Consider the following 60,948-nt stretch of genomic DNA (forward strand, 5'->3'; position numbering starts at 1 on the left):
CTAATGGCCCACAGCTGTCCTCTTCCTCAGAGAATTGCCCTCCGCTGATAAGAGCCACCTCTCCTCGAGATCCATCCCTTCTTCGATGAAGAGTAGCCCACAGCCAATGGTTAATTGATATGGGAGTACAAGGCCCAGCCCTCCTGCCTCTAAGGGAGACGATTCTGGGGTACCCTTCAGACTTTTTTGATTCCTGTGAGATCAGGCAGAGGCTAGACTTCAGCTTCAAGAACCTAGTTGCTTAGCCTTCTTCCATGACCTATTCTGCTTCCCTTGCTGTCTTAGAGAATTCTCCTTGGAGAGTACCCCAATAAAACATTTGTCTACAAGGCTCATTCTCCAGCTCCACTTGGGTGAAACCTGTTCTAAGACAACTATAAAGAAAGTACAAAGGAGAGACTTCCCATGAAAATGTCCACAGGGACCCAGTAAGTAATGTAGATGAGTAAAAGGAAGTGTAGTCTATGGTGGATCAAATTTCACATCATCAAGGGACGTTTCAGTGGTGGTCAGGACAAAAACAAACAAAAAACAGATTAAAATGAATTGATCTGGATAGACAGAACTGGTTACAATAAGTGCACATGATTGTTTTGAGAAACTTGCCCCTGATAGAAAATAAAGAAATGAGTCTCTAGGGAACTGGCATCTTTAGTGTGTATTATTTGTTCTTTTTGCAGAAGTTTTGTTAAGTTATAATTTTATGTTTATTTATTATTGGTGTGTTTGTATGTTACATACTCCACATTTTACATTGTCCCATAATATTTGAATTTCAGGAGGATACAGAAGATAGAGAATGTGAAGACCCTGGAGATTTAATATTCAAGGCACAAGAGAAGCAGAGCTCCTAATAAGGCAGGAAGTGATAGCATACAGAAAAGTGGAGAGATAAGGTTCTGGTAGGTTTAAGAACATAGCCTCTTTGGAAAAGAGGCAAGTGAAAAAGACGTACAAGACCAGGAGAATCCTGTTAGATGAGACAGTCCATTGTTCAGTTTTCCCCAGGTTCAGGATAGTTGCTGACAGAGAGCTCATATTCAGTAAATGTTTGGCAAATTAATAGCAGAATTAATTAAATGTGACAATAAGAAAAGACGTCTTATTTTGCAGCAATACCATTCACCTCAAGGTGAGTCTAGGAAGTTGATGATTTAATCTATTCAGCTGTGATTAACAGTCGCAGCCCTGTTTGCAAAAGGATTGATGTTTGTATTCACAGTCTTGAAAAAAAATGCTGAAAACACAGACACTTCAGCTCCATAGTGATTCAAAGATTTAAAATATGGCCATGTCAATATTAAGTCTTTCTCTTTCTTTCTCTCATTCTCATGGAATCTTTAGGAGTCCATTCACATTGAATGTCTACCAGTCATTTTAACTCATGATGTTTTCTATTTCTTTCCTGTTTCTTCATTCCAGAACCCACAACCCTCTTGCCATCGTTTCTTTTACACACACACACACACACACACAGGACCCACCTTCTTCATCCAGCACTCTTCCCACTCACTTACTTACCTTTCTTCCAGGAAGCTTTCACCTCTCCGCAATCTATGGTCCCAGGATATCTGATGCTATTCTAAGAATTTCAAATATCAAATTGTAAAATAATTGCCTAATAGATAAAGAGTACCTCCCCAGGTAGATTGTACATCCAAGAGGAGAGACACCATATCCGTCTTGTCCATCTCTGTATCTATGGGGCATGGATGGTAACGTGTACCTAGCAAGCAACCATCCCACAAATACTTGTGTAATTAAACCAAATTGACTTCAAAGTACCAACAGCATTATTGGTCATGAAAACACAAGTATAAAAACACTGATGCAAAATTATTGCAATCAACAAATATAAATAAAAATAAAATGATCGTTACAAGATTACATAATATTTAATTAAAAAAAACAGAACTCGCACAAATAATATTAACTGGCAATGTGTGGGATTATTAAAACGGTACAATTTCAAAAGAAATAAATATTTTGAGGTACTTCTTGTTTAACCCATATTCTGCAGATTTTTATTCTAAAGCAATTCAACTGTAGGTCTAGATGGGTTGTTGACCTTTTGATAACATTGATGTGATGATGAACCCTGGGAAAAGAGCTAACAGCACTTCACAGGAAGATGAATCCAGTAGGCTGATGGGTTTTGGAGGCTCTTCAGTAGAATCTATATCACCAACATCTGCCACCACCAGAAGGATGGCAGCATTTATAAAAATGGCCCTATAGGCCAAACCACGATAATCGTAGCCTTAATAACACATGGTATAAGGAGTGCAAGGTCAATTCAAAGAACAGAGTCAAGCTCCTGAGTTTGAATGTCCTTATCTGCACATGACCTTTTATATGCTCAGTAGTGACTGCAGCAAACCAGAGGCACACCTGGCGTCCTAATGGTATGGCCTGAATAACCCATCATTTCTAAATTCTTCTCTGTTTCCTTCCTTCAGACAGTTCAGCAGGTCCACACTGTACCTCTCTGACACCCTAACGTGACAACTCTGTTTTGATTATTTGCTCATATTCTTGTCTCACATAAGAAACTATGAGCTACTTCAGGGCACAGACCCTAGGTTACCCATCTCCATACCCCATTGTCTCACCAAGTGTCAGGTACATGGTAAGTACTTCAGTATTTGCTGAATGAATTAATGGATGAATGGATGGATGGATGGACAGATGGATGAAGTTTCACAAGAAGTGCATTGACTGATCTGAATATTTTATTTTATTTTATTTATTTTTTTTTTAATTTTTTTTCCAACGTTTTTTATTTATTTTTGGGACAGAGAGAGACAGAGCATGAACGGGGGAGGGGCAGAGAGAGAGGGAGACACAGAATCGGAAAAAGGCTCCAGGCTCCGAGCCATCAGCCCAGAGCCTGACGCGGGGCTCGAACTCACGGACCGCGAGATCGTGACCTGGCTGAAGTCGGACGCTTAACCGACTGCGCCACCCAGGCGCCCCTGAATATTTTAAATAAAGAAACTTCTTTATACTAGATAACTCATATTAACTACCTTCTATGGTTAAATTCTGCCAATTAAATTATTTGCCCACAATGGATTGTGGCAATCCACCACCAGTTTTCAAAGGATCACATGTATCCAGCTCACCCCACTTTGAGTGGTTTCTTAATAATATCTGAGATCGTAGAATCAGTTTACAGTTTAGAACACCTATTTGATTAGAGGTACAAGGGAAATAATGTAATGCATAATCTGACAAACAATTTTGTTGTCTTAGGACCAAAATTGTTCTACAACCAAAAGGTCATTCTCTCCTCTTATATTTTAACAGGTGTTGATTAGCTGGCATGAACTCCACCTATGGGACCTCAATGTTTCCAAACATTTGAAGAGAGATTAAGGATCTAGATGGCCAGCATCCTTTATGAATTAGTGATATACATACATTTTATACTTAAGAATCAAGTAATGCTAAGAATACCGTGTCACTCAAAGGCATCATTGCTATCGTTGTGGGTGTGTTACAATATTTTTTTTTATCTGGATAATAACACATTTAGGTAACAGTATTACCGCATGCTCCTGGACCTTAGTACCAAGAGGAAAGTAAGAGGAAGATATTTGGGCAGCTTTAACTAAACAACTTAGGCACCTCAGTAAGCTTTAAGTATATTTACATAAAAGTAATTAGAGAGATTGTTTAAAAGCTCAAAGTTTTTATACAAATAAGACAAATTCCTTTAAGAATAAAAACCATATTGCTTAGAATCTTAATGTGACTAAAATTGACAGCAAAAAAAAAAAAAAATGCCCAGAATCAAGATACATATCACTATTGTCAAATTTTACTCAATAAGTTTACCTTAGTCTACTTTCTATTAATTTATTAAAGAAATATTCCTTCAGATTCTGACATTCCGATTAGAGCACAGATTCCTTTCCAACCTAGTTACTACATTTACATCACCAAATTTGGCTAAGCATAGCTCTTCTTTACAAATAACTTCCCCTCCAGAGGCATTCACACTATCAGGTTTTGCTAGAATTTATTCATAGAGCCCTTTCAGTCTGCCATCATCTTTGACAACCTCACTGACAAGGCAGCGCCTTCTGGCAAAAAAAGAAAAATGTTTTAATTTAAGAAGTAGGATGTGTGAGGCATCAGACACATATGCGCACTATATTGTTTACAAATATAATATGAAGTCTGTAGCATAGCTTTTTCTGCATCCCACGGAATTGTAGTTCGAGCACATTTTCTCAGTGGCGAGGTGTCAAACCCAAACTCATCTATCAGTTGGCACAGAAGTGATGACGGTGGAGTTCACATGTCGGGTACAGTGAATCTCATTCTTCTGCTGACTTTGAACTATGAAAAACCTTTATCAATGTCCAGAACTATTGAGGGACTAATAATTGTTGGGCAGTGTTTTGTTACTCAAGAAATAGACACAGCCCCAATTTGGCCTTTCCAATAATTAGTATTTTATTTCTTGATCTGGTAACTCGTTTACTCATTTAGGAGCCAACCTTCTGTCATAGAAATTCTGCTTAATGCTGAGAATACAGAAATAAACAAGACAAGACATTTAAGGAATTTATAATCACTGTTTATATCTCTTGAAAAACAAGGTTGTTTGGTAAATCTATGCCTTTTTATACGTCATGCCCTCTACCCAGAAAAACCTCCCATCTTGTTTTTATTGACTTCCATCACTGTCATAGAAAACTCAATCTGTGCGTTCTTTCTTCTGGATCATTTACCTTACTATCAGTCTGATGTCTCCCTTTTTATGATCCCACGATACCCCTCATAGCCACCTCTCTCGGAGCACCTACCTGAAGTGTATACTCACCTGTCTGTCCAACTCACTAGGATACAAGCTCATTCAGGGCAGGGGTTATGCTTTATTTCTCTTTTTATGATAAGTGTTCAGTTTATATAATATGTATGTGTTAATGAATGAACATATTAATGAATTAATAAATCTTATTGAAGTAGGCCTAAAATAAACCACCGTAATACAAATGCTAAGTCCTATAGTAACGAAAGGTCAGGGTTCTGTGGATGATGACTGATGAAATTACCTGGATCTGCTAATGTGCCTAAGTAGGTTGTGTATGAGGCAGACAAGGAAACTCTCCTCAGATGGTGTGATGCTCAAGTTGAAACTTACCAGTTGACTCAGAGATTGGCCAGACCGGAAGGTCTATGAATGAATGTCACAATCAAAAAACTCTAAGGGAAAACAGGATAAAACAGTTATTGGCATATGAGGGACTAGCTGGGAATGGTGTTAGATACTAACCCAGGAGGTGCATCAGAATGGAATTTATGTCCTGCTTATGAGATTCCATTTTGTGTGTTTAGTGGAGGAGACAAGGACCAGGAGCAGACCTCCAGCTGACAGAGGAAGAACAGACCAATAGGTAGACTGGTAAGAAACATTATCAAAGCAAGAGAATGTAATGAGGAAAAGCATATAATGGAAGCCAAGCAAAGAGGTGGTCATCAGCACCAAATGTCATAAAACAAAGAGGACCAACACGAGACACGTCAAGGAGACTGCATAGTCAACAGGCTGTCGGTGACCTGAGGGAGAACAATCCTTGGCTTATAGAGGGCTGGAGACAGGTTAGAGCAGAGTGAAGACTGAAAGGCATCAGAGGAAACTATTTAAAACCTTCGACATGAAAGAAGTTGAGGGAAAGCCAGCTAGGGGCGATCTGGTGTTGAGACCGGCTTTTTACTATCAAAAGACTTGAGCATGTTTATAGACTGAAGGGAAGGTGTCAGTGGAAAAAAAAAGGAGCTGGAAAAATAGCAACAGAGAGGATAATTTATCAAACAAGGTGCTAACAGAGATGGGATTTAACGCAAAATGCAAGAATGATTTTTTGGACAGGAGGGAGGATATGGTTTCCTCTGAGACTAAGATAAAAGGCTAAGAGACAGGTGCAAATGTAGATAAGTGTGTGGGAAGAGAGTTGATAGAGTTTTCCCCTGATAGATTCTCTTTTCTCCGTGAAATATGAAGCAAGAGTTACAGACAGTGGAGGGCGGAGGCAGAAGTGAGCACTGAAGAGGCTTTAGGGCTGATGGTGAAGGGTAGAATGAATAGCTGTGGGGGAAAGAAAGAGAGAAAGAAAGAAAGAAAGAAAGAAAGAAAGAAAGAAAGAAAGAAAGAAAGAAAGAAAGAAAGAGTTCTGAGAACAAGGGGAAGGATGATCAAGCGGCACTGGGGACTCAGCCTACACTGAGAATGCTGTCAACGTAAGTGGCACCACCCCGTGTGGCACTGGGGTTTCCTCCGGCAGCAGGTGGGAGCCTGGGTTTGGAGTAGAGAAGACTTGCATTGATGCACAGATGACAGTTGACCAGGTAAGGGGGCTAGAAGGAGAAAAGAGGTTGCTGAAAGAAAGGTAATGAGTGAGACAAACCGTAGACAGAAGGCCATATAATTTGCCGTCCACACTAAATACACTTGAATATCGAAGGTGGCACTATTAAGAATACTCCCAGGACAATAGCTATGAACCAGAGCACGTATCAGAAATTATGTGAAAAGCATAACATTAAAATGAGGTGATCCAGAACAAAAATTATATTGATTGTCTAGATGAAATGACATGGTCTTCAGTGAAGCATGAAGAATTGGGAAAAAATAAGAGGGTAAGGAATATTGGTTTCATTTTTAGAAAAGGAGCACCCTCTAAGATGGACAAGTGTGGATCTGGGAGTGATTTGCTAGTAGAGCAAACGTGACGAGGGTACCAAGGGATTTTGAGGTAAGAGTGCTTAAAATCAGCGTCTGCATTAACATGTGATTTGATGGATTCAGCGTAAGAATAGAATTCAGCGCGAGGTGCCACAGTCTTCAAAGCTTCGGAGTTAGAGCCTGTGATGGTGGTAAACGACACATGCCAGAAAGCGTGGCAAGATGCCGGACCAAGGGAAGTAAGGGTTCGGGAACCTACGAGAGCAGTCTCCTAGTACTCAGTGAGAGAAATGTCACCCTCAGTGTCTCCCAGGACATAATGTCAGAGATGCCAGCTTCAACCATCTGCTAAGCACGGAGAACACAAAGGCCACCGGCCAAATAAGATTGTTCTATCCTCTTACTCTCCTTCTCCACCCTTTGATTCAGTACAGGGGGGAAAAAGCAGCTAATAAGTGGCTAAAGAGGTCAGCTTCAAAAATACGGTAGAGAACAAAACGATCACCTTCCACTTCCTTTTCCTACCACAAGTCTGTTTCGAGGGAACCATTGTTTCTGACAATTGCATCTTGGATCATTCCTATCTATAAAGTTAAAATGACATTTTCAATTGCTTCATAGCATCATCTAAAGTATGAAATGAGTTTACGTATGTCAAACACTTAGATTTGCACGGTATTATGCAGGTGTTAACATTTATCAGCATCACCACCACCATCATCATCATCGACATCATCATCATGCCATTAGAAGTTGAATGTGGAATCTAAAAGCCTTTCCCTCTTGGGGCGCCTGGGGCTCAGTCAGTTAAGCGCCTGACTCGTGTTTTCGGCTCAGATCATGATCTCACATTTCATGAGTTCCAGCCCCCCGTCAGGCTCTGCACGGACAGTGCTGAGCCTGCTTGGGATTCTCTCTCCCTCTCTCTCTCTCTCTCTCTGCCCTCCCCCCTTCTATCTCTGAATAAATAAACTTTAAAAAAATAAAAAAACAAAAGCCTTTCCCTCTGACTTTTAATCTAAATGTTGCATGCTATACACGTAGGGGACTGTATTTGGATGTGCTGTGAAAACTAAAAGCCAATGTAGAAAGGGCTAGAAGAAAAGGCAGCAAGAGGAGAATAGACTAGAAGGAAGGAAGTCGAGAACAGACTGACAAGTGCTTCGGGCTCACTTGACCGAAAGGTTTCTTGTTTAAGTGGACACTAATGAAGCTTCTATGTAAATAGCTCACCACAGTGCAAGTGTATATGGACAAAACTTTCACCAGAGCAATACCTGTAACAGCACGTACAGGTACAGTGTGGTGAAATGTTTTATTGTTTCCCCCAAATCTCTCTCTTCTTTGTAAAACAACTATATGTTCCCAATACCACTGATGCTGGGTTTGCCATGTGACATGTCTGGAATGTAAGGAATATGAGCGGCTGTGACTTGTATCGCATAGGAACACGCCCATTCAAAAACATCACAAGTTTTGAATATTTGAATAACAAATGGCTGAAATATTCCTAAAGTTAATTTTTTTAAAAGATACTATAGGGGCGCCTGGCTTAGTTGGCTAGGCATCTGACTTTGGCTCAGGTCATGATTTCATGGTTTGTGGGTTCGAGCCCCACATCAGGCTCTGTGCTGACAGCCTGCTTCAGATTCTGTGTCTCCCTCTTTCTCTGACCCTCCCCTGCTCATGCTCCGTCTCTCAAAAATAAATGAAACATTAAAAAAAATTTAATAAAAAAAAGATACCATAAACTCAGAGACTGAAGAACTCAACAAGCACCAAGTAATAAGAACACAAAGAAAACCAGGACAGGTATTATCATAATCAATATTTGGGTAAACTAAAACATTTTTTTTCATTTTCTAATTTCTTTAAATGCTAATTAACCTTACACTAAAAATAGTAAATATTATTATAATAGCAAAAAATGGGAGGAAGGAAGTACACTGGTATAAGGTTAGTATATATGTGTAAAGTGGTATAATATTACTTTCAGCATGGAGTGGCAAATTAAAATATGGACTGTAATCCTTAGAGAAGCTATTAAAATCACAAACATAAATATATCTAATAAATCAATGGAGGAATAAAATGGAACACTAAAAAAAATCTGAAGGAGACAAGAAAATAAGGTAAGAAAAGGAAATAACAAATGTTGTAAGTAGAAAACAAACAACAAGGGGCTCCTGGGTGGCTCAGTCAGTTGAGCGGCCAACTTCAACTCAGGTCATGATCTCATGGTTCCTGAGTTTGAGACCCGGATCGGGCTCTGCGCTGAGAGCTCAGAGCCCGGAACCTACTTCGGATTCTGTGTCTTCCTCCCTCCCTCCCCTCCCACACTCGTGCTCTGCCTCTATCTCTGTCTCTCTCAAAAATAAACATTAAATAATTTTAAAGAAAAAAAAAATAAAACCAAATTGCAAGATATAGACCCTAACACAACCATGACAAAAATTACGTTAACTAAAATGGTCTAAACATGACAATTAAAAATAAGGCCCATATCTATGCTCTAAAGGAAACCCACAACACATATATAAATGCAGATAAATTAAAAATAAAAGGATGAATAAATATATACTACGCATATAAATTATTAATATATAGTAAACACCAGTTTAAGAAAGTTGGAGAGGCTATATTAATATCAGATAAAGTAAGCCTCAAACCAAAAAATAATTCAAAAACTAAATTCTTCAGTGAAACACAAAATCCCTAAGAATCCTGACAATAGCATTAAGAATGGGATAAAAGAAAGGATGTGCATTGCTGTAAGTTTATCTTATGTGAAATAGTATCACATTATTTGAAAAAAAAAGTGATAAATTAAGATGCATACTGTACTATTTGTAGCGACTAATAAATAACATTATATCTCATAAGCCAGCAGAGGAGATAAAGTAGAATTAATAAAACAATAAAATAAGCCAATAAAAAATTAACAGATGGGGGGGAAGGATAGGTTAGGAAATAGAAAACAAATAATGAGATAGTATAGAGTTAAATAAAACTGTGTCAAGATACATTGAATTTGAAAGTAAAAATATGTTAACTATAAATAAGAATCAAACATGGCTTATTCAGAATTAATCCACATTAAATGTAAAGACACAGAAAGACTAAATAATAATAAAGGTGGAACAGATATATATCATTACCAATCAAATACATCTCAGAAAAAGGCATATTACTAAAGCTGAAGAGTAATATTTCATAATGATAGAAAAATCAATTCCTTAATAATAATTCTAAATGTGCCTGCACCTAATGACAGAATTTCAAAATGAGGTGAAGCATAAACTAAAAAGTGCTGAAAGGAAAAATGGAAAAATCCATAATTTTAACTAGAGATTTCAAAACAATTATCTTGGCTATTGATAGAACTCAGTAGACAGAAAATCATATTTATGGAAGCAGGAAGATATCAACCAAATTGACCTAATTGGCACCAACAGGGCATTATACCAACCGTGGTTGAATGTACATTGTTTTCACATGCATATGGAATCCTCCAAGATCGATCATAAGCTGGACTATAAAATAAGTTCTAATAAATTAAATTCAATAAATTAAAAGGCATAAATTCCACTGTATTAAATAAAACATTAAGAACACAGAAATATCTGGGATATCTCCAAAACAACACAATCTAAATCTCATGGATCAAATATGAATCACAAAGAAAGTTAAAAAATTTTTTGAAAGAATTACAAAGACAATAAAAAAAGATACTACAAGTTGTGGGATTATATGTCAGCAGTGACTGCAGAATAATTTATGGCTTCAAATGCATATCTTAGAAGAGAAGAAAGTTTTAAAATCAACAATTAAGCTTTTGCCTTAGAAAAAAGAACAAACTCTATCAACTATGTAGAAGAAGGGAATAAAACAGATAAAATCAGAAATCAATGAAATAGAAAACAAAGAATAAGATCATGAAACTAACATTAAGATTTTTTGAAAAATCTTAACCTAAATTGATAATTTAAAAGGATTACAAATTTACATGATCAGTATGTAGATTAAAGAAATGACATCACCACAGATCTTATAGGCATGATTAATAGATACAGGCATGGGTGAAAAATTTTGTAACAGTAAATTCGACAACTTAAATTAAATAGAAAAACTTCTTGAAAGACTAACATAATCAAAACTAGTACAAAATAAATATGAAATCTAAATAAACTTATATCTTTGAAAAATACACATATTTTTTTAAATGTTCACATACACACATACAACATTCAGGTCAAAGTTCTTAAATGATAAATTACATCAAATATTGAATTTAAAAATATCTATGTCATATTAAGGGAGGGGGAACATTTTTCCATGACAATACATAAGACCAATGTTACCAAACAAAAATGTTTTAAGAAATATTTGCATAATAAATCTTTGTCAAATAAAATTAAACTAGGAATGCAAAGTTTTTTTTTACCATATGACAATCAATAGATTTCACCATATGGACAGAATAATAAGGTGAAAGATATCAACGATCCTCCCAACAGATGCAGAGAAAAACACTTAAAGAAATGAATTCACACTCATGTTAGTCAGAGGTAACCACTATTCGTATTGCTATCACTGATAATTAATGTTTTTCCTGTCCTTTAGCTTCCTATAACTTTATATAAATAAAAGTATAGTGGCTGTATATTTGGCACCGGTATACATGATTTGTATATTAGATACAAAATATTTTGTTCGCTGTCTCATGGTCCTGTGTTCCAAGCTGCCGGAATAAATACCCTGAAACCCACTTTCACAACATGTTAATAATTTAGAAATATTATTCAAGACTACAATGGCTTCCATCACATTCTAGATCACCAATTTGTATCAGGAATCAGATGTGTGTTCAAGAATAAATATATTTGATGTTCAGTTCTGCACAATGTCACCAAAACTCCTTCAAATTTCCATTTCTGAGAATTGGTTTAATTTGGCGTAGCTAAAATAGAAATTAAAATGTTTCACCTATAAATTTGTTGATCCACTAAATGGGATAGTGTATGCAAATACTCAGCATTGGCCCAACATATATTTTAGTAAGGAGAAATCATTTCCCTCTTCTCTTCATATTTTCTCAAAGGAATGATCACCAACTTCTCTACCCAGTCACTAGTTGGGAAAGTCAAGTTAGCACTTCATAATGGATTGACTTTTTCATTTTGTGGAGGAAGGAGTAGATGCCAACACAGGGTTCTTGCCTCTGTTTCCTTTTAGAAAGCCTGCAGTTAGGGAACAGAGAGGATAATGCCAGCCTCTCATATTGATCTACTAAGTATAATCCCTACATGGATCCTTTTTCATTAACAGGCCTGCTATCTACAAGAATGGCAAATAAAAAATAGTCACCATTGTTTCTTTATATTTTACTGCCATTTCTTTATATTATGAGTGCCTAATTAAGACTATCAATAAATAAGGAAAATAAAGGTAGGGATTCATCACCAGGAGCTTCACTGAAAGTCAGTTAAGCTACCAGGATTGAGACCATACTATTAAGCCTCCATTTGGGGCAAACATGTGCTTTGTATGATGTGATTCTACCTGAGCCACCACTTCCTGGAAATAGGGACTCTGCCAGGAGATGACCAGAGTCTGACACACTCAAAAGACTCATTGAGACTGACCTTAAAATGAGACCATCTTTGCTGGGGGAATACCGGGTTATCAGGCATATCAACCAGCTGCATAGAGATTCTTATCTGTGAGTGAAAAGGAGATATAAGAATACATAAGGTAGGGGTGAAATTATACCTGTCTAGAAGCACATGTTGAAATGTATACTATCAGTATAGAGAAAATTGGGATGGAAAATAGAATATCTCATAGGCAATAGTGCTACCATTTTTACCCAATGACCTGGGTAAGACACTGAATTTTCCTAAAATGAGACTTACATTAGATTAATGTAGAGCATAGTAGGTCTTGGAGCTGCACGTGAAAATACTTTTACATAGATGCCCATTAGAAAAACCATTAGTCATGACTTACCTGTTTTGCCACACCAGTAGTTAAATAGCTACAAGGACAGCAGTATCTGTCTCCTCCTCCTCCCCCTACACCACCACACACACACACACACACACACACACACACGAGGGTGCAAATGATGGAGAGACATGAATATTTATGATAAGTACTGTATACTGTAAAAGTTACTAGTTTTCTTGAAAAGTAAAACTAGAAATTTTCCCACATGAAAATTGTTAACACTATACATAAACATATGAGAGTAATAAAATATCAAAGCATTTTTCCCCCTAATCGATAGAAAAGTCCACCAATCAGTGCACTTATGACCCACAGGAGTCAAAGATTAGATTTGGTCAAATTTGGACAGACGATAACAATATTGTATAATATTTCCAGAGTGAAAATTCCATTTTGTTTACTGGAAAATTCACACTGACATGGTCAAGATCTGTCTGCTAATAATGTTCCTATCAAGAAGGACACTGGGGCGCCTGGGTGGCTTGGTCGGTTGAGTGTCCGACTTTGGCTCAGGTCATGATCTCACTGTCCGTGAGTTCAAGCCCCGCGTTGGGCTCTGTGCTGACAGCTCAGAGCCTGGAGCCTGTTTCAGATTCTGTGTCTCCCTCTCTCTCTGCCCCTCCCCTGTTCATACTCTGTCTCTCTCTGTCTCAAAAATAAATAAACATTAAAAAAAAAAATTTAAAAAAAAAAGGACACTAACATTTCGCAACAATCATGTGTTTATGTATTTTGTTTACAAAAATATATTTACAAAGACATACATTGAAAGGAAACATTTTGAATAAAGAAAAAAGTTGTTTCATTTATAGGTTTGACTGGGTTAAAATCCTCTTTCCTTCTTTGAATTTCTTATCAAGGCAGATGAAATCAGTAACATAAAGATTTTGTGTCCTCGCACCTCTGATAATTAGGGGAGAGCTGATTGAGATACAGAGGATCTCCCAAATTAGTTTCATACTATATTTAATCTTTGTTCCCTACTTTAATCTCATTACTGTTACGTAATCCACAAAACATAATTTGACTCAGGCTAGAACAAGAGGCAAAACTATATTATGGAGGGCAATAGAATTTGGGGAGGTCAAAGAGAAAAAAGAATTGCGGTCAAGAGCAAGTCAATTGAAACTACTGAAAATGTTCCCTGCGTTATATGATATCTGGTTATAGAATGTTAAAGTGAAGATTTGTTATGAAAGACAGTTTTGTAAGTGTGACTCTACCCTCTTATTAAAGGTCTTCAGGGGGGTTAAAGCAAGCCTCCTTAACGCCTTCAGGCATTGGGCTCTGGTCTTGAAACAACACACTAATTAGATGAGTCAAAAAATTAGCCAATGACAGGAGCATGTGTGGGAGCCACCCCCCAACCCTGAGGCATATAAAAGGCCCCCTGCAGGGAGAAATCCACACCGAAGTGACACTTCTCTCCTTCTCTAGCCAAGCACAACCTCAACAGCCAACACCATGTGTGGAAGCTACTACGGAAACTCTTGTGGAGGCTGCGGCTATGGAGGCTGTGGCTATGGAGGCTGTGGCTATGGAGGCTGCAGCTATGGAGGCTGTGGCTACGGAGGCTGCGGCTATGGAGGCTGCGGCTATGGAAGCTCTGGCTACAAAGGCTGGGGCTACAGAGGCTGTGGCTATGGAGGCTGTGGCTACAGAGGCCTGGGCTGTGGCTATGGCTCCTGCTATGGCTGTGGCTCTGGCTGTGGCTACTAGTAACGAGGGCACCGTGGGAGACTCTCACCCTCTACACCTGGACGTGGGATTCACCAATTCTGAGCCCCACACGTTCTGAGCCTTTCCCTTGGGTGACGATATCCTGCAGGATGAAAGTCTAGTAGGTCTGTTGCTGCCTACAGCCTAACCTACGGATTCCCTGGATTTACCTGGTGGAGTGGAAGATGGTGAAATTCACCTGTGACCCCACAGTTCCGCCTTCATCAGGATGATGGTGTCACAGCGACTGCCTTGATGATGTCCATGCTGGAGTTCGTTTCTGTGTTGACCTAATAAAATTGTCCAGTCTGAACAGCAGCCCTGGTTTTTATGTCATTCATTTGCTGTCCCAGGTGTCTTCCTAACATATTTTGGTTTCAGTTTACAAGAAAGGTAACAACTGTCTCCTTAGGGAGATAGTTTCCTGATATTCCTAGGTCAGCTTCTTGACCAATTCCATTGTCAATTGTCTTAGGAAAGTAACTTATTTTTTGGAAGCTTCAGTTTCCTCCCCTGCTACTGAGGGAATAATCTTTTTATGCTGGGTATCTCTTAACACCAAATGAGATATTATTTTATAAATTATAAGTTAAGTTTTGTGCGGTGTATTGTAAATAATTAAGAAAAATAATAATTTCCCCAATGTTATATTCATGTATCTCTTAAAATAAATGGATGTGGTTATATTCTTCTCTACTTCTTGCTTAAAAAAATATTTTAATAAAAGAAACAACCTAAGGAAAATTTTTATAATCTATTACTTCCTAAGGTAGGAGTAGATTGTAAAACTATGTGGCATGCATGGTGGGCCATAATAATTGGATAAAAACAGCACTGAAGGTATAGGCAAAGTTTCAGGGTCTCACAATGCAGTAACCAAGATGTTTGCCAGGTGCTTGGTCTCATCTGAGTCTCAACTGAAAAAGGATCTGCCTCCAAGCTCACATGCTCGGAAGAATTCAGTCCCTTATGTATAACTGGAGCTCAACATTGACTGTTGGCTACAGGCCTTTGCAGGCTGTTTCCTGGAGGCTACCCTTAGCTCCACTAGGCTGCCTATAAGTCCCTGTCATGTGGACCCCCATATACTGTTGCTTGCCTTCTCAAAGCCAGGAAGGAAGGCAGAGAGACTCCAATAAGAAGGTTGCCACATTACCACACAATTCTATGCAACATAATCACATACACACAATTACATATGTCTTACTATCTTTGCCACATTTTATTTATTATAGGTAAGTCACAAGATTTGCTCAAACTCAAGAGAAGGGGATGATACAAGGCACTGACACCAAGAGGCAGAAATCACAGAGGCACCTTAATTGTCTGTGCATCACTGATATCAATGCTGTGTGTCCTTCCTAATAGGGAGTAGGAAGCTTCCCTTCGCCTGCAATGCTCTGGAACCATCTATAAATATATTCAGAATACCTTGTCTCTAAAGATTTGGTAGAATTTCTCTGAGAAAATATCTGAATCTGGAATATTTTGTGGGTCACTTCCTTAATAATTTTCTGTTTGTTCTAAGAAAATTAATCTCTTTGTAGTTCCTCAGTGTAACAGTATCAATTTTGATAATCCGTATTCCCCTAGGAATCTGGGTTTTCAAATTTATACCCATAAAAATGAGCAAAGTAGATTTGCATAATTTTAAAATTTATTTCCATGTTTCTTTCTTTCTTGTTATTTATTTTGTACATACCGTTTCCCTTTTTTTCCTTGACCAAGTTTGCATGTGATTTATAAATGTTAGTTGTTTCAAATAATAGCATTCTGAGTCATTTTTAAAATTTCTTTTTTTGTCTTTTCTCTACTAAGTTCTGTTTATCTATTTGTTATCATTTATTTAAAATGTTTCCTTGCACTTTATTTGGTTTACTTAGTTGTTAGTTATGAAGCTTCTCTTAACTGGGTTGTTAACTCATTCATGTTATTTCTTTCATTTTCACTGACAGAAAGTGTTTAGCGTTCTGTGCTACGATTTTTTTCTCTAATTACTGCTTGAATTTTCTTTAATTCTGTTAACTACTCTTTTTATTACTGTTATTTATTTTAAAATGCTATAGAATTTATATCATATTAATATATACTCTTATGTATATTAATATGATATAATATTCATATTATATTTTATTTTCACTTGAGAATTGTTTAACCAAAGAATTACTTTCCAGGTGAAGGGGATTTTCTAATCTTTGTTTTTGTTAACAATTTTTAGCTTTATTGCATAAAAATCAAGGAGTGTTTTTGCAGTATTTTTACTTTAAAAATTTACTAATTTTTTCTTTGTGACTTAATTTTTTTTCAATGTTTATTTATTTTTGAGAGAGAGAGTGAGAGAGAGCGAGAGCATGAGCAGGGAAAGGGCAGAGAGAGAGGGAGACACAGAATCCAAAGCAGGCTCCAGGCTCTGAGCTGTCAGCACAGAGCCTGACATGGGGCTGGAACCCATGAACTGTGAAATCATGACCTGAGCCGAAGTCAGATGCTTAACTGACTGAGCCACCCAGGGGCCCCCTTTGTGGCTTCATATATGATTAATTTTTGTGTATTTTATGTGGAAGCTTGGGAAGGTTTATTTTCTACTATCAATGTAGAGATAGATAGATATCCTTAAGTGCTACCTTTTATTAACTTTTTGTGAGAATGGTATATTAAAGACTTCATTATTAGTGTGTTTCTATCTACATCTCCTTGAAAAATAGAGAAGGGATAGAGTCATAGACATGTATTCTTCATAGAAATAGTTTCTGGGTTCCAGGGCACCTGGGTAGCTCAATCAGTTTAGCATCTGACTCTTGATTTCAACTCAGGTCATGATCTCACTATTCAGGAGTTTGAGCCCGGCATTGGGCTCTGCGCTGACAGTGCAGAAACTGCCTGGGATTCTCTCTCTCTTTCTCTCCCTGCTCCTCCCCCACTCACACTCTCTCTCTTTCTCAAAATAAATAAATAATCATTTAAAGAAAAGAACAGTTTCTGTGTTCTGTGTTTTGGGCACAAAAGTAAAATACTCACAAGTGTAATGGCTCTTGTTCGGTATCACTTTGGGAGAAAAATATTGGGGTTCAAGCACTAAGGTTTCTGCGATTTTCTTAAGTTACACGTAAGAATGTGGTATAAATATTTAAAAGAATTTTCCAGTGAAGACACCTGGGCCTACAGATTTTTTTTCAAAAGTTATTTTTTTAAGTTTATTTATTTATTTTGAGAGAGAGAGAGAGAGAGAGCAAGGGAGGGGCAGAGAGAAAGGGAGAGAGGGAGAATCCCAAGTAGGCTCCATGCTGTGCGCACACAGCCCAATGTGGGGCTCGATCCCATGAACCGTGAGATCATTACCTGAGCTAAAACCCAAGAGTCAGATGCTTAACCGACTCAGCCACCCAGGTGCCCCTCTGTCTTATATTCTTGATCAATCTGTCCATAATTTATCAATTTGGCTGATTTATTCAAAGTGCCAACTTTGGGTATTATTGATTTTCTTTTCTTTTCTTTCCAGTTAGTTGACATATAGTTAACATACATTAGTTTCAGGTGCACAATACAGTGATTCAACACTTCTGTACATCACCTGGTACTCATCACAGTACACTCCTTAATCCCCATCACCTATTTAACCCATCCCCCCACTCACCTCCCCTCTGGTAACCATCAGTTTTTTCTCTATAATTAAGAGTCTGTTTCTTGGTTTGCATCTCTCTCTCTCTCTTTTTCCCTTTGTTTGTTTTTTTAAATTCCACATATGAGTGAAATCATATGGAACTGTGTTATGATCCAGCAACTGCACTACTAGGCAGTTGACCAAAGAATGCAGAAATATTAATTCAGAGGGATACATGCACTCCAGTGTTTATCACAGCATTATCTTCAATAGCCAAATTATCAAAACAGCTCAAATGTCCATCAACTGATGAATGGATAAAGACGATGTGGTACAGATATGTAAGATGCAATATTACTCAGCCATAAAAAGAATGAAACCTTGCCATTTGCAATGAGATGGATGGAGCTGGAGAGTATTATGCTAAGTGAAATAACTCAGAGAAAGGTAAATACCATATTATTAATTTTCTTTATAGTTTGTTCATTTTCTGTTAGATTGATTCCACTCCTGTCTTTATTTTTCCTTCATTCTTCTGACTTTATATTTAATCTTTCCTCCATTTCTAGCTTTTTAAAGAATCTTAGAGCATTGAGTTTTAAGGTGCTCTTTTTTCTGACATAAATATATAAAGTTATAAATTTTCTTCTAATAACTTTTTCCATGGTAAGCCACACATTTGGTATGTTGTACTTCTTTATTAATCAACTCAAAATATCTTCGAACTTCTCATGTGAGTTTCTTTTCATCTATATATTATTTAATGGGAGTTATTTCCTGATCCAGGAAGACTCTGTCCTCATATACCTGAGGCTGTCATGCTCCTTTCAAAAGACCTCTAGGCAGTGAGGGAGGTAAGTGGGGATTCTCACCGTGTCACTGCTCCACCAAGAGACACACAGCAGATAAGCTGGCAAAACTCCTTCCACACTTTCAGGTAGCAATGGCAGGGGCCAGTGGGACAACCGGCAGTGCAAGATAAACCAAACAGACCAAAATAACACTGCAGCAACTCTGAAAATAATGAATCATAGCCCACAAGACCCATGTGCTTAACCTAAACAGGGTGACTACCTGCTTTTGAAAAAACATTTTTAATAGGATCAGGATGCTTTTAATACACAAAATTACCACCATACCATCACACCAAGAAACGAGAAAATTATAACTCAGATGAGAAAAGATAATTAACTGACCCTAACACTATCAGGTTTTCCAATTATATGAACAAATTTTAAAGTAACCCTCATAAAATGTTTCAACAATCAAATCCTTTTGAAACGAATGACTTGAAAGTAAAATAGGAATATACGTACATATTATGCAAATAACAACTAGTAAGAAAGCTGGAATGGTTATAACAATATCAGATTAAATATACTTTAAAGCTAAAAAAATTTAATAGCGATAAAGAGAGACATTTTGCAAAGATAAGTAGAGTAACCTATCAGGAAGATACAGCATATGTACTGGTGTTAAATCTACCTGGTGCTAAAAATGGAGCACTGAAGTAAATAAAAAATTGACAGAATTCAAAGGAAAAGGGAGACTGTAATAATAATAACTGAAGATGTCAATATCTCACTTTGCATAAAGGATATAGCAACTACATAAAAGATTATAATGTGTATAAACTTGAAAAAGAAAAAAACACTATAAACCAACTAGACCTAACACCCTTCTAGAGAGCATTCACCCAACTCCAAGAAAACACAAATTTCTTTCAAGTACACATATAGAATGTTCTCCAAGATAGATCATATGCTAGGTCATAAACAAGAGCCAATGAATTTAAGATAATTGAAATCATACATAGTCCCACGTGCTATATTCAGCTGATGGAGGAAGACATATCTACCTAATTCTCTTCTTTAGATGCTTTTAGAAAGCATGTGTTTGGGGCAGGATAAGATTTTGGTCAGCCTCATATTTTCATCTCTATTCAGAAAGTAATTTTGTGTGGACCCATGGTCAGTCTTCATTTTATAAAATTCCAGTGTTACTTCTTGAAATATTAATAGATACTGTTGATTCATATTTTATTATTGTTGACATTATTATTATTAATAATAATAAATCTAGTGAATTAAAAGAAGTTACTATAAACACATTTACTGAACAGACTACCAGGATCAAGGATACACTTTGCATCCTGTATCTTGGATCAGACTTATGTTTACATAATATGTAGTCCACACAAGCCACTGCCTTGTCATGAAATAGGTCTCTTTCCAAGAGGCAAGCAGAGATTGACCCTTTGAAAGTTTCACTGATTCTGTATCTTCCTCAGTATTTGTCATAGAACTAGAACAAATAATCCTAAAATTAGTATGGAACCACAAAAGACCCGGAATAGCCAAAGCAATCTTGAAAAAGAAAAACAAAACTGGAGGTATCACATTTCCAGATTTCAAGTTATATTACCAACCTGTAATGATTAAAACAGTATGATACTGGCACAAAAACAAACACATAAATCAATAGACCAGAATAGAAGTCCCAGAAATAAACTCATGATTATATGGTCAGTTAATATTTGACAAAAGAGGAAAGAATATACATTTGTAAAAAGACAGTCTCTTCAACACATGGTGTTGAGAAAACTGATCAGCTACATACAAGATAATGAAACTGGACCACTTTCTTACACCATACACAAAAATAAACTCAAAATGAATTAAGGATCTAAATGTGAATATCTGAAATCAAAAATCCTAGAAGATAGCATAGGCAGTAATCTCTCTGACATTAGCTGTACCAAGATTTTTCTAGATGTATCTCCTGAGGCAAGGGAAACAAAAGTGAAAATAAACCATTAGGACAATATCAAAATGAAAAGCTTCTGCACAGCAAAGGAAGCAATGAAAACAAAAACTAAAAGACAACCTACTGAATGAGAGAAGATATTTGCAAATGACATATCCAATAAAGGGTTAGTATCCAAAATATATAAAGAACTGACACAACTCAACAACAAACTAACAAATAATCCAATTTAAAAATGGGCAGAAGACATGAACAGACATTTCTCCCAAGAAGACATTCAAATGGACAACAGACACATGAAAGGATGCTTATCCTCACTAACCATCAGGAAAATGCAAATCACAACCACAGTAAGATATTACTTCACACCTGTCAGAATGGCTAAAATAAAAAACACAAGAAACAGCAAGTGTTGGGAAAGATGTGGAGAAAAAGGAAACTTAATGCAGTCTTGTTGGGAATGCAGCCACTGTGGAAAACATTATGGAGGTTCCTCAAAAAATTACAAATAGAATACCATATGATCCAGTAATTCTGCTACTAGGAATTCACCCAAAGAATATGAAAACATGCATTCAAAAAGATAAATAACCCTTATTTTTATTGCAGCATTATTTACAATAGCCAAATTATGGAAGCATCCCAAATGTTCATCAATAGAAGAATGGATGAAGAAGATGTGGCATGTATATACCAGGGAATATTATTAAGCCATAAAAAGAATGAAATCTTGCCATTTGCAACGACATGGATGGACCTAGAGAGTATAGTGCTAATTAAAATAAGTCCGTCAGAGAAAGACAAATACTATAAAATATCATTCATATGTGGAATTTAAGAAACAAAACAAATGAGCAAAGGGAAAAGAGAGAGAGAAGCCAAAAAAGACTCTTAACTGTGAAAAACAAACTGATGGTTATCAGAGGGGACGTTTGGGGGGATGCCTGAAATAGGTGGTGAGGATTAAGGAGTATACTTGTCCTGATGAACAGTGGGTGGTAAGGAATTGTTGACTCACTATATTGTTCACCTGAAACTAATATAATACTGTATGTTAACTGTATCAGAATTTTAAAAAATTAAAAATAAAAATAAAAGCAGTGGTTGAATGTAGTTATTCAACCACACCTCTAATTTACAAACTAAAGGTATCCAAAGGGTCAACAATCACACACACACACACACACACACACACACACACACGAAACCTAGGTAAATAAATATACACAAAAATGTTGTAGGTATGCAAAACAGATTGCTTTCAATGAAAAATGAATTTAGACATTTTCCCAAATGGGAACGGTGAAGATTATTTGTGTTCGATCATAAAATAATATAAGATCAGATGAATACATTTCTAAATTGTTGAAAACTCCGGTGATTTCAATCAAAAAAGTTCTGATGTTACATCGTAGTCTAAGATTCGATTGTCACTATTTGAATAGACAGTAACACGTCTATTATACATAATAAAGGAGGTACATACAGTACCTCATGGGAAGATTTCCTAAATAGATTAGCAATCTAGAATTTATCAGAAGAATCCAGAATACCAATATCCACCACAGCAGCATGGACGGTAAGAGGCATATCCATAGCCACGATAGACACATCCATAGCCACATCTCAGGCCATTATAGCCATAGCCCAGGCCACCATAGTAATTATTGTAGAAGTTCATAGTGTGAGGAGAAGGCTCAGATGAAGAGAAGAATTGTTTTCTAGGGTGTTAAGTTTATAATCTACAGGGGCCTTATATGCCAATTGAGTGATAATATGGGGCAAACCACAATCTATTGGATTCATGTTTCAAACTAAGTGGCATTATAATCATCTCAAGAATTCCGTGTAACCAATATATCTATAACATAATTTTGCCATGTGTCAGGATGCCTGTAATGAAATCATGAGTTTTAACGAAAGTTTTTTCACCTATTGTGGTGACTTGTTTGCTCCAGATGTGAAATCTAAAGTATATTACTAACTACCACGAGATCACATAACCCATACAGATTTCACTTCTTCAAAATTCTTTTTTTTTTCTTTAATAAGAGCCTCCTTCCCATCTGCAAATATGCACCTTTGGAAACAAAAGAATGGTTTCACAGAGGTAGAGAAGGATGGAAAACTTGTGGAGAAGATGTGGCAGAAAAAGATTTGGGGGGAGGGTATGAAGAATCAAGACCTTAGTTTCATTTTATTAAATTTTTGAGGGATATCAAGTTATCATTTGGATATGTGTCAGAATTGGAAATGTGAAGCGAGATCAATTGGCTAAAATAATGTATGTAAAGTAATCCTTGAAGAGAGCTTAAATACTATACTATACACCTAAAACCAAAATAACACTGTATGTTTTCTACACCAGAATTAAAATTAAAAACTTAATTTAAAAAAAGAGAATTTCTGGGGCACCTGGGTGGCTCAGGCGGTTGAACGTCCGACTTCGACTCAGGTCACGATCTCATGGTCTGTGAGTTCGAGCCCTATGTGGGGCTCTGGGCTTACAGCTCCGAGCCTGGAGCCTGCTTCGGATTCTGTGCCTCCCTCTCTCTCTGCCCCTCCCCAGCTCATGCTCTGTCTCTCTCTCTCAACTCAAAACTAAATAAATGTTAATTTTTTTTTTTTAAAAAAAGAGAATTTCTATAGAAACTATAAGAGAGTCAAGCGCCTAGGTGGGCACCTTCACATTTGAAAACAAAATCTGAAAAAGAGAAAAGAAAAAAAAATACTAAGAGGGAGCAACTGGAGATACTGAAATTAAATCAAATGTGTGTGGTAGGATGTAGGTAAGTGTCAGGGAGCCTTTCAGGAAGGAAAAGAGAAACGGGTGAATCTGAACACTTCTCAGAGACTTAGTAAAATGACGAAGGCTGAATCTCTAGATGTGACAAGATTGGGGTGTTGGTGAGACGTTCAGGGGCGGTTTTAGTGGGGCGTGGTAAGGACCAAAGACCAAAAGGTGTGATCAAAGATGTAAAGAGAGAACAGAAAGCTACGATGGAAACACGTGTGAAGGTTTGCAATGAAACAGAAGAAAATGGGATATTAGCTGCAAAGGAGGACGCAAGGAGCGTTCTTTTACTCTGTTTTTGATTATGGGATGTACTTAAGAACCAAACATAGTTCAGAAAATCACAGCAGAAACCAAATTGTCAATGGAATCTCACTGGGCTGTCAAGCTCTTACTGCTATCATCAGAGAAAGAACTCAGTTCTCCAGAAGAAACAAATTAGCTCCAGGAAGTAAATTCTATAGAGAAATAACCTAGTGAATGTTGTTATTAGAGACATCGTATTGCACAGAACAGTAATGTCTTTTGCAGCTACATTAATCAAATACCAAAAATTTTTTTTAAAGTTAATTATAGGGGTTTTTTTTTTTAAATTGACTGTTACCATTTAGCAATACAAATTTCAGGTGATGTTCTAAGAACTTAGCCTCGAGGAAGACTGATCATCATGTTATTTAAATTAGTTTTTATTTGAAAACTTGTTCTAAGTTATTACTTGATTGACTGCACTGTGACGGTTGAAATTACTTTTATTTTCTTTATGAAAAATTTGAAAATGATATAGTGAAGATGTCCTCTCCTTGTAATATCTCAACCCGGTACATGGTGAATAAAATGACCCAATAATATGTCTATTTTATAAAAATGAAGCTACCAAAAGACATGCATGGAAAGAACATTCAAACACACACATTAAATTACAGGTTGAATGTGTTTCATAAGATCCTTAGTCTGAAAACAGTCTATTTTTTTAATGTTTAATTATTTTTGAGAGAGAGAGAGAGAACGCATGAGTGGAGGGAAGGGAAGAGAGAATCTGAAGCTGGCCCTGTGCTAAAGAACCCGATGTGGGAACTCAGGAACCATGAGATCATGACCTGAGCTGAAGTCGGACACTTAACCGACTGAGCCACCCAGGTGCTCCTGAAAACGTTCTATTTTATTAAGAGGCATTGACTCATTAGATATACTTAAAAGGACAGATGGATTGGAAAAGTTTTAAATCTTGTGTCTTCATTTTTATGATCTCTGGAGAAGAGTTAACTAAAATACGGAGAGTGTCCAACTGCTTATTCTCTCTGTCCCTGCCTACGGTTATGAGGGGATACATAAAAATAATAGTTTGACTCAGAAATATCAATACAATAACAGAAATATACTGACAGATTACACATGATGTGTGGGTAATGACACCTCCCCAAATTCATTCTTGTAAAGTCTGTCATGTGAAGCTATTCTCACTTTTCCTGTGCCTCCCAATGGGAGGCATTATCACATTAATTTGAATAAAGACTAATAATAATGCCAAGGTTATGCAAGAGAACACAATATGATTGGTTACAAAGAGAATAACGATTGGGTGTTTTGCTAAAGGGACAGACCTCTGTGTGATACACTGATAAACGTAAATACGTGATGTTAAACCTGTTGGATAGTTACTTGGAATATAATTCTAATATTAATGAGAATCCTAATTTGTATAATTGTGTGCCTGATTTAGAGGGGAAAAAAGCAGAGCAATTGGATTCCAAGGGATAACGTCTCTCTTGTAGTTCTTAGGTAGAGACTGAACATAAGTGAGAATCAGACCTATTGGTATACATAGAAAAGTGTAATACATTTTGCTCAGACTTGGTATTTTGAAAAATTTAACTAGATTATTATCAATATCATGAGGATGAAAGTTACATTAGGGTTTTAATATAGAAAAAGAGCTGAAACCCTGAAGAAAACAATTAACCTGGATCAAAAGAAGATGGGGCACCATCGGTTAAGCATCCAACTTGGTTTTGGCTCAGGTCACAATCTCACATTTCGTGGGTTCAAGCCCTGCATTGGGCACTGCGCTGACAGCACAGGGTCTGCTTGGGGTTCTCTCTCTCCCTCTCTCTCTCTCTCTCTCTCTCTCTCTCTGCTCCTTCCCTGACCGCACTGCTCTCTCTTTCTCAAAATGAATAAATAAACCTTGTTTCTTTAGAAAAAGAAAAACTGATGAGTCAAAAGTAATTTGGTTCTTATGAAATGTTAAAAATGTTAGTGCAACCAACTGATGCCAAGAGCAAATAAGATTGAGACTAATAAATGTATTCTTTCTTGACATAAAGGATGGTTATATGAAGCTGAAATGAAAGTCTAATTTGGGACAACACTGCGTTGGTGTGAGGGTGTATCTCCTCTCTTTGAAGCCCTCAATTGGATGAGGAGAGTCCAAACTGAGAGCCAAACACAACAAGCCTCCCAAACACCTCCAAGAATTATTTTATGGTAGAGGAACAACAGACTAATTAGATTAGTCATAAAATTAGCCAGTGGCATGGTATATATGGCAGGTGACACCCACATTGAGAGCATATAAAAAGGCCCTCGGGAGGGGGAGTTGTCCACAGTGAAGTGACACTTCTCCTCGCCTTCTCTACCCAAGCACAACCTCAACAGCCAACACCATGTGTGGAAGCTACTACGGAAACTCTTATGGAGGCTGCGGCTATGGAGGCTGTGGCTATGGAGGCTGTGGCTACGGAGGCTGCGGCTATGGAGGCTGTGGCTACGGAGGCTGCGGCTATGGAGGCTGCGGCTATGGAAGCTCTGGCTACAAAGGCTGGGGCTACAGAGGCTGTGGCTATGGAGGCTGTGGCTATGGAGGCTGTGGCCACAGAGGCCTGGGCTGTGGCTATGGCTCCTGCTATGGCTGTGGCTCTGGCTGTGGCTACTGGTAACGAGGGCACCGTGGGGGACTCTCACCCTCTATGCCTGGACGTGGGATTCACCAAATCTGAGCCCCACGCAGTCTGACCTCTTCTGAAGGCTTGCCTTCTGGTGCCCTTTTGGTCAAAAACAGAGTCATCATTCCTGTATTTAACTCATGAAAAGTGGGAGCATTTGAAATTCACCCTGAGCACTGCGTGGTTCCTCATTGCCTTGATGCAGTCACAGATTCTCCGTTTCGATTTTCATGCAAGAACTATTTCTCTGTTTTCTTAATAAACTTATTCGGTCTGAAATAATAAACCTAGCTTTCTGTTCATTTAATGTCCTCGCTTTTCTACTTGGGTAAGGCACTGATAGCACGTGTTATGCTGGTTTATTGTGAGGACGAGAAAAGATAATGTCTGTCGATTTAGTTAAACATTGCCTGGAAACGCTATTTGTTCCAAGTGCTTTTACACCAAAACCGTAACCGGCGAAATACTTTAGAAGATACGAAAGTTGGCATACGACTCTCCAGTTCTAATCTGTTTTGGGGCATAAATAAGAAGCATTTCCTATGCTTGTTTGACACAAGAGGTAGAGAGGTTTAAACCTATTCTTCTACATAACTCCTATGTATCTGGAAATGCACAGTTTTGTTTTTTTTTTTTAAGTGACAACTTTCCTAAAATCCATTACATATTTAACTTTAGAGCCATTTGATGGCATTCTATACTCTTGTTTTCTTGAGATTTCTTTCTCCTGTGATTTATGTGATTTCACAGTGGTAGCTGTAATCACTTGTTTTTCCACTCATTTTCTGTGACTAATGTGCCCGTAAAGTTGGCCAATTATCTTCTCTTGATAGAGCATTTCAAGCTTTTGTGTTAGACATGAATGAGTTTAAGTAGTGTTTTAGCGCAAGATAATGGATATGTCCCAATTCATTTTGACTGGCCCAAGGTAGTAAAAAAGTTGAAACCGTAAGAAGGAATTAAGATCCCTGGAAAAATCATAACCCAGAAGGAAAGCACCTTCTTTTTTTCTTTAGAAAGCCATTATTTTATGAAAACTTGTCTTTCTTAATTTCCTTTACTCTTGAAGCTTAGAATTTTCTATTTCATAGTATGCAAAAGCTTGGATGGTCTATGCTGTCCATCCCAAGAAATGGGAGATTTTAAAACTATTTTGGCCTGCCTCATAGGTCATAATAATTGAACACAAATAAATTAGATATTGATGCAAATTAGAGACTAGGCCCTTCATTATAGACTTACAAGACAAAATTGTTGCTGATTATAATTTTCCAAGATCTGCCCTTAAGCTTTTTTTTTTTAAACGTAGGCTCCACACCTAGCACAGAGCCCAACGTGAGACTTAAACTCAAGGCCTGATCTGAGATCAAAAGTCAATGCTCAACCGACTGAGCCAAGCAGGCACCCCTGCCCCTTACACTGTCTTAACATGACCATATTTGGTTGAAGTTGTTATCTTCTCTAACATATTTCACTGCAGGTTAAATGCCACTGCTAACAGCCCCAAGCAAACATCTACTTTGTATTCACATTGGTTTGTTCACTTCTTTAATGGCTTCAAATTATGAATGACTCCAACCGAAACTGGAAAACATAAGATTCCTTTACATTTCCCTGTTCCACATTGCTTCTTTTTTTTTTTTCTTACAGTGAACACTCTGGGCCCCAACACATTGCTGTGTTAACTCTATTCAAACCTGCGCACAATATACAGTCTGAATTGCCACACTGAATGCGATGCCCGTGAGCAACCTCTAAAGTTTCTTAGCAGCATTTTTAGCATCAGAAGAGATCCCACCAAGAATGGACAGATTATTGTGTTCAACATTTATATGAATTAATTTTCTTCCTGAGTAGTTATGCTATTCATTTTATGGGGGACATTCTTTTATTTCCATTTATATTCAATTTCAGGTGTATTTATTCTGTTTTTTTTTTAAATATATTAAGTATTTCCATGGTTCAGAAATCAAAACTATATAAAAAGATATATTCAGAGAAGTCTCACTCCTGTATTTATCCCTCCCATCCATTTGCACTCACCCCATTTGTATTTTCATTTTCTTCTGCTTTCTTAGTGCAGAAGCAAGCATAAATATTGTATTTATGTATTCTTAGTTTCCTTTTGTGTTACCCAAAGGTTGCATACTTTTTGCACTCTTTCATCATTCTATTTTATGGGTTTTATTTTTCCTTTTTCCTTTTTTTATCCTTTATGCTTATATTCAGCCTTTCAAACAGGAGTCACTTACATTTAGGCATTAAAGAAGTGACTCACTACAGATTTTGGTACTCCAAAAAATAGTATTCTTCTCTATATAAACTCATTTCTCCCAGCATTTACTTTTGAAAAATTTCAAACCCTCAATTAAGTAGAGAAGGTAGTATAATGAACAGCTAAGTACTCTCTACCTAGATTTGACAATTGTTAGCATTTTGCCACATTGGTTTCCCCCTTTCTGCCTGTCTGTTCTCTGTCTCTCTCTGTGGCTCTGTGTCTGACTCTCACCACACACACACACACACACACACACACACGAATGCACAAGCACATGCAATCATTCCTGAACAATACTATTACATAATTCATAGTCAGATTCAGTTTTTTAATATTTCTTTTTTAAATGTTTATTTTTGAGAGAGAGAGAGAGAGAGCAAGCATGAGCTGGGGAGAGGCAGAGACAGAGGGAGACAGAATCGAAAGCAGGCTCCACACTGTCAGCACAAAGCCTGACATGGGGCTCAAACCTGAGATCATGACCTGAGCCAAAATCGGATGCTCAACTGACTGAACCACCCAGGCACCCCCTATATAGCTTTTATTTCTGATACAGAATTCAATTCATAAAAACTATCATATTTTGCAACTTATTGCTTATTATAATCTAGCATTTCATGAAATCTAGAGCACTTCCCAAACTTCTATTATTTCACAATGTTAATAAATATATATATTTTTAATTTTAATGTTTATTTTTCAGAGAGAGAGAGAGAGACAGAGCATGAGCAGAAGAAGGGCAGAGAGAGAGGGAGACACAAAATCTGAAGCAGGATCCAGGCTCCGACCTGTCAGCACAGAGCCTGACCCAGGACTAGAACTCACAAACCGCGAGATCATGACCTTAGCAGAAGTCAGAATCCCAACCGACTGGGCCACCCAGGTGCCCCAATACATTAATATATTCTTAACATTGCAAGATAATTATTTACTAAAACATGTCAAAATCTATTTTTTCTGATTGCATCAATTATAATATTCATATATTTCATAATCCAATACATATTTTAAATTTTTTAATATTTTTATTTTCATTTTTGAGAGAGAGCAAGAGCAGGTGAGGAGCAGAGAGAGAGAGGCACACAGAATCCAAAGCAGGCTCCAGGCTCTGAGCTGTCAGCACAGAGACTGAGGTGGGGCTTGAACTCACAAACCATGAGATCATGACCTAAGCCAAAGTTGGACGCTTCACCGACTGAGCCACTCAGGTGCCCCTCATAAACCAATATTTTCTGAAACAAAGATTAAGATCATTAGATATGCCAAAAGTTAGGAAACCGAAAGGTCAAGCAAGCACTGAGTGCACATAAGGCAACTTTGTGCCTTATAATAAATCCTGAGACCAAAATTCCACCTATGAAGTATCAAAATTGTATCTCTGAGAATCCTGGGTAATAGGTGAATTACTTAAGAACTTTACACTATTTTTTTTTTACATTTATGATGCTTATACCCCTAACACATGTAAGTTTGAATGTTGTGCATTCACCTTGGATCCCCATTTCCTCGAATTTTGGGGGGCAATAGTACTGTATCTTTTTCAGCAATGAAGACATGACTCTCCATTTACTGGGGTGTTACAAGCAAAGTGCCTTCAGCTGAAGAGTACCCCTGGCACAAGACAATACCTGTTTCCTGCAGCCAGCCTCCCGTGATGGATCAGTGTAGGGTATAATGACATGCCTTCTCGCCCCAACCTCCAACTACTCTTCTGGGAAATCCCAACTTCAGAATCTCCCATATTGTTTCCTGAGCCCTCCACTGAGCCTACAGCCAACTCAGCTTCCCCCCGCCCCATCCAGTCTGCCTCTGCCTCTTCATTTCTACAAAATTCATTCCAGGAATTAATTGCTCTAACAATGGTCTCGTAGAAAAATAATCTAATCTGGGTTCACACAGTGCACCCAGTTGTCACGCTGTCTAGTCTCTTCTATGACCCTAATATTTTTACAGATTACCAGAGATTGTTTTTTCTTTTAGAATATTCCTCAGTTCTGATTTGCCTAATGTTTCCTCATGATTAGAACAAGGTTATGTAGGGCGCCTGGGTGGCTCAGTTGGTTAGGTGGCTGACTTTGTCTCCAGTCAGGATCTCACAGTTCATGAGTTCGAGTCCCGTGTCAGGCTCTGTGCTGACAACTCAGAGCCTGGATCTTGCTTGGGATTCTGTGTCTCTCTCTCTCTGCCCCTCCCCCTGCTCTCACTCTGTGTGTGTCTCTCTCTGTCTCTGTCTCTGTCTCTCTCTCTCTCAAAAATAAATAAACAAAAAAAATTTAACTACTTTAGAAAAAGATTATGCATTTTGTCAAGCAAATAAAGGGAGTGCAAATGTTTTCTTTTCATTATACTCTATCGGTTCACAGTCGAAGTTGATTTGTTCCAATACTGATGATGATAATTTTACACTTGATCCTTATGGTGAGGACCAGGTTTCTCTACTTGAAAGGTATTTTTATGATTCTGTTAGCCATTAAGAAGTATTTTGGTAGAGATATTTTGTGACTTCATAAATATTCCATTCAAATCCCCAAATTGATCATTAGTCTTAGCACTTATTTTTCTTCCTTGCCTGAATTATTTATGATGATGATGGATTGCAAATGTTGATTTTTCTGATTTTCATCTTTTTTCATTACATTGGCTGGCATTCTACTGCAAGGAACTTTTTCCTTCTGCTTCATTATTCCTTTATTTACATCAGTGTAAATTCATGGATTTCCGTTATAAATAATCCATTATTACAGCAGGAATCGCAACTCCTAGGCTGTCTCACGAGACAAAAAGTATGTATAAATACATTGTGCCAGAGTCCAGCTCCAGCAGGTCCAGGGGTTCCCAAAGGATGAACAGCATCGCAAAAAGGTGCAAATAAAACTGAAACAAAAATAAAAAGAGACACAGACAACAGCAGTGTGTTGAACTGGCTGATTTATTGTAGCAAACGTGGCATTATATATGCTAGTGATTTCCTTGTAACATACATCATCTATGTTTTTCTAACATTGCCTCATTTTAAAAATGTTCCTATGTGTGATCAACCTTTAAGAAATAACAGGGCGATTTTCTCGTAAAGTTCCCGCATACCCTTTGATTCTTGATTAATTTCTTACATTATTCCATTATGCATCTGCGTTTATCTAGAACCTACAAAGCATTTGCTTTGCTGTTCTCATGAAAGGCCCTCCATTTCTCAACACCTCAAGTGGAACAGTTACAGGGACATGACCTCCTAACCACATGAGGCCAGAAGAACGATGTGTTTGCCTCGGTCCGAGGTGCCAGAAAGGGGCCGAAAAAGCCTTAGAAACCCATGCCCCATACATTCTCAGAAAGACAGTGCACCTAGGAACCAATGAACCATTCTGTACCTTAACCGACTACGTTCAGTCATCATCTGGAATGCCTCCGGGGGGCCAGGTGGGCCTAGGGGTTGAAGTCACCTGTGCCCAGAGATACACTCTTTAGTTGCCGGAGTGGGGCTTTCAAATCCATATGTCTCTCCTTTACGGGCCCGTTTTGCTGGCAAAGGTATGAGGCTATCCTTCCCGTAAGTAGAGGAGTCTCCTTAGGGGATGGCAAGGGCTAGACGTAAGGCCGCACAATTTCTTGCGGAAACTTATTTTCTTCCCTGATGGTTCTTTTCCCAGGGGGCCTGCCGAGGGCCATTCCCCAACAGACAATACCCCAGGTACTTTATTAAGGCCAAATTACCTAAAAGCGGGAGGACAAGAAGCTTCACTGTCAGAGGGCCGCCTGCAGTCACCAATCCGTCCATAGCCCGGGCCCTGCCACTCAGGCTGGGACAGCTCAGCTTCCAGCAACATTGCACTGTGTGAGACTTCGATTCCATCACATGGTTGCCTATGACATTGGGCAAATTATGCAAATTCTTGGGCCTTGCCATTCTAATATAAAAATCACCACCTACATTTTAGTGCTTTTATGGGAATGAAATGTGTTAAGACATGTAAAGCATTTAAACCATGCCTGGAATTTAATAACTGTTGTCGATGGGGTATCATGCACTATCATAAGCATGGTGTATTTTCTGCTTCTTTGTATACATGGGACCATTGTCTGTTTATCTTGCCTGGGGCTGTTCATGGAATTCTTACATCAGAACTCTGTGTAACAATGTATAATTGTTATTGTAATAATAATGACCATTCCGTAGCACTTACTAGCTGTTTACCACAGAGCAGTTACTGCGTGAAACCCCTTGGGTGCATTACCTCACATAATCCTCAGAAAGACTCTGAGATGTGGTAAAAACCATTGACATTTTACACCCGCGAAAAAGTAAAGAGGAGTAACAGACTCAAGCGGCAGTTCTCAGCACTACCTGATTTTAGTCTCCGGTATGTAAATATAAAATATTGTGTAGGTAATACTGTTTTAGAAAATATCTTGGGTAATATTTCCTGGGTGCTATTTCCCCCAGGAAAGGCAAAGCAACTCCCGGGACATTTAAATATTAGTATCCTTTAATTATTAATGTCTGATGATGAAGCTAAATAGGAACTCCACTCCTGAAAATGCCCTTAAATGTTTCCCTGCTCCTCTTCTCTGTCTGTCACCTTGCGTGTGTACGATTCTTTTAAAAAGTTGTTTAATGTTTTCATTTTATTTTTGAGAGAGAGAGAGAGACAGGGAGAGTGAGGGAGGGGCAGAGAGGGCCGGAGACAGAATTGGAAGCAGGCTCCGGGCTCGGAGCTGCCAGCGCAGAGCCCGGCGCAGGATATTTTTGTATCATTTTTCTCATTAGCCTTTTAGTCGAGATTTTAGAATTTCTGAATTTGCCCTCCATCTCACCCCATATTCATATTTTTCTGCCTTTAATGAATGTTTACATTTGGATATCGACTCTTTCATGACAAATGTATTTTCTCTTCTCGGATTTTGCCATTTGCGTGGATGCTTGCTATGCTTTTCCAAATTATGTGGCTCTTAAACATTCTAAACTTAAAAAAAAAAAAAAATGGCCGATAGTGTTTGCCTTGTCTTTTTGTGAAAGCTGGAGTCATTACGCATCCCCGGATTGATCTTCTGATTTGGAGCTGCTAGTTCCTTTCATAAGAAGATTGATCTATGCACACCCACTACTGAAACTAGAGATTTATTCTATCAGAACGTATGTGTGTTCGTATGTAAACCCCTCAAACACAGACAACTTAAAGAAAAGTATTCAGATTACCTCCTTTTAGTTTGCCTCATTAGGAATATCCATTACTCTCAGGGCAGGCAGAGTTAGTTATTTCTAATACCGGGTAAAAGACTTTATACACATGTTCATTGATGTTCTACTTCAGATTCCTTCTATCTTCTCCCTAGGTGAGATTTGCTTTCTTATACAAAGACCCCCTAAGTTATTGCAATTATCTTTCATCCTAACTTTTTGTAGGTAGGTCAACAAGCAGATTGAATCTCCAGATTCTTATAGGAAATAGATACCTGTATAAGTCAACCATATTCCTTTGCATTAATCATTTTAGTCATGCTGGAAGTCTCCTACTGAAACCCCTTGCATTCAGACTGAGGGCTTTGTCCCTGCAAGTGGAAAAGATTTGAAGTGCCCCAACCCCCTTTAAAAGAAAAGTGGCAGCTGCACACACACACACACACACACACACACACACACATGCATGCCCACACACAGATACAATACACATACCTTCACACAGAGAAATGGTGGAGATTAATGAATATACATTTTAAAAATATGCTTCCAAAGGAGCTTATATTTAGTAAAAATTAAATTAAAATTTTTCCTGAAGAAAAATTTAGTAACTATGTGAAAACATAAAGTAACAGTTTATACATATCAAACATGCTCTATTGACTCCTATGATTTGATATTTCTAGCAACATAGAAGTTCAAAGTGGTTATTTGACTTTATCATTGAATTCAACAATGAACTTCATTGTAGTAAAAGCAATAACATAATAATTATAATAGTAGCAATATGCTTCTCATATTTCCCATGGTATGGGATATTTTACCAAGAGTTTATTTATTAGGGAAAATCTAGTAGGTTCCGTGAGACATTATCTCTGCCAGTATTATCGTTTTAAATTAAAAATGCCATACTCCCATCAGATCACAAAGAGTATAAACATCTAATTCTTTAAAAAATATTTCATGAAAATGTCATTGCATAGATCAATTGAAATCTCATCATTTCCCTTTTTCCTCACTGTGAATTCAGGATATAAATTTGAAACCGTGAGGAAAATATTTCATGCTTTAAAAATAGAGTGCTAAAAGCTTAAGAAACATTAATGCGAATGAGAAAGTCTAAGTATTTCCGAATACCAAACTATTTGTTTTTTATCAAAAGTTTCATGAAGCCAAGTAACAAATTTTGGCTTTTAGTGGTAAAGCATTGCTCACATGAAAATGGGAAGAATCCCTCATGGAAAATAATAGGTTTGGAGTGGGAGGTAATAACAGGTGGAGAGATTTGAGGTTAAGGTAGAATAGTATGATCTGCTGAATGTCAATACCGTGAAGGTAAAATTATTTGTTGGGAGCAGGTCAGAGTTTGTCAATAAAAAAGCTATTTCTTGCCATGGAGATTGGTTACAAAGGGCAACTAAAGATCTTGTGAGTACAGCTTTGAGGCTGAGACAACTGATTCTCATTAAAGGCCCACAAACTGATTCAGATGTGGTGAAACAAAACAGATCTTGTCATCGCCTCTGAAGCCATGTCTAAAACCAGAAGTCAACAAATTACTCACATTGGTCCTACAAATTAGCCAATGACAAGACATGTGTGGTGGGTGAAGACATATAAAAGGCCTTCCGCAGGGGAGTTGTCCACAGTTAAGTGACACTTCCCCTCGCCTTCTCTACCCAAGCACAACCTCAACAACCAACACCATGTGTGGAAGCTACTACGGAAACTCTTATGGAGGCTGCGGCTATGGAGGCTGTGGTTATGGAGGCTGTGGCTATGGAGGCTGCGGCTACGGAGGCTGTGGCTATGGAGGCTGCGGCTATGGAGGCCTGGGCTGTGGCTATGGCTCCTGCTATGGCTGTGGCTTTCGCAGACTAGGCTGTGGCTACGGCTTTGGTTCTGGCTGTGGCTATTACTACTGAGAGCACCATGAGAAATTCACCCTCTGAACCATCACTTAATGATTCAGCAGTTCTGAACCACACAAATTTTCTGCCTCACCCCTAAGTGATGTTTTTTCTACACTACCCTGTAAACTTCTGACATGATTTGCTAAAAGTCTGATATCTGGAACTGATGTCACTTAATGTCTGGAAGAATATAAAACTCAACCTGTGAATTCATATTCCAACAAGATGACGTTGCTATAGCGCTTGTTTTTGTAATTCTATGCTAAATTTGCTTCTCTGTTTTCCTAATAAATTTTGAATTTCCTCATAAATCTGAAAGAGAAAACTTTTTTTTTCTACTTATGTATTATGCAGAGTTTGACTCTGTTTTTTTTGGTTGTTAGTGGGGTAACAATTACTTTTCTTCAGGAAATAACTGTCCTCAATATCACCTTGTGTTTTACTGTAGTGCTTCCAAGAGTTGTGACTACAGAAAAATCTGTGACCTTTGTAAATATTATTTCTTATCTTCTAAAGAGAGGGAAATATATTTTTTCCTTATAATGATTTTAGCTCTTTATGTTTCTTGCTCTATAGATTTCTGTAGTTGCTTAATGGTTCCTTCAGGCTGCCTCCAGTCTCAACAGAGACCTGGCATGTGGGGCTGAAGTTGACATTCCCCTACATGGCCAGAGATTTAAGAGTACTGATGCTGTCAGTAAGTTTCACTTATAGTACTTACATAAGATATATGGAACTTTGTCAAGTGCGTGCCAAACCACAGTGCAGAAAGCCCTGTATGAATTCTCTCCACTGGAACCCACACAGAACCCTAATCTTCACTTATACCTAGTTGCTCACAGGCCCTTTCAACCATTCAGATCAGCAAAAGAAAATCGTATTTAGGAGTGGAGGGGAAAATAATATAGCTCAGTTTGCCCAAGTGCTCTATTCAAAAGATTTAGAATCTGCCATAGATACGGGTTAGTATCAATATTTCAGCAAGTTATTTGACACTAATTTTTATGGGTTCATAATAGACAGGAGATATTGCAGCCTGAGAACATATTATATGAACATAGCTGAATGTATAAAATCTTACCTTCTGGCTTCAGGTTTCTTCTTTAGCTTTGATATATATATATATATATATATATATATATATATATATATATATAAAACATACTCAATCATGAATTTGAGACAAGTTGTAGTAGAATGAAGCTTACCAGGCTGATCTCCTGCTAACGAAAACAACAATAACAAATAACAATGTCACAAGATTTTTAACAAGATCCAGATAATCACAACACAATATTCAAAATGTCCAAGGTACAATATGAAATCATATGGCATACAAAAACCTACTAATTATGATGCATTCTCAAGGGAGGAGACAATTGAGAGAGGTGCTCTGGTGTATATACTAAGATGGTCTACATTTCCCCCACCTACTGATATTCACATCCTTCACACTTCCCTGTGACAGGATCTGTGGCATCTTCTAATCAATAAGTGTAGAAGGGTAATAAGATGTTGCTTTTATGATTGTGTTATGTAAGATCATAATGTGCATCTTTCTTCCATATTTTCTTCTTCACAGGCTATGATTAAGCGCACAGATATGTAGTATACTGCCCAACGGAGAGGTCCATTTGGGAAGGAACTGAAAGTGGCATCTAGCCAAAAGCCAGCAAGAAACTGAGGCCCTCAGTCCCATAACCTGTGTGTCACTGAACTGTGCCAACAAACATGTGGGCTTAGAAATGGATCCTTCCCCAGCCAATCTTTGAGGCAATTCTGTGTGGTTTTTTTTTTAACGTTTATTTATTTTTGAGACAGAGAGAGACACAGCATGAACGGGGGAGGGGCAGAGAGAGAGGGAGACACAGAATCGGAAGCAGGCTCCGGGCTCCCAGCTGTCAGCACAGAGCCTGACGCGGGGCTTGAACCCACAGACCGCGAGATAGTGACCTGAGCTGAAGTCGGAGGCTTAACCGACTGAGCCACCCAGGCGCCCCTGCAATTCTGTGTTTTAAGACCCAGATGATACCTTGACTGCAGCCTTGTGAAAAATCCTTAAGCAGAAGACCATTCTAAACCATGCCTGGAGCAGAGACTAACAAAAAATGCGAAAATAATAAGTAAGTGTGTGATTTTTAAGATGTTAAGTTTGTGGTAACAACAACAAACTATTATAGATGCCAACCCCCAAATTATCAGAGTTTTAAGCAACTTTATAACCGTGATCCACGGGGTAAAGATAAGCATTGAATGAAAAAAAAGAAAATGTATCTTCAAAAGAGAAATGGAATTGTTAAATGTACCAAATGAAAAGTTTATAACTAAAAATATCAGAAATTAAAAGTTAATATCAAAAATTTTTTAAAAAAGTTTCTTTGGATGGGTTCACTAGCAGAACTGAGATATCAGAGGAAAGAGTCAGAGAATATGATGATAAATCAAGAGAAATTATTGAATGCAAAAAACAATACAGTTTAAAAATATGAATAAAAATCCTCAGGAGTTTGTGGGACCTACCAAAATTTTTAACATTCACGGCATTAGAATCTCAAATGGAGGAAGAATATAGATTGGCACAGAAATCATATTTAAAGGAATAATGGCTTAAATTTTCTCAAATTTGGTACAATTCTCAAATTTACAGAGTCAAGAAGTAATAAATCCCAATTAGGATAAACTAAAAAAAAAATCACGATTCTATGTTACTGAACCAAAGTGAGTTTCACTCCTTGGTGGGTTAGAAACTGCATCAGGCTGATGGGTCACACAAAGAAACTTATTTGTAGCAAATAAGAAAATCATGGAGAATGGCTTCCAAAGCCATGACTCCCCTGGAGTGGGTAAATAGGTTCCTTTTCTCTAGAGTTAGGATGAATATTCAGAGAGGGAAGCCTCCTCCTATTTGTAGAGGAGGGCATAGGTCGTGCATGCACCTTGAGGAGACAGTCCTATACATACATTGCATGTCACATAAATTAGGCTGAGGCTCGTCCCTGGACAGAGATTTTAGTATTATAAGGAGGTAAAGACTATTGTAGGTCATTCCAGAGGTCACTCCCTGGTCCATCTGCAAAGGCACAAGTCAGGTTAACTCAACCAGTGTTGAGCAGGCAGGAGATTTTGTTAAGGCAGTTGCCATCACCTGGGGGTGGTTTTGGGTTCCATTTGTCTGAGTTAAAGGAAAGCCAGAAAGAAGAGCTTAGAGGAATATGTAAGAAAAAGGTTAGTGAGTACAAGCGGGTGGGAGTAAAGTACAGGACTTGGGGTCTAGCTGGTGACACATATACATCATAACCAAGCTTCTGATATACAAAAAAAGAGAAAAATTCTTGAAAACAGCTAGAGATAAACAATATATTACATGTACGAAATGATTCAAATTACTGTGGATTTTTTTTGTCAGAAACAGTGTCCAAAAGATAGTGGAAAATATACCTAACACGTTAATAGAAAAGAATCCAGCATTCTATACTTAACAATATGCTTTAGAAACAAAAGTGAAATAAACACTTTCTTAGATGAAGGAAAAATAAGAAAATTTGTGTCCAGGAGATTTTTTTCTAAAAGATATGGTAAAGGAAATTTTCCAGCTAAAAGAAAAGAATACTAAAGGGATACTCAGAACTTCAGAAATAAAGGGAAAGCAATAGAAAATTTTATGCATTGGGTAAATAGAATAGATAACTCTTTCCCTCTTAAATTCTTTCAAATATGTATAACTACTAAAAAGAAAATGTTATAATAATGAATGAGGGCGTTTCAAGGTATATTGACATATATAACAAATGCAATGAGAAGAAGCAATGGAAAGAGACATTTAAGTTTGTAAGGTGTATACCTTTTAGTTAAAGTAGCAAAATATGAGCTCTGAGAATACTCTGAAATATTAGTTATCGATATTGCATTCCCAAGATTAACCACTAAAAAATATAGAGATATAGCCAAAAAGTCACAAGACAAAATCTAATATTAAAAATACATAAATAATACAAAATAGGCAGTGAAGTGAAACTGAGAAATGGAAACAGAAATAAATGGTAAAATGGTAGAAATAATTCCCATGGTAACCATAATTACATAATATGTAAATATTCAGGTAATCAATTAAAAGACAGAGATTGTCAAATTGGCTAAAATTAGACTGTCAATTGGCTAAAGTATATAATAAATGTATTATTTATAAGAAAATCACTTCAAATACAAAGCGTGTGTGTGTCTAAGAGAAAATTTACAGGGATGTTAAAAATTTGAATTAAATGAAAATTAAAATAGAAGGTATCAAAATTTGTGAGATGTAAATAAAGCAGTGCTTAAAGGGAAATTTATAGCAGTCAATTTTTATATCGAAAGTTAAGAAAGTTCTCAAATCAGTATTCCAAGATTCCTCCAAAATAATTAGTAGAAAGTACGAAAAAAGGAAGGGGGAATAATAGAACTAACAGCTGGAAGTAATATAATTTAAGACAGAAGATAGAGAAAATAAATGAAACCAAACACCAACTCTGAAAATTTCAATCAAATTGGTAAACCTGGGGTGCCTGGGTGGCTCAGTTAGTTGAGTGTCTGATTCTTGAATTCATCTCAGGTCATGATCTCACAGTCATGAGATCAAGCCCGACATCTGGCTCTATGCTGAGCATGGAGCCTGCTTGGGAGTCTCTCCCTCCCTCTCCCTCTGCCCTTCCCCAACTCATGCAGGCATGCGTTCATTCTCTCTCTCAAAAAAAAAAAAAAAAAAAAAAAAAAAAAAGATAAACCTGTAGCAAGACTCACAAAGAAAAAAAAAGAAAAAAAGAAGAGAAGATACATATACCAGGAGTAGCAATAAAATAGGGACATCACTACAGACCCTATAATCATATCAAAAACAATAAGAGGACACAGAGAACAATATCATGTTCATAAATTCAACAACTTAGGTGAAATGGATCTGTTCCTTAAAAGGCAGGACATTGCCAAAAGCTTGCTCAAAGGGAAATATATATTTGAAGGGTCAAATGACTCGTGGGAAACTACATTTTGTGATTAAAATCTTTCCAAAAAAGAAAACTCACAGTTCATATAATTTCCCTGGTAAATTCCACCAAACATGAAAGGAAGAAACAATGCAAGCCATATGGAATCTCTCCAGAAAAGAAAGAGAGAAGAAAAAATTAAAAAAGTAGGAGAGGAGGGAATATTTCCCCAGTTATTTTATGAAATCAGCATTGCCCTGATACCAAATCCAGGAAATTGGATGTCAGAAGTGTTCCCACCATTCCCTAACTGATAAGCAAGACTCACTGTGCCTAGATTTTTTGTATAAACAATGCAGTTTTTGCTGAACTAGTGTTTTCCTTGTGGGAGTCTGGAGCCTTTTTGATCTGTTCTCAGTTAAAATTTTGGGCTTCCTTGAGAAGAAATAACACCCATGGATTGCTTCATTTCTGTTGCTGGGGGAAGAGTAAGTTCTGTGTGGCCCCTCCTAGAGCGAGAAGGAATAAGAAGGTCTTCACAAGGATACCTCCAGAATCTGCTTGGGTCTCTTCCCCTTATTATCTAGCTATGTATCATGACATACTTTGCTATAATAAATCTTCACCAAGAGCACAATTCTATGCTGAGCCCACGAGTCTTTCTAGCAAATCTCCAAGACTGGGCATGATCTTGAGGACCCCGCAACACAATATGACCTGGAAAAGGCAAAGGTGTAGATAGATTGAACAATCCGTTATTTATAGGGTTTGGGAGTGTGAGGAGGGCTTGATTGCAAAAAGGTTTTGAAGAAGCACGAGGGACCTCCCTACTATTTTCCAGAGTGGCTGCACCAGTTTGCATTCCCACCAAGAGTATGAGAGGGTTCCCCTTTCTCCACATCCTCACCAACATCTGTTGTTTCCTGTTCTGTTAATTCTAGGTGTGAGGTGATATCTCATTGTAGTTTTGATTTGTATTTCCCCGATGATGAATTGAGCATCTTTTCTTGCCATTTGCAACGCTGTAGGTGGAGCTAGGGTGTATTATGCCAAGGGGAATGTCAGTCAGAGAAAGACAAATACCATACGATTTCACTCATATGTGGAATTTAAGAAACGAAACAGATGAACATGGCCAGAGGTGGAGGAGGAAGAGAGAGAGGCAAACTGTAAAACAGACCCTTAACTTCAGAGAATACATTGAGGGTTGCTGGAGGGGAGGTGGGCAGGGGCATGAGCTAAATGGGTGTTGAGCATTAAGCACGACACTTGTGATGAGCACTGGGTTTTATATGTAAGTGATGAATTGCTAAGTTCTACTCCTGAAACCAATATTACACTGTAGGTTAACTAACTGGAATTTAAATAAAAACTTGAAACCACAAAGAAAACAAAGCATGAGTGTGATGGCACTATTTTACATCTTGATTGTGATGGTTGTACCATGACATCATGCCTTTTTCAAAATCACAGAACTCTACACCGAGGGAGTGAACTTTTCTGTCTATAATTTAAAAATAAAACATAAAAAAATGATTTAGGGAGGCTTTGCAGATGATGGTTTATGCAGGAAAAAGATACACAGAATATTTACCATGAGCTAAGTAAAATAAACTAATTGAAAAATGTTATGTCATTTAGTCTAAAACCTCCCAGCAACAGAGACACAATAGAACTGGTAAAGCAGCTCGTAGAGAGCAAAAAATATATATGGCGAAAACAAGCAATTTCAACCTTCCTTGGAATCAAGCAAATACAAAAAAAAAATGTTAAATACAATAAGTTCTATTCCTTATAATAAATAGAAAGAAAACCAAGGTTTCTATTTCAGATTAGCCAAATTTATTAAGATCACTGGGAAACATGCATGAGAATTATCAAGGTAGGATCAGTGATCGGTAAGAAGATAAAGTGGGTTCACAGGATGAAAACCACATTCTCCCTTTTTAGGAAGCAAAGGTTGGGAATAAACAACTAAGGGTTTCAGATCCAGACAGGAGCCGCCAGACTGTAGGTAATCTGCAAATCACATCAGAATTATCCCAATCTAGTGTGGGAACACAAGGGCATGGGAATCAAGGCTGGTGAATCATGAAGTTACATGTGCAGGTGATAAAAGTCTCCCATGGTGTCCTCAATAGTAGTAGCCAAAGCCACAGCCGTAGCCAGAGCCGCATCCATAGCCGCAGCCACAGAGAGAGCGGGAGCCATACCCGTAGCCACAGCCATAGCCACAGCCTAGTCTGCGGAAGCCACAGCCATAGCAGGAGCCATAGCCACAGCCCAGGCCTCCGTAGCCACAGCCTCCATAGCCACAGCCTCTGTAGCCACAGCCTCCATAGCCACAGCCTCTGTAGCCACAGCCTCCATAGCTGCAGCCTCCATAAGAGTTTCCATAGTAGCTTCCACACATGGTGTTGGCTGTTGAGGTTGTGCTTGGGTAGAGAAGGCGAGAAGTGTCACTTCACTGTGGAAAATTCCCCTGCAGAGGGCCTTTTATATGCCCTCAGTGTGAGTGGGACCCACCACACAAGTCAGGCCACTGGCTAATCTTGTGACTATAATTAGTTTGTTGTTTCTCAACCATGAGATAAAACCACAGAGGCATTAAAGCAGCTTGTTTTTTTATCTAGAGACTCGGGACTCCCTCGAAATAATTCAATGTCAGCGATGAGAGCAGATAGACATACAAATCTCTGCATGACACCAAATACTCAATTAAACCTCAAGAAACAGGCATCATTTCAAGAAGTAGCATTTGCAGCAGGCCAATTTTGACTTGCTCTTGGCACAAAATAAAATCTCTATTCTTCTCCCTATCGTTCCAAAAATCAATAGCACTCATTTTTAACCAATGAGTTTTGCCTCTACCTTGTTTCAAAACATTCTTCCTCTTCAGTGTTTCAGCTGTCGGTCCTCCCCCGAAATGACGCAGCACAGAAAATCGCAATGCCCATCCATCTCTGTAATACACTTAACAAACAGCCAGCTTATTCCCATGTCTTGAGAGCCAGCCTGAGCCAACTGCATTTCCGGGTTTTCACTTATACAAATTAATCTTTTATTTTTTATGCCTAATTCTTCTTCAAGACACTAAAAATAGTTTATCCTATGAACTGCAATTTCTGTTCAGAGCCTACCACCAGAAAGAGTGATAATAATTAATCCTGTTTTATTAAGACTTCTATCAATTGCCATTTTCAATTGGCCATTTTTTTAACTTTGAGAAATTTATCTGAAATGTCAGTGCTTCCCAAAACTTTTTTTTTTTTTGGTAATTCCTCACCAGTCAATAGGGAGATCTGTTCACATTTGGGAATATATAATAATCAGCTAATATTCTGACTAACTGATATTTCTTTTCATCTTCAGATACTTGATTTTGCCCATTATACAACGGAAAGTTCATTTGTAAAGATATACAATGTTAAAAAGGCAACCTATTTTTAATCAGGCACATGGAACTCTCTTAAATAATCATTGAATTTTTTTTATTTCATTGTTTTCACTATGATAATCCAGGCTATTAGGAGGTACAGAAAACCCAGGAGAATCTTGTCATCATGTGAAAACAACTAGATTTTATGTCGTCAGGATGATTCAGGAAGGAGGTGCAATTACACACACAAATCCATAGTCAGTGACCAGGGTGGTCACAATACAATGATTTTCTGTGTCTAAAGATTGTTATTACATATCTCTTCATATAACCTTTAAACATAACCAAGGAGTATAAGATTGGGTTATGCAGTAACAAAGAGGGTTCGAGACTGAAAACCACAGTTAACCCTGCTGTGGAATTCAGTGCCCAAGATCTTTGTAATTCATTCAGTTCATCCGTTTTGATAAGTAATTCAAATTATCCAAGGGTAAATAGCCTCTAAATAGAACACAGCAATGTTTTTCTACTAATAATCAGGTTAAACACAATCACTTATCCATTTACCATGCTTTTTTCATGTATTTTCTATTTATTTTATTGATAAGTGTATTTCCACAAACTAGACACATCATTACAGTCGTGTATCATTTCAGTCCCTCCTTCACCATGATAATAACTGTTAGAAAATCTCACTACATCAGATACTTGTTTCAAATTATCATACTTTAGATTCCATCAATCAGTTATCTTTCAATGGAAATTTATTTTTTAATGAACGCTGGTTGGAATAATGTGATTGTCATTTTTTTAGACTTAAATCCTATATATTGAATAAATTCATTGCCAGAAGGGTGTATGACTAAATTATATTAGTTAACAAAATAATTATGTAGCGAGTAGTTTTGTAACTGGTTAAAATGATTGTGGAAGTTTCCATCTGTCCCATGACTATCAACATCTGGAAGCAGAATGGAATATTTTTTACAACCAATGGACCTGCACTGACATATTATTAACAGTCAAAGCCTATAGTTTAAATTGGGATTCACTCTTGATTTTATACATTCTATGGGTTTTGACAAATGTATAATGACAGGTAGCCACCATTGTAGTGTCACATAGAATAGTCTCGCTGCCCTAAAAATCCTTTGTGTTCTGCCTATGTATGCACCATGACATTCCAGGCTTTTTTTTTAAGTGTTGCTGTCCAATGCTTTGAAATATAATTACTGCTAATTGACTCTCATGAAAAACAAAGCAAACAACAGACAAATCTTTCCCCAACAAAACTCCTTGAGTTTTCCAAGGTAATTTCTTAATTCACTATTTTTCTTCATAGAAATTTCAGCAATGTATTTCTAAGACACTGCATCTACTGTCTTGTATCCTTTTCTCTCAAACATTTAGACTATTGACCCACCACTCCACTGAAAGCGTGCCTGTCATGTCTTACCAAATCTAAATATGGTTTGTTTCTCTGTATTAATCTTACCAAAGCTCTGAAAATTCAGGTCGGTTGAACTCTTTGTTCTTGACATATACTCTCTCTCGGATTCTGATACACTCTACTCACTTATTTTGCCTCCAACTTCACTTTTTCAGAAATTTTTGTATTGTATGATCCCTACTTTGACCCAAATCTCAGACCATTGTTTTTGGCCTTTCTATGTCCTTTATCTTCACCCTTTTGTAGATGTCCACTCAACTGTCCACTTGATAATTCAATTTTTATCTTAAATAGCCATCAGAAATTTAACATTCCCCACACAGAGCCCATTATGACACCGAATGTATTCTCTTCCAATATCTCAATCTCATGGCTCAAGAAAAAATTAAATCATAGCCTCCCCCTGGGGCATACCTACATAGACTTCCCATTGCATTTAGAATATCCTACAATAGGGGCGCCTGGGTGGCTCAGTCGGTTAAGCGGCCGACTTCGGCTCGGGTCATGATCTCACAGCCCGTGAGTTCGAGCCCCGCGTCGGGCTCTGTGCCGACAGCTCGGAGCCTGGAGCCTATTTCAGATTCTGTGTCTCCCTCTCTCTCTGACCCTCCCCCGTTCATGCTCTGTCTCTCTCTGTCTCAAAAATAAATAAACGTTAAAAAAAATAATAAAAAAAATAGAATATCCTACAATAAACTATCTCTTTCCAACACTGTCCTCTACCATTTTCTTTTTCATCTTCCATATGCCAAACACAGTGGCTCTTCAGTAGCTCAAACCAAGTTTTCTCCCTCCTTGCCATTGTACTGTTGGCCTCCCTGTCTGGAAATTGCAGCAGGAATGCTTGAATCCTACCTTGAGCAGGTATTAATTAAAGTGCTATCTCTTCAGATATGTCTTCTCTGACCACTCAGTTTAAAATTAACTCCCCCAAGTAATAAATAAGCTTATTCAACTCATTGGGGTTTTTGTGTTTTTCAAGTAGTCATTCTTATCAGAATTTAATATATTTCTTTCAGAGTTTAATTGCCTATTGTGTGTCTGTCACTGACTGTCTTCCTTACAATGAGAAATTTAAGTTCCTTGAGAATATGGACCATATCTATCATTTTCATTTCCTCATCCCATATGCTTGAAATGAAACCCTGGCATGGAGTAAGTTCATAATAAAAAAACAACTGAAAAAAAAGCGCAACAAAGTAGAATAGCTTCCTAAACTGAGATTTCTAGTAGAATAAATATTTCCTCTCCATGTCTAAGTCCCATAAAGATAAATGGCACAACCCCAGCCATAAAAAAAGAAGGCACTTCTGCCATTCGGGAGAACATTGATCAACTGGGAGGGCATTATACTAAGGGAGATAAGCCAGACAGAGAAAAATAAATACTGTATGGTATCACTCGTGTGTGGAAGCTAAAACAAAAAACAAAAACAAAAGGCAATTTCATAGAAACAGACAATAGAACATTGTTTGCTAGGGGCTGGGGCAAAGGAGAAAATGGGGTGATGTAGGTCAAAGAGCATAAATTCTCAGTTATAAGAGTAAGTTCTGAGGAGCTGACGTATAGCATGGTGACTGTCGTTCACAACAGTTGTATGCTTGAACGTTGTTGAGAGATCTCACGCACTCTTACTGTTTATGAAAACCGACCTATGTGTTCCAGAGCCAACATATAACATGAAGACAGGGTTTGGGGATTAAGAGGAATGATAGTTGTGTTACCTTACCAGCCAAATGATGTTGCGGCAGGCTAATGCCTTCAAAATCGCAGATCCACCAGGGGTAAAAGCCTGAGGGGTTTTATAGGAAAATACAGGACCTGAGTGGTTTTGATAGGAATCTGGTAGTCCTACCAGTCACTTTCCTTATCCCTTCAAAGTGGTCTCATGACCAGCGCTGGTGCGGGCTATCTGAGTGTTGTTCCTAAGTGTTCACTGAGGTCAGCCGGTTGCCAATATGGATACCGAGGTCCTGGAAGAGACGATTCTACAGAAAAACAAGTGAGAGAGAAGGGGAGGTTTCAAGAATAAAGAAGAGAAAAATTTGTTTACTTTAAAGTCAAGTCTTGCTGAAACACTAGGGTGTCCATCTTAATTTCCATCTATCTTTACATTTCTACACACACACACACACACACACACACACAAAGAGTTAACAATGTAAGATGATAGACACGTAAACATGCTAGTTATCCTGATCGTGGTAATTATTCCACAATGAATATGTGTATCGAAGCATCACGTTGTACACTTTAAATGTATACCATTATATTTGTCAATTTTCCCTAAATAACTTCAAAAAAAGGAACTACCTATCTTACCTTTTAAAAATCAAATCTATGGTTACCAGAGGGGAGGTGGATGCAATAGGTGATTCGGATTAAGGAGCACAATTGTGATGAGCACCGGATGCTGTATAGAAGTGTTGAATTACTATCTTGTACACCTGGAACTAATATTACGCGGTCTGTTAACTAACTGGAATTTAAATAAAAACTTAAAAAATGTCAAATCGAAGGTGCCTGGGTGGCTCAGTCGGTTAAGCATCCAACTTGGGCTCAGGTCATGATCTCAAGGGTTGTGAGTTTGAGCCCCACATCGGGCTCTGTCTGGACAGCTCAGAGCCTAGAGCCTGCTTCAGATTCTGTGTCTCCCTCTCTCTCTCTGCCCCTCCCCTGCTTGTGCTCTCTCTCTCTCTCTCTCTCTCTCAAAAATAAACATTAAAAAAGAAAAAAAACCTTCAAATATTTTTTCAAATCAAATAAATAACATTATAGCCTTGCTCATAAGATCTCTTAGAAGCTGGGTTCTCAAGTAAGCAAACACTGTGTAATTAGGAAACAAGTTTTGTTTTAAAGGCACATGACACTACAGCAATAGAGTCCCCAATATATTGGTTATAAGAAATTCTTCAGATTTTTTTTAATGTCATTTGTTTGGAAATGAGTCAATTCTGCCTGTAGTTTACCCACATACCATTCAGGTTGTATAAAAGGCCCTGTGCAGATTATGAAATTCAAACACGAGGAACTGATTCTGCTCCTCAACTGAACCCTCTGCTCCTGACACCATGTGCTATTACGGCAACTATTATGGCGGCCTGGGCTATGGCTACGGTGGCCTGGGTTGTGGCTACGGCTGTGGCTATGGTGGCTATGGTTATGCCTGCCACCGTCCATGCTGCTTTGGAAGATACTGGTGTTCTGGCTTCTATTGAAGTATTCTAGACTTCTGATACCTTGGATAGTTCTTGTTATCATATAAGGATTGTTTATTATATTAGTGTTATTTTCTCTTCTAACACTAATATCTAAATCCTAGGCCACCTGTGATAAAAGAGTCACCAATCAATTCATTATCTAGACTGTCCAATGATTTTGTCGGAAAAAATATCCGTTCCTTTCTATACGTGTGCACAAATCCAATCTTAATATTTATTTGGGAAAATTCCGGTTTTATTTTTCATTAAATAAAAGCTCATTTGCAAGTATGCCGTATATTTGTTTACATACATTTATTTATCTTCATCATTTCTGAGCGTAAGAATGTGTGCGTGCGCGTGCGTGTGTGTGTGTGTGTGTGGCTGTATAGCTGCTATTTTTCTACCAGCTAAAGTCTGCTCCAAAGACGTGACTTCATTGGCACTTGAAAGGACAAAGACTTCATTCTGAGAACTGCAATGGCTTGCACTAGGAAGCCATCAGCATGAGTGAAATGATGAATGAGACACTGATGAAGCACCCTCAAGCATCATCTAGAGTTTATTCTTTACATCACTCAGGTGCAGGCGTATCTCATGTTATGTTCAAGTTTTTCTGTCACCACTCCTTAAAGACAATAGCCGGTCATGAATTCTGAAAAACAAAACACTATTAAAGAACAGCAAAAAGATTGGTCGGACCAGCCAAAGTCTCCTTTCAGCTCCAAACTGCTTTCTAAGCAGTAATCGACATTCATTGTCTCTGTTCTTTATTACCTATTCTCCACTGCCTTCAGAGTTTTCTGGCACCTCTGCTGGTCTTGGTAGCTAAAACTTTATCCTGAGAAGCCTGACCCCTCAGGTCTTGTGCCCAGCAGTCCTTTGGGAATAGAAGCAACCCCAGTAGATCCTGTGAGTTTCTGCTATGGACATTCAAACTCCCACTATAGAGCAGAACTATATCTCTTCATAATAATCAACACTGTAATTAATTTCTCTGTCTACTGGTAGGTGGAGCCCACGATTACCAGGTAGGCAAAAACTCTATATTAATTCATTAACCAGTGGGTCCCAGGGAGTCATGGTGAAAGAGAGCAATTTTACCTAACAGGTGTTTTTTTCAGACCAATATATTCTAGATATTGGGGACAGGGTAGCATCGGTTAAAAATATATTTCTCCATTGTAAAGACAATACCAAATCTCACAAACTATAATCCTTAGCACATTCATTCGCAGCATTTTAAGAAGCCATTTCAGGTGGCACATACCACATACATGTGGTATGTGCTAAGATGAATAGATCTCATAGCAATGGGTGCATTATTTCACTTTCTTCTCAGAGACTGTCTCAGTCCAAAGCAATGTTGTGCAGAATTCTGTGATGATAAATAAGCCACCACATGTCTCAGATACTGGTGATGATCATGTCACTGTGGGCAGCCGAGACAAACCCATACCCAGAATATCTATCATTCTTATTAAATAGCAACTTCCATCTATATGGAAGGCGCCTGATAAAATCAACTTGCCAGAAAGAGCTGGTTGGAATCCTCTAAGTATGGTACCACATTAAGGGCTCAGAAAAACCCTTTGATGCTTTCGGATTGGATATTCAATTCCAATATCAGCTAGATCAGCTTTGTAAAAGAAGAAATAGTTCTACCACTATGGCTATTCTATTCTTGGGCCCATTGCACATATGCTGGTATTACAGATGACAGAAGCTGTTAGACATTTCCTGGCTGAGTCACTGTCCACCTGATTGTTTTGTACGTTCTCTGCTGTGGGTGCACTATGGTGAAAACTGACATCAAGCTCAAATATCTACTTAATTCGTATCCACTCCAATATGTCCATCTGTACAATTCCTCCCCAGATCTCTTTGTTTAATCATACTCTTTCTGACCCCTGAACAACTAACCAAACTATTAATAACTGTCCAAGTGTCCTTGTATGTTCTTACCTCAGACCACATCTCTCTCCACGTAAATTTCATGATTGGGTATCCTTCTAGAAAGCTCTGTCTCCTGGGAACATTTTCCCTGACTATTCTTTCTCAGAGCAATTCCGAATGCAACAGCAGTCCATTTTCAGGCTAATTCCAACATATTGAGAAGACCCATCCATGAACCAGGCCTGAATGTATTCTCGCTCTGCCATTTAGTCATCTGAACACCCCCGTAGGGCTATAGCAGTGAACTGATAGAAAGACTTCAGTGCTACAGGTAGGCTTTAGGCCCCCTAAGTCTTTAGGCAGGGAACACGTGCAACTCATTCATGCCCTTTGCACCTGCTTTAACTGACTCTGAATCTATATTACCACTTAACATCAGACTCCTGCCGCTAAGTCTGCCAAAATTTATGACTTGGTGGGTCTGAGAGTACCCAGTCATGAAGGTCAGCACACATTGTCATTTGATGTTGCATAGTGACAGATGTTCAGTCTCTGCTTGGGTCCATTAGTATGCCAGGAGCTTCTTTTTGCGCTGTGAATATATTCTGCCACAATATGGCCTTGCTCCAGAAACCTAGCCATCTGTGCTACAACTCGCACATGGGGGTTTGCCAAAAACTGAATTTTGCAGGAGGAACAGTAATGAATCAAGTGTGTATGTGATGGGTATCGCTATTCCTACATCCTATAAGTCTTTAATGGTGGCAATAATCCCTGTCATCCTATGCTGTGATGGTTAATTTTATGTGTTAACTTGACTGGGCTAATGGATGCCCAGATAGTTGATACAACATTATTTCTGGATGTGTCTGTGAGGATGTTCCTAGATGAGATTAACATTTGAGTTCATAAACTAAATAGGGAAGGTCAGTCACCCTCACCAAGGTGAGTGGGCATCATCCAATCTGCTGAGGGCATAAATAGAACAAAAAGGGAGAGAAAGGGTGAATTTGCTCTCTGCCTGACCCAGGATACCCATCGTCTGCCTTTAGACATTGGTGCTTCTGGTTCTCAAGGCCTTTGGACTCACATTCCACTGGCTTTCCCAGTTCCCCAGCTTGTAGATAGCAAATTGTGAGACTTTTCGGCCTCCATAATTCTGTGAGACAATGCCTATCATAAATCCTCCTTTCTCTCTTTATATATATTTTTTCAGGGTCTTCCATTCGAACATTCCCACTATACTGGTGAGGGAACATAGCTTCTATGTATATCCATGCTATTTATGCCCACAAGACTGCCGAAATTACTGTGAAATGGGTTTATGGAACCATTAATCCCATGGTGAGACAGATTTGGATCAGAACTCTGACTGACATCTGGTCTTTGTGTGCCTCCAGCTTAATAGAGACAATTCTTGTATTTAGGGTCCCTATATAAACGTAAGCTCAGACCCTATGACAATAGCATTCTAAAAATGTAGATATTCTCTTTTCCTAGATTTCAGTTGCCCTGGTAAATTCCAAAGTTCCCTAAAAAAGAGATTAGATATCGGGGCATCTGGGGTGGCTTAGTCAGTTGAGTGTCTGACTTTGGCTCAGGTCATGATCTCACTGTTCGTGAGTTTGAGACCCTTGTCGGGCTCTATGTTGACAGTTCAGAGCCTGGAGCCTGCTTCAGATTCTGTGTCTCCCTCTCTCTTTGCTCCTGCCCTGCCCTTCTCTCTCTCTCTCTCTTTCAAAAATAAATTAAAAACATTTTTTAAAAAGAGATATTGGATATATATCCATTGAGAAAGAAATTAGTTGGGGGATGCTTGGGTGGCTTAGTCGGTTAAATATCAAAGTCTTGATTTCAGTTCAAGCTGTGATCTCAGGGTGGTGAGAGTAAGCCCTGCATCAGGCTCCATGCTCGGTGTGGAGCCTGACTGAGGTTCTTTGCCTCTCTCCCTCTGCCCCTCTCCCCTGCTCACATTCTCTCTCTCTCTCTCTCTCTCTCTCTCTCTCTCTCTCTCTCTCTCTCTCTTTTAAAAAAAAAAGTTGCAAAAATCAAAGAATCTATCTAAGGGCTTGGAATAAGCCCATCTGTCAAAGTGCTATTGCAAAATAAGGGAGAACCCTTTAACATATTTTTTTAATTCTAAAATTCATAATGTTTAGGACACATGGCATAGATGATGCTATTACAAGTATACAAGCAAACAGCAAAATATAAAGGGAAGAAACATATATTTGTCATGAAAAATGTACTAAATTTACTGGAGGTAGAAAATTTAACATAAGCTGAGATGGGGAGAAGGACTGAAAGACTCTCCTAAAATTTGGAGCAAAAGCAGAAAAAGACAACAATTGTGTCAAGTAGAGTAAGACATATACGTCAAAGATTCTAGATGACTAGCAAAGGAGACTTGGAATTTCATAACCAAAGTGGCAGGAAGAGAATAAAGGAGGAAGGAAGAATGTAATGGAAGACTTTTTAATGGGGAAGAAGCATTAGAAAACAAACTTGGTCATCACATTATACACTAATTTAATATTAGTTAATAATAAATGCTACTAGTAACTCAACTTATCTTTCTTTTGCATTTAGTGGGGGGGAAAAATCCTGGCAATTATGTAAGCAGGACAAACCAATAGAAATTTATATTCACACGCACAGAGAAAACAAGCAAGTAGTTATAAAACATTCCTTTGCCACATTAAAACTGCCCGTGAGAAAGTGAGTTAACTCATTGCTCTTTTATTCAGCTGTAAAGCAGGGTAATTTTAACACATTGTAGAGTTGTTCTGGCGCTTCTGTGGGATGATATGCATAAAGGACTTGGCAAGTGATTGTCCTATGGTAAACAGCTAAAAAATGCTACATTATTATTATTATTATTTAGATTATAAATATATATTATAAATATAAATATATACAGAGCTTTGGCATATGAATTACAGAAGCAGCGCAGAATAAGCTTGACAGAAAATTACTCTTTTATATGCAAAGAATTCAGAAAATAAACCATGCATGAGATAGCAAAAAGTTACATTTACTAGATACTAACATTCCATAGCAATCTGAGAAGACTGGTTCTGCCGTTATACCTCACATTTAGGTAAGAACACCAATTTCCAAGGGGTTCCATAATTTTTCAAATGTCATGAGACCTATGTTTTACATTTTAGGGTGGTAATTTAGGAAATATTTTGTGTATATCGTTGGATAGGGTAAACACAGCGTTGTTGGGGTGGAGGTTTGTCACTCTAGAGAAAGAGAGACACGGATAAGGAATAGGGTAATGTGTAAAAGATGCCTATATTATTCAGTTTCAATTAGAGATATTCATAATTTGAAGACTTTGAAGACACAAACCAACCAATATGAGCACAAAAATGGATGTTTCTTTGGGGATGATAATGGTAACATTTAACATCAGATTCAATGTGTTAGAGCTACTAAGAATGTTAATTAATTCTAGGTGACATTAAAACATATGTTGGGCGGAGATCTTGGAAAATCATAACCGACAATCTTCGCTCGTGAGCTACATCAAAGGCATTGCTTGTCTCCAACTGTTTTGACTTACCAAGCAAGTTAAAATAGTTGTAAAATCTACTATTTCTTTCGATGTGTAAGCATAGATTGGCTAATTTTTACTCAATACTAAACAAAAATTCTAAGCTTCAAGAATAAATAGGAAAGACAAGTCCTCACATAGGTATACTTTGGGGAAAATATGGTCTCTTTGGGGATTTGATATTTCCAGTTATCTTAATTCCTTCTTGTGAGGTCAATAATTTCAAAGTGTGAAGCTATCAACCTGTGAACTGGGGCATATCCATGACCTTAAACTAAGCACAACACTTAAACTCATTCATGTCCAAGATGTAGAAATCACATTTCAAGAAAAAATAATTGATAAGTTTACAGACATATGAGTCACACACACACACACACACACACACACACACACACACACACATGTGGGAAAGGCAAATAACTACAGCTACAACTGTGAAACCACACAAATGATGGGAAAGAAACAACTCAGGATAAACAAGTACCCTGTTTTCATGGGGGATGCCATGAAACAGCTTTAAACATAAATACATAATGGGTTTTAGAAATGGCATAATCTTTTAAGAATTATTTTTTAAACCATAACAAGACTTGTTAGCTGGAAACAGGCTGGGGTGGATTTGAACCACTTTACTCTTGAGTGGAACAAGCGTAAGAAACACTTGTTGCTTAAATATGCCCCAACCAAAGACTAGATATTGGAATCATGCATCAAAACTCATATCTTGTAAGGAATTTCACATAGATGAAAATTTTGATGTAAAAGCACATGGAATATATAGTACTGCTTAACTAAATTGGCAAATACTGTCTTGTTTATCTTAACAATAGCCCAGCGTCACACATTATTACTGCTTAACCAGAGAAGAAAACTGACCATTACAAAGATTGTTACTTTCTTCGTATCACAAATCAAGGACTTGGTATGGCAACGGAATTAGAAATATAAAAAGAAAATATCCCCTAAAGAAGGCTATTGGTTCCTTTAATACAAATAATTTTTCACAAGCCAAAAAGATAACTATTAATATTAAATAAGAAAACCAGGATTGTTATGCCAAATTGAAGAAGTTTATTAGAGAAATGGAGAAAAATATTCAGTATGAAAATCAAAAGACAGGAACTATGACAGCCTCATCTGGATGAAACACCACACAGGAGCTCAGAGGATAATTTTCACATTCTTCTACTTTTCACGGGTTATATTCAAGAAAGGAAGGACTTGTCGTTCAGACGTAGAGAGCACCAGAGTTCAACTCTTCAGAAAAGTGGTGTCTAAAACCTGTGATGTAGGATAATCAGCACCCAAAAGTGTGAGGCTCAGAATTGGTGAATCCCACGTCCAGGCGTAGAGGGTGAGAGTCTCTGTTACCAGTAGCCACAGCCAGAGCCACAGCCATAGCAGGAGCCATAGCCACAGCCCAGGCCTCTGTGGCCACAGCCTCCATAGCCACAGCCTCTGTAGCCCCAGCCTTTGTAGCCAGAGCTTCCATAGCCGCAGCCTCCATAGCCGCAGCCTCCGTAGCCACAGCCTCCATAGCCGCAGCCTCCGTAGCCACAGCCTCCATAGCCGCAGCCTCCGTAGCCACAGCCTCCATAGCCACAGCCTCCATAGCCGCAGCCTCCATAGCCGCAGCCTCCATAAGAGTTTCCGTAGTAGCTTCCACACATGGTGTTGGCTGTTGAGGTTGTGCTTGGCTAGAGAAGGCGAGGAGAAGTGTCACTTCACTGTGAACATTTCTTCCTACAGAGACCTTTTATATGCTCTCGATGTGGGTGTCGCCCACTACATGTGTCATGTCATTGGCTAATTTTATGACTAATTGGGTTAGTTTGTTGTTCTTCAAACATAAGATAAAGCTTCAGAGGTATTACGGTGATTTGCTTTGTCTGGACTTCATGTATCCAGTCTAGAACTTGAATGAGGGGAGGCACTCAGTCACATCTACACAGTCCTACCCCAAATTAGACCTTCACTTTAACCTCCTATAATCATCCTTTATTTCAAGAAAGAACACATTTGCTAAGGTCTTGGCCCCCAAATAATTATATTATTGTAAAACATTTCACAGAGAATAGCATTTCTTTTCATTCATGAGTTTCTCTTCTCTTTTGATTCAAATAATTAATTTCTTCAGGGATTTAGTGGCTTTTTCTATATTGAAAACATAATGCATCTTTCATGCTCATAATGTTGATAATAATTTAACTCATTAAAATTTCAAGGGAAACAGGTCTGAACAAAATATCTTCTACTTTTGCACTTATACCAATGAGTTTTATTCTCATTTATGTCCAACTTCTATCGAAGGACAAGACAATGCAAGTTATTCTGGCGGAATCCAATTTTTACATTTCTTTTTTTTGTCCTAATTACATATGCTATCATTAGTTACTATTCTAAGTAACTGTCCAATAAGCTTAGCGTCATGCATTTTTGTTAATAAATTTAGACAGAGAACTGTTTCTTTCTCAAAACAGTATGCTTTGTGACCCGACATGCTGAGCCCTCTTGTATAACCCTTGAATTATAACTATCTTCATTCAAATAGTGTGATAGCTCATCTGAAAGTGATGCCAAAGAAAAGTGGGGGGGAGTTTTATGTTAGAGTTAAAAAATGTACTGCTGTGTATTTGAGAAAAATGCATGTGGGAAGGCAGTATTATCTATCTAGTCACATTGATTTCTGATAATTCGGTTATAGTTCTTAGGCAAAATATCATTTTATCTATTCTCTCAAGTAATGTTAGGCAGGGTTTGTAGAATGGAATTGGGGCTGCTTTATATCACCATGAAGATGGTTCAAGAAGTTAGACACCTTCTGCATTTTAATCAACTCTCTCTGGAGATCATCAGAATAACGACACAGAGTTTCCCAAATTACTCAATTTGTCTTACGTGGTAACTATTTCAAATGAGTCAAAAAAAAAATAGCCTCTTAAACAAAAAGTTGTTTCATACTAATGATCACAGCAACACATTCATCACATTCAGTGATCATGTTTTTGAATGTACTTTCCAGGTGCATTTCTTGGTAGGTGCATTTTTTGTAAAGTGCCACATTATTGTGACAGTTTAGTCACTATCGGCTGGACCAACATATAGGTGTAGGACATCTTCACCACATGACATTCAAATTTCCCACGGAGTAAATAGCAATAAACTCAATTCTCAGAGTTCAGAGCCTTAGCAAACAATTAGTTTTTAAGAAAAAATAGTGGAAATAGCATGATTTTTATTGTTCTTCAAAGATACTTACGCTCTTAAAACATTGCCTAAATTTGGTAAACATGAATTGCATCAGTTAATTAAAAAAAACTATAATTAAGGTTTTTGTATTTGATTTAAAAGGATATCGAATACATTGCATTCTATGCAAATAATATCTGTAATAACATTTGCTAGACATTTATCTCTCTAGAATTTACTTCCTAAAATTAATGTGGTTCTCCTGAAAAATTAAGTTATTCTCTCTGATAATAGCAATGAAAGCTTCGCACTTGCCTTTTTCTTTTTTTCTGTTTTTTCTGGTGTGTTGTCCTAAATATACTCCATTCTCAATATATTCTATTATCATAAATTAGTACTCTTCCGAGTAATCCCCATTTCTACATCCTGCCTCATAACAAAACTTCACAAGTGTATTTCCATGGCAGTGTTCCGAGAACCTTTATCGCTCTGGTCCTGTGTTTCGATATTTCATCTCCAATATGCTTCTGAGACTGCTCTTACTGAGGTCATCAAGACCGCAGTCCTGCCAAATCTAGAGGTCAAGTCTTTATTTTACTCAGCCTCTGAGCAGCGTTCAGATTCACCAACTTCTGTCTTCATTCCTGAAAGGCTCTCCAACCTTCACCTTCAACCTACCAGGCACACTTGGTTTAATCCCAACCTCAGTAACTGCTTCTTCTAAGTGTCCTGTCTTTTTATGTCTCAGATTTTACCCTCAAATGTGAGAATGTCTTGCTAGGTATTTGCCCCACTTATGGTCTCTGGTCTCTACCCAAACTCTTGTTAGATGGATCACTTTGTATACATTCTCTTCTCCAATCCGTCTCTATTTATATTTCCAATCTCATTGCAGGTGTATTATATATAATATTTCATATACTTCTAATCTTAATATATAAATGTATATATCTTCATAGACTAATCATCATTAGAAATTTAACATGACAAAATTAAGTTGATGATTATTTATACTACCCAGACTTTTTCATTCTTTCCTTTTATGTCTCAAAGCATGTGTAGCACAGATCAGATCATGGCCCTCCTTGACGGTAATCCTTCAGTGTCTACTACCCACATTAGGATGGCTTGAGTACCTACCAGGCATGCAGTTAAATTTGAATTTCAGTATTTATTTGCTACACCTAGCAACCCCGAAGCTTAGCAAATACAGCCGACATGACCCTGCATCTCAGAGCCTTGACTACATCTATGAGCTCATATGATTCCTCTCCATTATAATATATAGATCACAGTGGTTTCTCGGCTCTTCAAATGGCCCTAGCTTGTTTCCACCTTAAAGTCTCTGCCTTTGATCTCTTGAAGTAACATCGAGAATGGCTTATCTTTCTCTTATTCTTTCAGTGAAGCTTTCCATGACCAGTCAGTCTGAAGTAATCCTTCACCAATAACTCTTGAAGTTTTCTTTAGCTCATCTTGATTTATTATTTACATAGACTCATCACTATCAGAAGTTATCTCATTCACTCCCTTAATCTTTGTCCGTCTTGAATTTTCTGCCCCTACTTAGTCTAGAACATAAGTTCTGCAACAATAGCATCCTTGTCTGTCCTGTTCATTGCCCCATCCCAGTGCTCATAATAGTGCCTAGTATATAGTTCGTTCTTAATAAAATTTGACAAGTGAATTAGTAAAAGACCAAGTCAATAAAATGAAAGATTATTTTTACTTTTCTTTTTAACTTCATATTTTGGAATAACTTTAGACCTATAGAAAGTTGCCAAAATAGTACAGAAAACTCTTATATGCCCAACACTCAATGCTCTATAATGTTAACATCTTTCATAACCATGGTATATTTATCAAACCAAAGAAATTAACTTTGAACAATACTTTAAACTGTAGATTTTACGGGTGCCTGTGTTAAGCATCTGATTTCAGCTCAGGTCATGATCTCACGGTTCATGGGTTGAACCCCTGTGTCGGGCTCTGTGCTGACAGCTCAGGGCCTGGGACCTGCTTCAGATTCTGTGTCTCCCTCTCTCTCTGCCCCTCCCCTGCTCATTCTCTGCCTCTCTCTGTCTCTCAAAAATAAATAAACGTTAAAAAAATTAAAAATAAAATAAAATAAAATAAACTATAGATTTTGTTTCACCATTTTTTTCCATTAGTGTCCTTTTGATGTTTCAGAATCCAATTCACACTGCTTTTAGTTGCAGGATCTTTTTAGTCTCTTCCAATTAGTGACAGTTCTCTGTCTTTCCTTGGCCTTCCTGGCCTTGACAGCTTGAAAGATTTGGGTGTTTTGTAGAAGAGTTTCCAATTTGGATTTGTCTGAATTTTTATCATACCTAGATTGAGGGTATACATTTTGAGCAAGGAAACTAGAAGAGATGTGTCTTTTCGGGGCAACATACCCAACAGTGCATAACATCAATAAACCACTTGAGAGTTTCTGGCATCCTTTAAAACTCAAATTTCTAATAAAATAAGTCCCTTCTTTTCTATATATTTAGGGGTAATTGGGTCAAACTTCAAGGTCACTGTCTGGTTTGGGGTCATGTATAAAATTATAGATTACGTGTACATGTGAAGTAAAAACCAAAGCTAATAATATTACTCCCCCAAAAAAAGATAAAACACTTAGTCATTCAATGTTTACAAGTGAATCCTGGCACTATGTCTCCTCTCCCACAATTTTTCCATCTTTCTCTCCCCCTTTGAAACTACCCTTTTGTTCCCAAGACAGAAAATATTCAGGTGTAAGGAGAATATTATTAAATAAAACTAGGGTTTTACACAGGTAGAATCTGCATAGGTTATATGATGGCATGGTAGCAATAACATAGTCTAAATTTGGAATCTGGAATAAACAAGTCACCAAAATAGAAGAATCTCTCATCAAAGGCACATGATTTCATTATAGGCATCCTGACACACAGTAAAGTTGTCTTAAATATATTGGTCATGAGAAATTCTTGAGATGGTTTTAATACCAACTAGTTTGAAACATGAATCCAACAGTGCCTGTGGTTTGCCCCACATACCACTCAGTTTGTTTGTAAGGTTCTGGGTATATTATAAATTTAAAGCTGTAGAAACTGACTCTGTTCTTCTGAGCCTTCTTCTCACACATGAGCTTCTACAGCAACTACTATGATGGCCTGAGCTATGGCCATGGAGGCCTGGGATATGGCTACTACAGTGGCTATGGATATGCCTCTTATCGTCCATGCTGCTATGGAAGATTCTGGTCTTCTGGATTCTTCTCAGAAATCTAGATTGTTGATCGTTATAGATCATTACCCTGTGAGGCACTATGTGTATCCCCTCCATTATTTATAATAACAGTATTATGGGCTATTCAAACAATGACAACCAAATCTTGGCCTATAAGAACCACATCAGGGCTTCCT

General features: G+C 37.8%; 7 protein-coding genes across 7 annotated transcripts; 4 read left to right on the plus strand and 3 right to left on the minus strand.

Annotated features, from left to right (window-relative positions):
- The first annotated feature begins 14,128 nt into the window (after nucleotides 1-14,128).
- LOC131511482 (keratin-associated protein 21-1-like) lies at nucleotides 14,129-14,743 on the plus strand. The gene has a single exon (XM_058729129.1). The coding sequence runs from the start codon at nucleotides 14,171-14,173 to the stop codon at nucleotides 14,423-14,425; it is 255 nt and encodes an 84-aa protein (XP_058585112.1). The 5' UTR covers nucleotides 14,129-14,170; the 3' UTR covers nucleotides 14,426-14,743.
- A 7,583-nt stretch (nucleotides 14,744-22,326) lies between these two features.
- Nucleotides 22,327-22,473, minus strand: LOC131513207 (keratin-associated protein 22-1-like). The gene has a single exon (XM_058732546.1). The coding sequence runs from the start codon at nucleotides 22,471-22,473 to the stop codon at nucleotides 22,327-22,329; it is 147 nt and encodes a 48-aa protein (XP_058588529.1).
- Nucleotides 22,474-23,655: 1,182 nt separating this feature from the next.
- Nucleotides 23,656-26,830, plus strand: LOC131513208 (keratin-associated protein 6-3-like). The gene is made up of 2 exons (XM_058732547.1): nucleotides 23,656-23,699; nucleotides 26,198-26,830. Exons 1-2 carry the CDS (start codon nucleotides 23,656-23,658, stop codon nucleotides 26,520-26,522), a joined length of 369 nt encoding a protein of 122 aa, XP_058588530.1. The 3' UTR covers nucleotides 26,523-26,830.
- A 5,468-nt stretch (nucleotides 26,831-32,298) lies between these two features.
- On the plus strand, nucleotides 32,299-36,206 carry LOC131513209 (keratin-associated protein 6-3-like). The gene is made up of 2 exons (XM_058732548.1): nucleotides 32,299-32,334; nucleotides 35,617-36,206. The coding sequence occupies exons 1-2, from the start codon at nucleotides 32,299-32,301 to the stop codon at nucleotides 35,905-35,907; spliced, it is 327 nt and encodes a 108-aa protein (XP_058588531.1). The 3' UTR covers nucleotides 35,908-36,206.
- Nucleotides 36,207-42,672: 6,466 nt separating this feature from the next.
- LOC131511483 (keratin-associated protein 6-3) lies at nucleotides 42,673-43,388 on the minus strand. Its single transcript, XM_058729130.1, has one exon. It carries the CDS (start codon nucleotides 43,264-43,266, stop codon nucleotides 42,988-42,990), a length of 279 nt encoding a protein of 92 aa, XP_058585113.1. The 5' UTR covers nucleotides 43,267-43,388; the 3' UTR covers nucleotides 42,673-42,987.
- Nucleotides 43,389-48,712: 5,324 nt separating this feature from the next.
- LOC131511484 (keratin-associated protein 20-2-like) lies at nucleotides 48,713-49,180 on the plus strand. The gene has a single exon (XM_058729132.1). It carries the CDS (start codon nucleotides 48,754-48,756, stop codon nucleotides 48,898-48,900), a length of 147 nt encoding a protein of 48 aa, XP_058585115.1. The 5' UTR covers nucleotides 48,713-48,753; the 3' UTR covers nucleotides 48,901-49,180.
- A 6,211-nt stretch (nucleotides 49,181-55,391) lies between these two features.
- On the minus strand, nucleotides 55,392-56,060 carry LOC131511485 (keratin-associated protein 21-1-like). The gene has a single exon (XM_058729133.1). The coding sequence runs from the start codon at nucleotides 56,011-56,013 to the stop codon at nucleotides 55,711-55,713; it is 303 nt and encodes a 100-aa protein (XP_058585116.1). The 5' UTR covers nucleotides 56,014-56,060; the 3' UTR covers nucleotides 55,392-55,710.
- Between the last annotated feature and the right edge of the window lie 4,888 nt (nucleotides 56,061-60,948).

This window comes from Neofelis nebulosa, chromosome 5, assembly GCF_028018385.1.
Source record: "Neofelis nebulosa isolate mNeoNeb1 chromosome 5, mNeoNeb1.pri, whole genome shotgun sequence".
Lineage (NCBI taxonomy): Eukaryota > Metazoa > Chordata > Mammalia > Carnivora > Felidae > Neofelis > Neofelis nebulosa.

Bases quoted from the DNA above. Each gene is read 5' to 3' on its own strand.
- LOC131513207 (XM_058732546.1), bottom strand. From the start codon at position 22,473: ATGAACTTCTACAATAATTACTATGGTGGCCTGGGCTATGGCTATAAT.
- LOC131511484 (XM_058729132.1), top strand. From the start codon at position 48,754: ATGTGCTATTACGGCAACTATTATGGCGGCCTGGGCTATGGCTACGGT.
- LOC131511483 (XM_058729130.1), bottom strand. From the start codon at position 43,266: ATGTGTGGAAGCTACTATGGAAACTCTTATGGAGGCTGCAGCTATGGA.
- LOC131513208 (XM_058732547.1), top strand. From the start codon at position 23,656: ATGACGAAGGCTGAATCTCTAGATGTGACAAGATTGGGGTGTTG. The intron at 23,700-26,197 runs GTGAGACGTTCA...TCCACAGTGAAG, and splicing joins GTGACAAGATTGGGGTGTTG to TGACACTTCTCCTCGCCTTC.
- LOC131511482 (XM_058729129.1), top strand. From the start codon at position 14,171: ATGTGTGGAAGCTACTACGGAAACTCTTGTGGAGGCTGCGGCTATGGA.
- LOC131511485 (XM_058729133.1), bottom strand. From the start codon at position 56,013: ATGTGTGGAAGCTACTACGGAAACTCTTATGGAGGCTGCGGCTATGGA.
- LOC131513209 (XM_058732548.1), top strand. From the start codon at position 32,299: ATGTCTCTCCTTTACGGGCCCGTTTTGCTGGCAAAG. The intron at 32,335-35,616 runs GTATGAGGCTAT...GGCCTTCCGCAG, and splicing joins GGCCCGTTTTGCTGGCAAAG to GGGAGTTGTCCACAGTTAAG.